The sequence below is a fragment of the Elaeis guineensis genome, chromosome 12 (genome assembly GCF_000442705.2).
Source record: "Elaeis guineensis isolate ETL-2024a chromosome 12, EG11, whole genome shotgun sequence".
Lineage (NCBI taxonomy): Eukaryota > Viridiplantae > Streptophyta > Magnoliopsida > Arecales > Arecaceae > Elaeis > Elaeis guineensis.
This window is the reverse complement of record NC_026004.2, coordinates 80,532,707-80,604,795: the sequence shown is the minus strand read 5'-3', so window position 1 is coordinate 80,604,795 and position 72,089 is coordinate 80,532,707. Positions and strand designations below refer to the sequence as shown.

Sequence of the window (72,089 nt, the reverse complement as noted above, 5' to 3'; positions counted from 1 at the left end):
CTTTCCCTTCATGATAGTCATTGGAGGCCCAAAGGCCTAGTGCTTATATACTATTGGAATTATCATTCATAATATGATAACTTGGTCATGTCTCTCTGATAGGTGGTTAGGTTGGCTGACTAAAGTCAGGTATGATCATTTGTTGGTTAGATGGGCTGAGCATAATCATGTTAATGGTTGGACCTAACCAAGACTTGTAGAGATGGCCAAAGCCAACTAAAAAGAAACCTGAGGCAAAATTAATTATTAGAAGTTGTTTGGAGAAATAATTAGTTAAGAACCTATCCATAGATACACTTGGGTTGGCCAACCAAAGTCAAGCCCGTGTGCAGTCTAGTTCGCTAAAAAATTAAAGTAATTCCTTGAATTGAAGGTAGAGGCTATTAATTCGATTAAAATAGTGAGAGGATCTTTAGACTAAAGTCCAAGCCTTTAGAATTAAACAATTCATATGCTAATAGGTCTTAATGTTTTTCTTTCAGTAATGGCTAGTAATTTATCGTTTCATTCACTGTTGGACGATGACAAGCTTATAGGACCCAATTTTGATAACTAGTATCGAAAATCGAAAATAATTTTGAGTATGAAAGGATCCTATATGTGATTATGGATCCAACATCTTAAGTACCAGCTCCTCATACAGATATGATGGTTAGAGATACTTATTAGAAGTGGCTCAATGACTGTACGACAGTACGATGTATAATGAGGGCTGCTATGAGTGATGAATTTAATGGTAAATTCATTGATACTAAGTCGAAAGAAATACTTCAAATATTGAATGAGACCTTTGGCATACTTGAGGATTTGTCCTCAATAGGACATCGTTTCTTTAAGAGAGGAAAGATAAATATGGTACAGCGGTATCATGCTACGACTCCTAAGCCCAATCAAACTAACCAGTCTAAGGCAGACCAGAGTCAGACAGACTTTTATAAGAAGCTGGAGACTGAAAGAGGAATTATCCTCTATATCTAGCTTCTTTTGGTCCAAACAGGCTTAGGAAGAGAAATCAATAAAAGGTTGCTGGACAAGTTACTTATATGATAATACTCTATATTTTCTCTATTTGTGATACTACTACTTAGATATTAGATATTAAAAGTTTGATTTATATCTGTAATTTATTGCAAGAACTTCAGATTAGTAGAAAATTTAAGAAAAATGAATAATTTCTGAATGTTGGAGATAGAAGAGCTGTCCCAATTCTAGCTATAAGAAAAGTTCATCTTTTTTCAATTCAAATACCATTATTTAGATGATTGTCATTATTGTCCATATTTTCTTATGAATGTTATTTTCATAAACTTTTTGGCCAAAGATGGTAATATTTTTTCAATAAAAATTTTTTATGATATCATTATAAATGATATCATAATTATGTGTAGATAATTAAAATATGATATTACTGTCTGTTAGTATAATGTACACATCAAATAAATATCTTAGAATAGATAATATTACAGATGTCTACCTTTGACATTGTAGGCTCGATCATATAAATGAGAATAGGATAAACAGGTCAACTAAAGAGAAAATCCTCGACTTCAATGATTGTAAATCATAACTGATCTGTGAGTTCTGTCTTCTTAGAAATATGATCAGGTCGCCCTTTATTAGAAAGAGTGATCGAGCTGGTGATGTTCTAGATCTAGTACATAGTGATGTATGTGAACCTATAAACATAAGCGCCAGAGGAGTATAATATTACTTCATTATATTTACTGATGATCTATCGAGGTATGGGTATATCTACCTTGTGAAGCATAAGTTTGAATCATTTGAAATATTCAAATGACTCCATAGTTAAGTAGAAAAATAAATTGAAAGAGTATTAGAACTCTTCGGTTGACCTAGGAGGTGAATATCTTTCCAATGAGTTTTTGACATATCTAGAAGAGAATAAAATTTTTACACAATGAACACCTCCTGGGAGAAGGAATTGAACACTGTTAGACATGGTTTGGGTCATGATGGGGTTTGTGAGTCTGCCGATCTCTTTTGGAGTTATACTCTTAAGATTGCTTATTATGTTCTGAATAATATTCTGAGCAAATCGATCATAAAACTTTCATATGAGATATGGACTGGGTGTAGATCGATACCCTCTTATATTAGGGATTGGGGTTGTTTGGTTTATGTAAAATATTTATAGACCGATGAACTTGGACCTCAATCCAATAAGTGGTTATTTGTAGGATATCATAAGGAGTTTAGGGCATACTACTTCTACCTTTCTATATGAACAAATGATGTTTGTCAGTAATACGATATTCTTTTTAAAAAAAAAATTCTTATGAAAGGAACAGATGCCACTAAGGTTGAAATTGAGGAAGTTCGACAGGTAGAAGAACCGATACAAACAAGTAAAAATATATAATCGGATTTGAATAGATCAAATCCAGAGCCCATTGTTGAGGCACCTTTCAGGAGTTCGGTAGAGTACCGCATCAACTAGATAGATACTATAATTTTTTGGTTTGGAACGATGATCCTATTGAACTCAATGAGAATGATAAGGATCTGATCGTCTACATGGATGTCATGCAAAGTTCCGACTCTAACAAGTGGCTTGATGTCATGAAATCTAAGATGGAGTCCATGAAGATCATTGGTGTATGGACACTAATTGATCTACCCAAAGGAAAAAAACCCATAAGGTGTAGATTGATTTTCAAAAGGAAAGGAGGTGCAGACGGGAAGGTGGAGGCCTATAAAGCCCTTTTGGTTGTCAAGGGATATTGTCAGTGTTATAGTATTGACTATAATGAGATGTTTTTCCTATGACAATATTCTCAGAGTTGGAATATATGTTTTGATAAGATCAAAATGTATGGCTTCATTAGGAACGAAGAAGAACTCTGCATATATAAGTGGGCTATTGGTTCTGTAGTCATATTCCTTATACTGTATGTGGATGATATACTCTTGATAGAAAATGATATTCTTACTTTATAAAGTATAAAGCTATAGCTATTATTACAGTTCTCCATAAAGAATTTAGGAGAAGCATCTTACATCCTAAAGATGAAGATCTATACAGATGGATCTAAAAAGTTGCTTGGATTGTTCAAATCCATGTACATAGACACCATGCTGAAACGATTCAGCATGGAGAATTTTAAGAAAAGCTATCTCTTGATAGATCATGGAATTACTCTCTCTAAGAAGGATTGTTCGACAACTCCTCAAAAGAAAAAGTGTATGAGTAGAGTCCCATATGCTTCAATAGTGGGATCTATCATATATGCTACGACATGTATGAAGCTAAATGTAGTATACTTACTAGGAATAATGAATAGATACCAATCTGATCCAGATGAGAACCATTGAAAGATTGTAGAGATAATCCTTAAGTATTTGAGAAATACTAAAAGATCCAATGGCTAATTTATGGAGACACTGACTTAAAACTTGTAGGATATATTAATTTCAGTTTCAGTCAGACCATGATGATGGTAGAAGTGTGTTGAGTTATATGTTTATTCTAAATGGAGTCATATGCTGAAAAAGTTTCAGCCAATTCACTATAGCCGATTTTATTCATGAGGTACAGTACATTATGGCATTTGATGCTGTAAAGAAAGTAGTTTGATTATGGAAGTTTATTAACAAGCTTTGAGTGCCATCCTCTGTCAATGGTTCAGTCATGCTGTATTGACAACACTAGAGCCATAGCTCAAACTAATGAATAGTTATCCCACCAAATATATTCTGCATCGCTATCACCTTGTGCGAGAGGTCATGGATAGAGGTGACATCAATCTTTGGAAGTTCGATGGAAAGAAAAACTTGGCCGACCCATTTGCAAAAGCCTTCGGAATCAAAAAGTTTGATGAACTCAAATGGAAGATGGGTATTAGATACTGTACTGATTAACTTCAGTCCAAGTGAGAGTTGTTAGAAAATATATCCTGAAGTCAATCATTTGGATGATTGCACTCTTTATAATTTATATATAAATTATGAATTAATAAATATTATTTAATATTTTTCATTACAAGGTGTACATCTTCTTTATAGAACTCTAATGTTGTGATGAAGTCTTTAGAACTATAAGATAATCGATAAATGAGGATTAATTAAATAGTTCTTAAATATGTTCATAATCAAATGATATGTCATTAAAGGGCGATGACGTTTATCAAGTGTAAATCATTGTGTGCCATATAGGTTGATTTTTTCTTAACCAAAGAGTGTGAAGATATTGGTATGACATACAGATGAGATGTAGGAATACATCATCACTGAACAAGTGACTCCTCTGTAAAGTATTTTGCTGTCAAGAGTAGCTCGTGAAGAATATAGGCATAAGTGTCTCTCTGATCTGAGATCACCATGGTGACTTGCAAGCAACTCACTATGCTTTAGTATCAGACTACTTAAATTTTTAATTCAATGATCGAAGATTTCTGGGCACAGTCAAGTACTTGTGGTAGTCAATGTGTGGATCAAGATGGGATTGACCCCTCCATATTTCAGGAGTTAATGCATAACTGTATTTCAATTGAGTAAGACCTCGATTGGGGCAATCCATATGATGGGTCACAAGATTTGAAAAAGAATGAAATACAATACAAATGACTAAATCCAGGGTTGACAGTTAAATCCTAAATCATCTTGAGCATTCAGGATCCAAGAGATGAATTATGTAGTAACCATATTCCATGATTCTTGAGTGTTGCCTTGCAAATATTCAACCTATCTGGATGTTAGAAATCATTGCTAGATGGTAACTTTAATTAGTATAGAAAATAATTTTCTATACTGTTGATTTAGTGTTCGAACCTATGGAGTCACGCATAAAGTCAGGCAAAGTAAGAAAGAATTGATCTAAATCTATGAGTTCAATTTGGAAGTATGTGACTTAATTGAACGAATAGATTAGCTTAATTAAGAATTAAGTTAAAGGTCATACGGGATTAAATAGTTGACTATGTCTAGCTAGCACTGGACATGATGTTCAGATTTAATTCTGGGGATGATGATCTGATCAATGATTCAAAAGATTTATAAGAGATTGAATTTATATTCTAATTAATTTTATATTAGATTTAATTTAATTAAAGATTAATTAGATTAAAAATTTAAATTAAATTTGGATCAGAATTTTAATTAGATTAGGATTGACAGGCTCTTCAAATCTGGTTTGAATCAGGTTCAAATCGGATCTAATTTAAGTCAAATCTAAGCCCAATTGGTTTAGAACCAAAGAGTCTCAAATAGTTGGGACTCTCTCTCTCATAGTGGCTGACTAAAGGAGGAAAGAGGGTGATTTTTTTTTCACCCCATATGTGCATGCGTGAAGGAGTTCACGCGAGTTGTTTTGGCGCTCTCTCTTTTCTAACATATGGTTTCCTATTTGGATAAGGAATCCTAACTCCTTATGTCTTTGACCAGATTTAAGTTGCTTAATCTATTTAAGGGGAAATATATTATCATCATGGGACATTATCTTGGTTTTGTGCAACAAACATAAAGAAAAACCACCATGAGAAATAGTTGGGGTTGTGCGTGTTCGAGAAAGGGAGGCATCCCTTATTTCTTGGCATGAAGAATATTTTGTGTCTTCCTTCTTGGTGTGAAGGATTCATCCAAGAAGGTTATCAAGGCATGTGATCTAATCTCCTCCCAATCCCTCACTTCTCTTCTAAAAATTAATGCCTAAGGAATCATCCCTTTTTCCTATGAAGCCTGACGTACACACGAAGCAAAGGGCCTGTACGTTCAGGCCTCGCGAGGCATTGGATTCGAGAATCTCCTGGAGATTTTGATCTCTCTTCCACTATGAATAAGGTAATCCATAATTGTTATGTTATCTTTAAAATATAAAAAAAATTTCAGATGCACCCTGACCATCCGATCAGATCGAATAAATTTTTTCTTCATCCTGTTTAACAGATATATCGCAGTTAATAAGGCATATCTCCAAAGATATAAAAAAAATTAGTGAAGCTCATCATGGACCTGACCATATCTAATAGAATCATATTTTTTTTTTTAGATATCCTATTGAGTTGAGATATTTCAGGAGGAGTCTATCGAGAGACTATGCCGTTATTCTTAAAATATTCTAAAAATTTTCGACTAAGATATTCACTTCTTTGATCAGATTGAAGAACCTTAATAGATTTGTCTATTTATTTTCTACTTCATTTCTAAATTCTTTGAACTTTTTAAAGACTTCAGACTTATATCTCATCAGAAACACATATCCATACAGTGACAGATCATCAGTAAAGGTTATAAAGTTGTTATAACTACCTCTAAGTTGTACATCAAATGGTCTATATACATCGGTGTGTATCAGGATAAGTATCTCAGTGGTCCTTTTTTAATATTCCATAAAGGGCAACTTGGCAATTTTTTCTTGAAGACAAGATTCATAAGCTAGGTATGACTTAGAATCAAAAGAGACAAGGATCCCATCTTTTTTCAGTTTGTTTATCCTATTCTCTCCAATATGCCCAAGCCTAAGGTGCCACAGATATTTCTGATTAATTTTATCTCTTTTGACCTACGACACTTACTACTTGCTCATTTATATTCACATTCACATCAACATGTAAGTGATAAAGAGTGTCAATTAAAAGACCACATGTAATCAATTTATTTCATAAATAAATAGAATAAAAATCTTTATTAAAATTAAAATCAAATCCCTCCTGTACTAGCACAGATATGAAAATCAAATTTTGACTAACTATAGATACAAAATAACAGTCTTTTAAATCTAATCTAAATTTTGACGGTAATCAAAGAGGATAGGTTTCAATGGCTTCTGCAGCAACCTTGCTCCATTATCGACCCGAAGGATCATGTTACCTTTCCTCAATCTTTTACTTTCTATTAGATCCTGCACCGAAGTATATATATGAGTACTAGAATCAGAGTCCAATATCCAACTAGAAGTAGAAGAAATTATTAGGTTAGATTTAATAACAAGCAAACTTAACATTCCTTTTAAAGGTGTGTCATCCTTCTTGATCTTCAGACTTTTCAGATAGAGTGGACAGTTTTTCCTCCAATGGCCATCTACATCACAATGGAAATACTTTCCTTTTGCTACGGCCTTCTTGAGAGCGTTCTTCTTTGGCTTGCTCTCTATTTTCTACTTCTTCGTGTGTTTATTCTTTTTTTTACTAGACTTTCTCTTGGATGAAGAAGTCCGCTCTACAGCGAAAATAGTACCCCTTGAACTTTTCAAGGTTCCCTAAATAGTGACCAACATGTTGACCAGTTCGGCTATAGTGCAGTCTATTTTGTCCATAAAAAAATTTATAATAAATTGACTATATGAACTTGTAAGAGATCGCAGGATCAAATCTACCGACAATTTCCTCTACATATTCAGTCCGAGCTTCTCAAGCTCCTTAAGATCCTTGATCACTATCATACAATATTCATAGATTGACTGTCCTCTGTGCATCTTCATATTGAAGAGTCTTTTGGAGACCTCAAAATACATAGTGTGGCTCTGCTCACCATACAACTCTTGCAAGTGAGTGATCATGATCCTGATAGTAGGCATATACTCATGCTAGCTCTACAACTCATTTGATATGGAAGCCAGCACATAGCACTTAATCCGACTATCATCATCTATTCATTTATCAAATGTTGCTCTCTGCTTAGCACTAGGATGGTTTAGTAAGACTGGAGGATCTTGATCAAGTACATATCTTAATTTTTTAGATATTAAGACAATCTTAAGATTTTTGAACCAGTCTTTAAAATTGATTCTGATCAAATGATTAGAATCAAGGATGTGGGTTAGAGGATTCAAAGCTGACATGATTTTAACTGCAAGAGTAGAGATTCAAGTTAGACATTTGTACTTAAATTTTATATTTATTCTAGAGACTTTAAGAAGCAAATATACTCCCACTATTTTTTTGGATCTCTATACTTTTCGATGCTGTGCACCTCACCTAACAGTTATTTATAACATGTACACTGATGCGTGGACAACTCTTTGCCCAGGTGCTTCTCTAAGTATGTTGCAGCAACTTGATCTCTAAGTTATGTGGGCTCACCTAATAGTTATTAACTACACTCTTTAGTTAAACTTGATCCATCATTCACAAGCAAGTGCAAAATCATCATTGGATTCCTCACCTAATAGTTATTGGGCCCAACCCCATCTTTATCCTAAAATAGCTCTTTGCTAATAGAGTGCTTGCATGTTCTCAATGCAACTAAACCACTGTAACCAGTTGAGAATAATCAATATCAGTAGCACGTCTGCATATCTACAATGGTGGAAGACCTCTAGACTTAATATTTATGGAAAAATTTGGATTAGGTCTTATCTAATTAGTCATCAAATGACTGATCTAATTGGCATGGGCTAAACTAGACCGTCAAATAACCACATTCAAGACTCAATCTTTCAAATTGATCAGATAAGTAAAGATCGATGGAAGGCACTCCCTTGATGAATCAAGGATTCTAATTAAATAATCACCTCTTAATTACTTATCTTAGATACTAATTGATCAATTGGTCCAAATAGGTTAGCTTAAGCGAATTAAGCTCAAGCCATCGAGTCGAATTTGGTCCTTAGGTTAATCAATTCTACATATGGGATTTAATCGACTCGATCAATAACAATTGTATGATCCAAAACTCAATGACCTAACTCTAATCAATACTTGATTTTGTTTGATCAATCGGTAAATTGATTTAGACCCATTATGTTTAAATCAAAATCCTAGGTGTAATCTAATTACATGACCTAATTTTAGCTACCCATGACCAAATCCTCATACACAAACATAAATTTCAGATCTTAAAACTAAATTTTAGATATAAATTTTTTATATGAAAGATAGATTTTTAATCTTGAAACTAATTTTTAAATTCAATATACAAACATATATCTCATATATGTATTTAAAATTCAGATCTAAACTAAAATTCAGATCTTAACATGATATCATATATCTCATGTATAATGCATAAATTAGAATATAAACTAATTTTAAGATCTTAATATATAATCGTGTATCTCATATATGAATCATAAATCAGATCTAAATTAATTTTCAGATTTATACATTTATCCATATATCATATATACGAATTGAAAAATGATCCAAAACAATTTTCAGATCTATGCATGCCTTCATGTATCACACATATGAATAAAAAATTAAATCTAAAATAATTTTTAGATCTTAATTAAACATCCATACATCTCATGTATTAGTAAAAATTAGATTTCAAATTTTTTTTCAAAATATATATGTCAATCTCATGTATATGAAATCCATGACTCTGATACCACTATTAAAATTTCATATGGTGCGCATGCATGTAGATTTCAAAAAAAAATTTCAAAATAATACAGTGAAATAGAAGATTAAAACTTCTTTTAATATAGAATATGCATGCATAAGAACAAAGTATCTAAGGATCTACTTCATATGTAAAAGTTAACACACATTGATTTTATGTTGAAATTAAATATGTGATCGGATCATATACCTATTTTACTAATTCTTGTTTGAATCTAGATTTGAAAGAAGTTAGGTTCTACCTCAGCCATACAAACATCTGGTCTCTATGGGTATCTACTCAGATCAGTTTAGATTGATCCTCTTTGGTGTAGACCTTTCTTTTCTAAGAACAATCTCCCTATGAATCTAAACCAAGTCTGGATCTTTTAATAAGCTCTTGATCTCTCTTTGATCTTCTTTTTTTCTTCTTCTTTTTGATCCTTCCTTTCTTGATCCTTGAAGCAACCAAGACCAACAATCAGCAAGAAAGAGGAGATGCTCAAGCTTCTTAGGTGTTGGATGATGGTGGACATCCAAGCTCTTGGATGTGTGAACCAAAGGGAGAAGAGAGAGGGCATGAGGGGGCTATTATTGAGGCTAAAAGCAATCTAAAATCTTTAAAAACTTAGGGAAGGCTTTTTTAAATAGAGGAACAATTAAAATTCTAATCAAAACCAAATCAGCCATATAATATGAGTCTTAATCGCATTAGGACTCCTTGTTTCCCTCATGTTTTGACCATGCCCAAGTGAATCAAGGGGGCGCCAACCCTTGGTGCCCTCTACGGCTCTCTCTCACATGCCAACCAGAGGAGGAGGTGCACCCCTCTCTTGTCTTTCTCACCATCCTTAAGTGGGTGCACCCACACTTGATCAAATCAAGTGGCGCCCCCTCAAATTAAATCAAGGAAACAATTAAAGGATTGGATCCCTAATATATATGATCCAAAATTCTAGGCACCCAATATTTGGAGCCCAATGAATCTAATTCAATTAGATTCATAGCAAGTAATTAACTCGAATTAATTTTTATTAAATAAGTAATCCAAGTTAAATAAAAAATTAGATTTAACCATGTGCTAGTAAGGTTCTCTTAAACCCAATAAGATTTCTCCCAACCCAATTGAGACTTTATAAGCTCAATTGATTAATCTAGATCAAATTTTTTTATTGTATGATCTCATAAGTTCAATTCTATTAGTAGTGAGATATATCATGATCTTGATCATAGTATCATTGAAACTCTTTTGAATAGATCAGAACGATTCCACTCTAATTCAACAAGGATTATCGATCTAGAATAATCCTAATAAACTCTCACAATCTATTAGTAATATTTAGCAGTTTGTAGTGGTAACTCAGCAAAATTGAAAAGAAAAAAATTTTAAGGTATAGTTTCTGTATGATTTAGTCTCTCTATCATGAGTCTCGACTAGATGGCAGGTCATAAATAAATCATCAATTCTCAACATTGTCATATGATAGATTTGATTAGCTCAAATCTAATTATGATTCTTATAAATTTTTTTTTCTATCAATCATACTGCTATGGCCACAGACTTATAGACTTAGCCTCTCAAATCTCATAGGATCACTCCTTTCTATTAAGATCGATAGATTCTATTTAGATGTGTATCCTACTCTGACAGTAGACTAACTATCATCAACATACACCACATAGTCTTAAGTGGCTAAGAGATCATATTTTTATGCAATCAAACTCCAACAGCCTCACTATGAGCAATCATGCCACCACAGATCAAAAGATCACTCACACAACTACAGCATCGAGATGATCACTGATGATCGAATAAAAATCTATGTGATCTCTCGTATGGTCATACTCAGTACTAGTTATTCTTTAACAACTATCCGTACTTGCTGCTCAATATCTCTACACTATAAACTAGAGACTCATCTACTCTGAAGGAAGTGATTTATGTGTCGATCTATCCAGATCGATCACCATCCTCATGATGATACTATGATTGGGAGTAATTTAGAAATTAATTATACATACCTCTTATTTTCAATACTTTGAGAATATGTATCATAAGTATTAATTTCATGGATGATTTAAATACACATCATACTTGAATGAAAATAAAATTTACTTTTTTATTGATCAAAATTATATTTTAAGTATAAATTTGTGTCCTAAAAAAATATAATGTGTCAGCCATATTGATTTCTAGGATATAGATCTAACACTTAAGGCTGCCTATCATGCTGATTTGATATTTTAATTACATATTAGAAGCTAAGGACAAGAAAGGGCAAACCCTTAATAGTTGATAGGGAGGTTCGTGAATTTCGAGCTTTTCTTTAGCAATTAGGCCTTGTAGATTTAGGGTACTAGGAATCATCTTACACCTGGTATAACAATCAGCTTGGTTTGACAAAGGTTTGGGAGAGGCTTGATCGTGCCTTTGCTTTAGGTTCCTTTTTGGATTTATTTTGTGAAACAATAGTTAAGCATCTCATGAGGTTTCCTTCGATCATTATTCCTGCTTTTGCATCTCTCTGATACCAACCTTTCTAGACAAATACCATTTTATTTTTATAAGTTGTGGCTAACATGTGGTATAAAGGTGGTCATTCAACAAGATTGGAGGGTTAATGGTGATCATTGTCCAGTTGTTAGACTCCTTCTTTTGTTACATAATGTGAGGAAATATATTAAATAATGGAAGGGTCGTATTGGTAATTTATTCAAAAAGGAACAAAAACTCAATGATAATATTTACTGACTACAATCATAAGAAATAAATGATGGTGGGCTTTCTAAGTAACAACAAAAGCATCTTCTTGGCTTATTACGTTCTTATAATAGGAATCTCTATCGACAAAAAATCCTATGGAGGCAAAAATCTCGCACCACATAGCTGCAGGAGGGAGATTCTAATTCCAAGTTGTTTCATAGAACCATAGTACTTAGGTGAAGAAGTAATTGGATTCACATGCTCAAAAATGATCAAGGGGTGTGTGTCCAAGACCCAGAGGACATTAAATTCTTATTGTGTTCTCATTTTAAGCAATGGTGGATGCAACAATAGTGGTTAGAATATCAAGATTTTTCTTTTACATATTCCATGGTGTCTGCTGATCTGAAGGATTCCATGACTCAGGCAGTCACAATGAAGGAAATAGAAGCTATTCTCCAAGATATGCATCTTGATAAAGTGCCAAATCTAGATGGATTTCCTAACTTCTTTATTCAACATTTTTGAGCTATCATTAAGATGGAGGTGATTGCTACTATCAAATATATCTTTTAGACTGGTACTTTGCCACTTTCTTGAAAAAGTACATATATATCTTAATCCTAAAAAGTCTATTCTAGATAAGGTGAATAAATTTTCAACCTATTAGTTTGTGTGACACTATTTATAAAGTCGTGGCTCAGATCTTGGTCAATAGGCTCAAACTTATTTTACGTATTTGGTGCCAACGGAACAAGGGGCTTTCATTCAAGAGTGTTGTATTCATGATAATTTATTCTTGACACAAAATGTTTTGCACTCTCTCCATAGAGTGCCTCCTTCTGGAAGCTTAATGATACTGAAATTAGATATAGGGAAAGCATATGATTGGGTTTATTGGCCATTTCTTTTTTATGTATTGCAACAGACTGGATTTCATGATAGGTTCATCCGATGGATCAAAGTTTATACGTGTGATGCCATGTTTGCTCTACTAATCATTGGACATCCTGCTAGCTAATTTTCACCATCTAGAGGACTTTGGCAAGGATGTCTATTGTCATCATATTTATTCATCATATGTTCAAATGAATTCTCTAAATTCATGCACTATGTTATGCAAAGTCAATTGCTAAGAGCTTGCCCCTAGAGGAGGACCTATCATATCCCATGCCATTTTGCTGATGATTACCTTCTTGTAGCCAGAATTAGAGATGTTATTTCTTTGGTCAAGTAATAAATGAGGTCTATTATATTCAGTCCTCACACCCCTATGTTAACAAAGTAGCAAATTTGCAATCTTTTGAAAATATCTCAAAGCAAGGGGTATGGAAATATTTATGTGTTCCTATTATTGGTATGGCCTTGAGGGGTGCAGACTTTTCTTCTATTATGGATAATGTGAATGCCAAGATTGCAAGTTGGAAATGGAAGGCCTATCATTTGCTAGTAGGGCAACCTTGCTATAATCGGTACTATCATCTATCCTGGTGTGTATGATGTCTTTGCCTCCAATTCCTTCTTCTATTCTCCTCAATATGGAAAGGGATTTTTGGACTTTTTTGTGGGGTCATGATGCTAATCATAGAAGACTACATTTATTGTCTTAGGACCATGTTAGTCCATCTAAGTAGTAGGGTGGTCTTGGAATATCCTCTTTGTGTGCTCGAGTAGTGACTGTCTTTCAGAACTAGCAGCTCAAGTGATTTTAAGTCCTTCCTCCTTATGAGCACAATTGGTTTATAGCAAATATTATTTTGGTGGTACTTGTAATAGTTATGTGGCTCCATGAAATTGTTCAGTATGTGGAGGAAGACATGCTCTTTTGGGTTGAAGGTAAAGTATCAATTTTGCTGGCTAATTGGGAATGGAGAATCAACAAATGTGCTTTGGGACCCTTGGATTTCTGATAACCCCATTACCCACTGGCCTACCTACATAAATATGGATGCTGTCTATGATGATCTCAAGATTTTTGATTTCGTTACTTCATCAAGAAGATGGAATGAGAATCACCTAGCCAGCCTTTTTCCAGCTGAGATGATGAGTCTCATTCATTACTTGCCTGTAGCTCGAGGATGGTGGCCTGATCAACTGGGTTGGAGCCACTCTAATCAGTCTCAAGTACATCTTTTGGACATAAGAAGGAGCCTAAAAGTATTGATCATAGTTTGGTGGTTACTTGTGCATGGATCTGGAATCTTAAAGTGCAAGCTAGAGTTGAATCCTTTTGTAGAGGCTGCCTTGTAAGAAAGTGTTGGCTAGGAGGGAGATTATTTCTTTGACAGGTCAAGCTTGTGATGTCTATAGTAATGTTGAGGATGATTGTGAGCATGTGGTGATTTCATGCTTGTTTGCTAAACTTTGTTGGCAGCAAATTTCAAACAAGTGTGGTATGGTAATGCTTTATAATTTTATGTTGAAATTGATAGATCTCCTATCGGATTCCAAGGTAGAAGAAGATTTAAAGTTGACTGTTGCCTATACTACCTGAATAATCTGAAAAGCTTGAAATGAACGTGTTTTCTAGCAACTAATGCATCCTCCTCAGTATTTGCATCATCTAGCTATCTTGTTATCTAAAGAGCATTTAGATAATTTTTGTACATCTTCATATACTGGGGCAGTGGCTCTCAATTTTAGCTAATTAATCAATCCTCTACTATAGTTTTGTGGTTGCCCCCTCTTGCTGGAGTTCTGAAAACTAATTTTAATGCCTTTGTTAAGGCCAATTAAGCAGCAGCTGGTTTTGGAATTAGAAATGAATACAAACAATTGATAAAGGTTGGGGGCTGGTCCTCTAACCTCATCAATGCCTTATGCAGAGCTAGTTGTTTCTTGGTTGGGTCTACATAGTGTAGTCAGGGATCTACGAGCATAGTAGATCCAGGTAAAAAGGGATTCAGCAATTATTATCTTATCTCTTAAATATCCAATCATGACTCTAAAAAGGTGTTCAACCCCCTATTGAGGGATATGTTAGCTTGGAAGGAGATTTACGAGGTGTGCTATGTGTCCTATACCTTTTGTGAAGCCAACCAAGCAGATGATTGTATGGCCAATTGAGCTTTATGAGGAGATATCATGTGGTATGGTGAATTCGTTTGATTCTCTCTTTGCTACTATTCTATAGGCCGATGGACTTGGTACCCCCTTTTTCATCATGGATAGCAAAATGAATGATTCACACTACTTTTGTTTCATAATTGAAATTTGCCTGTTAATGCTTTATGGCCTTGATTGGAGAGGCTCATGGGCAATTCGTCATCTATTAATGGGATCCTTCTATGTGGAGACTTCTAAGAAACCAGGTGATAGTCAGTGTAACCACCACTTGTGTCGCTAAAAAGGGATGTGATTTATATTCTATTGTCTAGAAATATAGCAACCCAAGAGGGAAGTGGTGAATTGGGTTGATTAAAAATTTTAACCAAATTAATGTCTAAACAATAATGTGCTTTAAATTTAAATTAATTTGAGTTATTGTGATGTGTATGATGTATGTGATAGTAGAATTAAGATACAAGACAAACGATGCAAGAATTAAAATCATGCAAGGCAAATATCAAGAGCAAATAAAATAAGTATATCACAAAGGTAAAAAAATTTATAGTGATTTGATGCAATCCTGCACTTATGTCTACTCCCTAAGAAGCCCTTGAGAATTTCACTATAATCTTCTTGATTACAGTATATTTATTTTATCTAGACTCACAAATAAATCTAGTTGATTTTTCATGATCACCAACTAAAATCTTATACTGATGATTTTTCGGACTCACAATCAATCCAGTTGGTTTTAAGGACTCACCAACCAAAATCATACATCGATTATTTTTTAGATTCATAATCAATCCAATTGATTTTATGGGCTCATCAATCAAAATCTATAATGTCCAATTCCAAACTTAGATGGACCAAATCCTCAAGTTTTTTTTTCCACAAAGAAACTTGTAAAGAGAATAAAATACAAGGTATGAGAATTTTCAGCACAAAGCAAAAATAGAAAAATAAACTCTTTAACCTCAGAGAAGTTGCTAATAATTTACTTGATTGAGGCTAGAACTTCTCTTTTTTGAAGCTTGAGAGGATGTGGAAGAAGTTAGAGAAGATTGCTCTTAAAAGTACACTCAAAATTCTATACTTAATTTCTCTCTTTTCTTTCTCTCAAGGATATTCAATAGTACACACTCAAAAACATGTTTTCCCTCTTTTAATCCTCTTAATCTTACTTTTCAAATAATTTTTTTGTTTTTAATAGACTTGAAAGTGACTAGAGAATGAGTTTTGATCATTATAAGAGATAGAATAGCTATAAGATCTAAAAATTAGTCATTTGAAAGTATGCAAAAAACTAGTCATTTGTGCTGTCTCAGGTTAGGATTGACTGTAATTTCTTAAGAGTCGACTCTAGCTATCTTGGGGTCAACTCCAGATCTTTACGAGTCGACTCTAGCTGTAGTTTTGAAAATATTATCTTCTATCTTCTCTAAAGAAGTCAACTCGAACTGTTCACGAGTCGACTCGAGTTTGTGTCAGCTCTGTTCCAACTTGGCAGGATCGACTCCTCTTATCCTGGGATTGACTCCTCTAAACCAGATTTATAGAATTTTATTCTTTGAAGTGTTTCGGCTTGGCATCCTTGAGGAGATATTTTTTATGGATAAATTCTTTAATTTAAGCATCTGAAAACTCCTATATTCATTTTTGAAATATATGATTAGTATCAATCATACTCAATATTTTAGAATCATCAAAATCAATAATATAATCAACACATTCTCTCATTTGATGATTGGTATTCTCTTCTGGCTGGCAAGCCTAGAAAAATTATGGTATACGGCTATGTTTCTGGTCCATTTATTGATCATCTGGAACCTCTCTTATGCTCATATATGGATGGGGGCAACTGTGCCTCTATTGGATGTGCAACTATAACACCATATCTGATTTAGGCATCCTTTAGGTCTGTACTATTTTTCTTAATGTATTAAGCTTGGCTCCTCTTTCTACCAAAAGAAAAAAAAAACATCTTTTCATCAAACAACAAGAAAAAGAAATTCAAAATCAATAAATGTCCACTATAGATAGGGCCATCTAAATATAAAGGAAATTGATATGAACCAAAGATTAGAAAAACATAGTTATTGGAGGACAAAAATAGATGATCGCATTGACCAATGGCAAGGTTGGCAACTGGAGAAGGAACGTCAGAGAGAACTCTACCAAGAAGAGATGATTGGCATCTCTCAAATTCCACGAACTTGATATTAGATCCAAATGGGAAAGAGAACATTGGGAGTCATAAAGCTAGTGGATCTCCTATTCAGGCTTTAGAGGCCAAAGCCTAGAACTTGCCATTATTAATCACTAGTATTTGGTAGCTAGAACCTATGGCTATGTTTGGCTGTTGTATAGCTCATAGACTCAGATAGAATGAGGCCATCATTTTGTGGTTATGCTGCCAAACAATACGAAATCGACAAGTTATGGCATCTAGGAGTATATGTAGGCCTAGACGGTATTAACTCCATTCCACCAAAATGATAGAATAGAGTTAAAACATAAAATTGTGAAAATTTATCCCTTCTCTTCATATTTTTTATATATATTCACTTTCTAATTTGATCAAAACCAAATGAAAGGATAATTTTATCTTTATGAACAAATCCAAATCTATTATGATACCTATTGGAATTTGTAAACCAAATTCATATTGTTTTATTATTATCATTGACCTTTAGTATTTCCTATGAAATTCACTTAGAATTCCTTTATATGTATGAAACCAAAGTGTCACATATATAAAAATTAGAAAGATGACTCTTAGTATTTTGTGTAAAAGATAGTTGAAGGGTTATAAAATTTTCTATATAAAGGGATGTACTTTAACCATTTTAGATCAAAAGAGTTGAAGAAATTTCAAACAAAGTTAAAAGTTCTCTTCTTCTATTAATAGGTCTACTCTCTTCATCTCTTGTGTAAGAAATACTATAAATACTTCTCTTCTCCTCTATCTATCATAATAAAGTGATATCAAAGCACTTTTGAGAGAGATGGCAAGTGGGTTGCAACTTCAAGTACTTCATCTTACCAATGAGAATTGGAGCAAACTTCGAGAATTGGAGATGAAGAGAGTAGACCTATGAGAATTGGAGCATTCATATGAAGTTATTGTTTGGCTTCCATGATATTTGGGAAGTGGTGGAGAGAGGCTATAAGGAGCCTCAAGATAAAACAAATAACAGAACAAACCAAACTTTTAGGTAGTTGAGGAGGAAGGATAAGAGGCACTCTTCTTCATCTATCAAGCCTTAGATGAAGCAAACTTCGAGAAGCTTGCAGACTCCATTACCTCCAAACAAGCATGGGAGATCCTTGAGAATATCTACAAAGGCATAGAAAATATGAAGAAGGTTCGGCTCCAAACACTCCAAGCCAAATTTGAAGCATTATAGATAAAAAGATCCGAAATCATTGCGGACTATTTCATCCAGATTTTCTCTATGGTGAACCAACTAAGGAGAAACAATGAGAAATTAGAGGATGTTCATGTAGTCAAAAAAATTTTATGCTTAGTGAATGACAAGTTCGAGCATATTGTTGTGGCCATCGAAAAATTAAAAGACCTAAAGTTTGTCTATAAATGAGCTTATGGGCTCATTGATAGCATATGAGCAAAGAAAAAATAAGAAGAAGCAACATACAAGTGAGCAAGTCCTCCAATCAAAGTTGTCTTTGAAGGACAGAAAAGAAGCTTCTAAAAGCGATGAGAGGCCAAGTGACTAAGGTCGAGGTTGAGATCATGGACATGGCCATGGAGGACAATGAAGATATAAAGAAAGAAGTCAAAGCCTAAATGATAGATAAGAGAGAGAAGAAATAGCTGGCTGAAGGTACAATAAATTTAAAGTTCATTATTGTGTTTCAAAAAAATATAGCCATTATGCTTCTGAATGATATTATAATTAAGATAATCAAAATGAAGAGAAAGCTAACTTTTTTATTAAAAAAATGAAGAATAAGATTCTCTTTTGTTGATAGCTCATAAAGAAGATGAAGCTAGTAAGAATGACAGTCGGTGTTTGGAAACAGAAGCAAGTAACTATATGTGTGGCCATAGAAGCAAGTTTGTGGAGCTAAATGAGTCGATTGAAACTCAAGTCTATTTTGGCGATTCTTCAAAAGTTTTGATGAAAGATAAAAGTATAATCCATATTTGCCTCAAAGATAGAAGCCATCAATTTATTTCTGATGTTTATTATATGTCAAGAATAAAAATAAATATATTAAGCCTAGGCCAATTATTAGGAAAAGATTATGATGTTCACATGAAAGACAAAAGTCTTTATATTAAAAATGGCTCAAATAATGTAATTGCCTAAGTAGAAATGTCAAACAAATAGAATATTCATTCTAAATATCAAAATTGATGTGGCAAAATGCTTGAAAAGCTGTATCAAAGATTCTTCATAACTATGGCATTTGAGGTTTGCACATCTTGAAAATATAATATCTTGCAAGCTAATCAAAATTTATATTTTTGATAGATTTTTCTTTTAAATCTTTCTGACTTATATACTTGACACTTTATGGATAAATAAAAGATATTTATGTTTCATCATATGCTGCATCTTATATTTGTTTAAATTATGATAAACCCCATAAATTAGGATAATAATTCTAAGGTTATGATGAGATCATATTAGTGAAACTTAAAATCCTAAAATTCTAATCTAAAATATTCTTAGTTGATAGATCATTGATTCGGAGATCAATATTTTCGGTAAGACTGGCACATCCTATGTATGCTCGAAGGAGAGGGTAATTGATCTCACATCACTTTGTGGAGACACTAATACAAGGATGTGGATGCTCATTAGAGAATGAGATTACTAAATTGATCCATCTTGAGAACATCTTATGTAGTCTAACTTATCTGTCAGAAGATGTTTCTCTAGTGGAAGTTGTGCAAGTAATTCTTTGACCTGAGACTACCATAGAACCTTGTATATATGAATCTATATTTTGGTTCATATTTATTCATGACTTAGTTATGTACAAAGTATTTTGGATATGATGGATTGCATATGGAGGTTGTCAGTAGGTCAATAAAAAATCGATCACTTCTAGTAAGAGGAGATTGCATCCTACTTGCTCTAATCAAATGATGATTCAAGGAGACTTTGATCAAAGTAGAATAAAAATTAAAAAAAATAATAATATTTTATTAATCAAATTATCATTATTAGATTAAGAAAAATATAAATATAAAATTAAATTTGACATGATTTCATATCCATAGTCATATTCGGGATGCAGTATGATCGTAGGATTCAATTGCACAGTAACTTGCTACTAAAAGATATTTTTTATATTTTTATCAAAACTCTATATCTTTCAGATAGCATGATATATTGTTAGATATCAATTTTATTCTATAGATTTGAATGAATTAAAGAGTTTAATTCGATCGTCAATTAGAAAGGATTCTCATTGTTGAAATTGGGTTGGTATAATTGGACCTAAATTGGTTAGATAGGATTCTAATCAAATCATGTCAATTTGTACTCAAACCTACTGCTATCTAGATGTGGAACCCAATGGATCACACACACAAAAAAAATTGATCAAAGATCTAATTAGATTAGATCATGTTTGCAGGATAAACATGCTAGCATGTGTTGCAAACCCTAACTCCTAAATTCAAATTGGATTCGATTTGGTTCTTAATTTAGGCTAATTAAACCTGATTGGATTCAAGACTTAAATTGGTCTGGATTGGGTTGATCCTTGGCTGGTTGAGCTAAGGGGATTGGTGCCAATTATCTGGCATCCCACGTGCCAGAGATTTTATCTCTTGGCATGTGGAGATTATCTTATATGCCTATGACATGTGGTGCCCCTTGCTTTGGGGTGACCCTTCCTTATGTCTATCCATATATTTTTTCCATGAAGAATATTATTTACATAGACTTCAGATGTCTATGTTGTTCCCAAACTCTTTTTGTTTCAAGATGCTTCGTGAATCAGTAGAAAATAAATGGATAAGGATGAAACCCATGTCACCCGCCTTTATCCTTGGCGCCACTTAAACTTATAGTCCAATTGGTTATGGTCTCTTCAATCTCCATGCTAAATCTAGTTGGATGCCATCTATCTTGACCATTGGATGGCCATTAGATGAGATTCTATCTGTTGGATAAAGTGGGTGACCCTTATGAAGCCTTGTGACACTTTGAAAAAACATCAGGAACTATTTACACACTGAAGAGTCCTTCTACGAGAAGGCATCTCTTCAAATTAATTTTTGATGCTTATCCACATGTTGCGAGATTTCATTACAGGCATGAGATGTTGAGGAGAGGCATGAGAAATTCTTGGGAGGGTGTGAGTTAGTGTGGATAAGCATCCGCATGCCACCTATAAATAGGTGGCACACTCGGGGTTTCTAATTCATCTCAATCTCTTCTTTCTTACAACCTCTCCACTATTATCCCAATAGTCTCTTCCTTTCCTTGTTAAGATAAAGTCTTCTTAAAAATAAAAGGTCAGTTTTAAGATAAGAGCTTAGGAAGAGAATTAGGCAAGACAACGAGAAAAGAAAGAAAGAGAGAAAAAAGACTAGGAGGAGAGAAAAGAAGGCCAAGCTTTAGGGTAGTGTTATGCTATCTGAAAGAATTCTTTAAGAAAGAATTTAGCAAAAGAAACCAATTTTGAGGATCAAGAGTCTTGAATGCAACTCCTATGTGGATCAATATTGGAGGACGAATATTTAGACGCCTGGTAGAACCTCTGTCAAACTTTTGAATATAGCGTGATAGGTATTGTTCTGCACTTACCTATATATGTGTATGTGATTGTTTATCATCAAGGGATTCTTGAGATTAGGGTTTGAGTATTTGGAGTTTCATTATGCAAAAATTTTGAAATTCATTTTGCTTCCATTGTGCTCATCGAACCCTATAGTTGCATCAGAGCAGACATTATTTGGTTCAATCATATGCTCAGTGTTTAATTAAAGCATGCTACAAATTATGCTATATCAATAATCTTGGTATGGTTATGTATTACCAAAAAAGCCATCATAAAAAATTATATTAAATTATAGTGACAGCAACTATGGGCTAACTAATTCTTGATCAATTGATCAATTAGTGTCTAGATAAGTACTAAAGATGGTTACTTAATTAAGACCATTACGAAAGCACAAGAGAGCCTCCCACCTATTTATTTGGCCAATTTGATTAAACAATCTTGAAATTAAAAAATCTAATATTGAAAATACTACTCGGGGCCTTCCTTCATGCTAGATCAATGTTATGTCCAGAATCATAATAGGTTTGTTATACAACCACAAGGCTTGCTGTGAGGATAGATGTAATATAGTCTTGGTTCATATAAGATGTTTACGGTATTTTTGGGTATGCTGCTTTGTTGTGCAACCACAAGGACAGTAATATTCAAATTTTACTGTATGAAAATGAAGGGTCTAACTTAACTAAGATATTATAGTTTGTTATGCAACCACAAACTATTAATATTTTAGAGGTCAAGATAAAGTTAAAAATTGCATGAGATATAATTGAAAAAAGTTTTATACCTATGAACTCATAAAAGTTTGTTATGCAAACTCAAGGCCTTTTTAAGAAATTAGGATCTCAATCTCACTAAAAATACTATTTAGAATATTTCGTTCATCATAGAAGAGGGCTATGATGTCTGATAAAATAGTGGAAGACACAATTAAATAGAAGATCTTATTTAATTATGTGTGTCATCATGAGTTATCTGCTTATATATTATTCTTTATTTATGTAGATTAAATTCTACATGGCATCTTCATTATCATTGCATAAAATTTTAGATTCCAACAAATTGACTGGTCCCAATTATGTGGACTGGTTGAAAAATTTAAAAATCTTACTCACTCAGGAGAAGCTTTCATATATTCTTAATCTCTCTGGCCCCAAAGAGGTTGGGAAAGATGCAATCGAAGAAGTGGTATCCACATATAGGATGTGAAAGAATGACAGTTTGATTATCAAATACATCATACTGGCCTCCATGAGTAACGAATTATAGAGGCAGTATGATGGCATAGATACTCAGTCCATACTTCTTAATTTAAAGAAGTTGTATGAAGAACAGCTTAGAATTGCTAGATATGAGATATTTAAGCAACTATTCCACACAAGAATGAGTGAAGGGACATCCATACAAGACCATATCCTTATAGTCATTAACTTGATCATGAGATTAAATCAATTGGATTTTGTGATGGATGAAAAACTAAGTCAGAATTTGATCTTACAATCTCTTCCTGATTATTCTCTCAGTTTGTTGTGAATTATCATATGAACATACTGAATATCTCTTTGTCTGAGCCATTAAATATGCTCAAAATAGCTGAGAGCTACATCAAGAAAGATGAGGCTCCAGTTCTTCTTATGGATAGAATCTCTAAGAAAAAATCAAACATGAAGGGTTCAAAGAAAAGGTTGAACCCTAAAGGTGGCAAGATGAAGAAGAAGGAAAAGAAAGCCTCTGAACAAGGTACATGTTTTCACTATAGTAAGCTAGGTCACTGGAAAAGAAATTGCAAGGCTTTCCTTGCAACTATAAAGGCTAGTGCAAGCACTGTATCAAAAAATATGTATGAGATACATACTATTTTGTCATTAAGTTCTTCAATATCAAACTCTTGGGTATTGGACACCGTCTGCGGTACTCATGTTTGCAAGTCATTGCAGAGGCTGTAGAAACTTAGAGTTTTAAAGAAAGGTAACTTTGAGCTCTACGGTGCTGGAGGAGAGTCCATTCAGGCTAAAGCTGTAGGAACATATCTCTTAAAGTTACCTTCTAAAAAGATCTTAGAGTTAGAAAATTATTATTATATACCTAAGATCATTAGAAATATAATTTCTGTACCATTATTATTGCAACATGAATTTGAAATTAATGGAAAGGGTAATAGTTGTTCTATATCTTTTTCTAATGAGCATTTCTATGATGGCATTATTGATAATGATTTTCTAGTTCTATCTCTTAATGATAATATTTTTTATGTTGATGAAAATAAAAAATAAAAGAGAGAACATATAAATAACACTTTACTTTGTCAGGTTGACTTGATCATATAAGTGAGACAAGACTTAACAAGTTATACAAAGAAGAGTTCTTTAATCCTTATGATTATAAATCATTAGAAACTTGTGAATCTTATCTTATGGGTAAAATGATCATGACTCTATTTAGTGGACATGGAGAAAAGATAAATAAATTATTAAAACTTGTATATACAGATGTATGTGGTCCTATGATAACTCACGTCAGTGGAGGATACTCTTATTTTTTTTACATTCACTGATGATTTATCTAGGCTCGAATATGTATATCTTATAAAACACAAATCCAAAGCTTTTGATAAATTTAAAGAGTATCAAAGTATGGTCAAGAAACAAACTGGAAAGAGTATTAAAACTCTTCGATCTGATCGAGGAGAAGAATACTTATATCGTGAATTTCTAGATCATCTTAAAGAAAAAAAGATTCTCTCTGAGTGGACCCCTTCTTATACACCACAGTTAAATAGTATTGCTGAAAGAAAGAATCATACTTTATTAGATATGGTACGATCCATGATGTGCTTTACAGACTTGCCTATTTCTTTCTAGAGATATATTCTAGAGATTGCTGTATATATTTTTTGAACAGAGTATCTTCGAAATCTATGTCTAGCACTCTATATGAGATATGAAGAGGAAAGAAATTTAATCTTAAGTACTTTAAGATATGGGGCTGTCCAGCATATATCAAAAAAATTTTAGACATAAGCTAAGTGGTAGGACAAATAAATATTTATCTGTAATATATCCTAAAGAAAGTATGGGATATTATTTCTACCACCTTATTGAACAAAACATCTTTGTCAGTAGGTATGCTACTTTTATGAAAAAAGAGTTTATCTTAGAAAGAGACAATAGCAAAAATATTGAACTTAGTGATGTTTAAAATCTATAAATACGAATACAAGATATTCTTCAACCAGAAGTATCCATTAATAAGATATAACCACTACACACACCTCCTCTCCGAAGGTCGGATAGAATGCAAAATGTACCTCTGAGGTACGAATTTATTATTGAGAATAATGAAGCTCACATCATTGAGAATGATGATCCTCTGATTTATTCAGAAGCTGTTATGAGTAGTGACTTAGATAAATAATTGGAAGCCATGAAATTCGAAATGGACTCAATATATAACAACTAAGTTTAAACTTTAGTTGATGCACCAGAGGGTGTAACCCCTATTGAGTGCAAATGGGTCTATAAAAAAAAGATTGGAGCAGATGGCCAAGTTGAAATTTATAAAGTCAGATTGATAGCTAAAGGTTTTAGACAAAAGCATGGTATTGATTATGATAAAATATTTTTACCTATTGCCATGCTCAAATCTATTTGGATTATGCTTGCTATAGCTGTTATATTAAAGAAGGGATTTCATGCATGCATTTCAAAATTTTTAGTAAAAAAATATTAGATTAAACTATTTAATCTATAATTATATGCATAAGATTTGATCTTAAACCTCCTACAAATAGATTTATAGTTTGAATTTATATGCATAAAAATCTAAATCTAATATTACAAGCGTTTAAACAAGAACAGCAATTAGTGACAGATCTAATCTACCACTTTTAGGGTTCTATACCGAATACCTGAGTGTGGATAGTCGATCTCCATAATTGAGAATGTAGATCTAAAAAATTTTTCTGGTCACTCACAGCTGCACAAGCATCCGGCCTCTACGGATAGTCCACATGAAGTCTTAGGATCGATCAGCCCTCTACGGGAGTGCTAGCTTGCACAGTCGACTTCTGATGGTAGATATGATTTGATCTCTTCCTTTGATTGCCTCAGACCTTTTCAACGTTGAAGATGGATCAGAAAAGATACTGGATGGTGAAAAAAAATTTGATGAAGACTCTCTTCTCTTTGATTTTTTTTCTCACCCAAAATCCTAAAATAGTTCTAGATCGCTCACCCGAGAGAAGATCGATCTCCTCTTTTATTCATGCCAAGAAAGAAGGAAACCCACCCAAACCTCACACCCCAAAGAAGTATTTTTGACCCTTTTTCTCTTTGATATCTCATGGTGAAAAGCTCTTTTTATTTGGTGTACAAAATTATGATCTTTTTATGGTTGTCGCACAAACTAGATAAGACAGGATAAGGGCTGAAATTTATTGCAATTCAAATCATTTTGAATTTCAATTTGATTCTAACTTTTTTTCACCCATATCTGACTTAAAGAAAAACTTACCAAAAAAATTGGATATGAAAAACCATTAGAAAGACTTTCTTTTCTCGCACATAATGAGCCCCTTCAAAAACAGCCAACGTGTGGAAAGATATGGATAAGGTTTTAAGTTGAAATTCAAACCATTTTGAATTCAAATTAAAACCAATCAATTCTTATCCTTAATGGGTGACAAAAGAAGGATATTTTTTTAATTTTTTCATGCACAAACTGATTTTGTATGGTGAGAAAAGGTATGAGACATTTTGGATGGCGCAAGGGAGAGAGTCCCACTCATTTGGGACTTAGGATTTAACCAATTGGATTTCTTTCAAATCCAATCCAATTAGACCCAAATAAAAAAAATGAATCTAATATAATTAGGCTTTTACAATCTCAATTAAATTTGATTAAATTAATAAATTAATTGAGCCATAGATCCGATCAAATCAAGATTATTTCTCTCTTACCATTTAGGTCATCTCATAACCTAATCAGGCTTGATCTGATTGAATCTAATTCAATCAAACTTGATCCAAACTTTAATGCTCAATCAAATTGATCTAATTAGTGATCTAATCACTAATTAATCTTCTATTAATGATAGAATCCAAATCTAATGGGACTCTTCAGCAGAGTCCCCATTCAGTGGGACTCTTCAGATTAGCCATGTGATCAGAGAGAAACTTCTAATGTGTGTGACCCCATAAGTTTGAACCTAAGTCGGTAGCACAGGAGCTGATTCCTGTACCAATCAGAGTAACCATCTAGCAATGGTACTCGATGTCTGGATAGGCCGAAGGTATGCAAAGCAACACTCAAGAATCTGTTTGGATATAGTTATCATATAATTCATCCCTTTGACCCTTGATGCTAGGATGACTTAGAGTTTAAACTGTCAACTCTTAATAGTACATCCATTATGTGTCTCAACCTAATAAATCTTGTGACTCCTCATAAGGATTGCCCTGGCTAAGGTGTTACTAAATTGAAACACAAAGCATTCTCTCCAATCTCTTAGAGTCATCAATTCCATTTTGACTCATGCACCGACTTCACAAGTACTTGACTATGCTCAGAAATTTTTTGATCCTGAATTAGAAATTCAGGTAGTCCAGCACCAAAGCACAATGAGTTGCTTGCAAGTCACCGTGGTGATCTCAGGTTAGAGGGACACTTATACTCATATCCCTTCAGAGTGACTCTTGACAATAAAGTACTCCAGAGTTGGTCATGTTCAGTGAAATGTACTCCTACATTTCACCTACATGCCATACCAGCGTCTCTACGCTCTTTGGTTAAGAAGACAACCAACTTATATAGTACACAATGACCTACACTTGATATATCTATCATCCTAGTAATAGCATATTATTTGGTTGCGAACCTATTTAAGAACTAAACAATAAATCCTCCTTTATCAATTTAAAATAGTCTTAAGAACTTTCATCATAACACAGAAGTTTGACATAGAAGATGTACAAGTTTATGATGAAAATTATCAAATAAATATTTTATTAATTAATTCATATATAATTACATCAAATAGTACAATCGTCAATAGACTGACGATTGACTTTAAGATATATTTTTCAATAACTCTCACTTGTACTAAAATCAATTGGTACAGTATCATATATCCATCATCATTTTATGATCTTCGAACTCCTTTATCGCAAGGGCTTTAGTTAATGGATCGATCAGATTCTTCTTTTCATCGATCTTTTGAAAGTCGATGTCATCTCGATCCATGATTTTCTGGACCAAATGGTAGCGATGCAGAATGTGCTTGGTCCGCTGATGTGATTTTGATTCTTTCACTTGAGCGATGATGGCAGTGCTGTCACAGTACAACAAGATAGGGCCATCAAGAGAGAGTGCCACTCCGAGCTCATTGATGAATTTTTATAACCACACAGCTTCCTTCACAGCATCGGATGCCGTGATATATTTTGCCTCACAAGTAGAGTCGGCCACAGTGTGCTGCTTAGAACTCTTCTAGAGATTGCTCCACCGTTCAGGGTATAAATATATCCCGACATGCTCTTACTGTCATCATGATTCGACTGAAAACTAGAGTCTGTAAATCTCATAAATTTTAAGTCAGATTCTCTATAGATAAGCCACTGATCCTTAGTATTTTTCAAATACTTAAGGATGGTCTTTACGACCTTCCAGTGGTTCTCACCTGGATCGGACTGGTATCTATTCACTATCCCTAGTGAGTATGCCATGTCCAATCATATACATGTTATGGCGTATATAATAGATCCCACTATCAAAGTATATGGAATTCTACTCATACGTTCTCTCTCTCTTGAGGAGTTGTCGGACAATCACTCTTCGAGAGAAAAAATTTTTGGCCTATCGAAAGATAGCCTTTCTTGGAATTCTCCATGCTGAACCTTTTCAGCACAGTATCAATATATGTCGACTGGGATAATCCAAGCAACCTTTTAAATCTATCTCTATAGATCTTCATCCCAAAGATGAAGGATGCTTCTCCCAAGTCCTTCATGGAGACTGAGATGACAACCAAATTTTTATTCCTTGTAATGTAAGGATGTCATTTCTGATTAAGAGAATATCATCTACATACAAAATAAGAAATACTATTACCGAGTTATTAACCCATTTGTATATGCAAGGTTTCTCTCCATTATTAATGAAGCCATACGTTCTGATCACTTTATCAAAATACATGTTCCAACTCCGAGATGCCTACTTAAGTCCATCAATGGATCTCTGAAGCTGCACACCTTTGACTCATCTGTAGATATGAAACCTTCAGGTTGTATCATATACACCTCTTCTTCCAGCTCTCTATTTAGGAAGGCTATTTTCACATCCATTGGACAGATTTCATAGTCCAGATTTACTGCTATCGCAAGCATGATCCGAATGGACTTGAGTATTATCATAGGAGAAAATGTCTCATCATAGTTAATACTATAACACTGACGGTAATCCTTAGCAACCAAATGAGCTTTATAGGTCTCCACCTTTCCGTCTGTGCCCCTTTTTTTTTTGAAGACCCACTTACACTCTATGAATTTTACTCCTTCAGGTGGATCAACCAATGTCCATACATTATTGACTTTCATGGACTCCATTTCAAATTTCATGACTTCCAGCCACTTATCATAGTCAGACCTCTGCATCGCATCCATATAGGTGATCGGATCCTCATTGTTCTCAATGAGTTCAATTAGATTATCATTTCGAATCAAGAAACCGTAGTATCTATTCAGTTGACGTGGTACTCTATTGGATCTCCTCAAAGATGTTTCTACAATAAATTTCAAATTTGATCTAATCAAGTCCAACTCAATGGGTTTACTAGATTGTGTCGGTTCTTCTACCAATCGAACTTCATCAAGTTTAATTTTTGAAGTATTAGTTCTTTCTTCAAAGAACTCTTTTTCTAGAAAGACTGCCCTATTACTGATGAACACCTTCTGTTCGTCAGCAAGGTAGAAGTAATACCCCTTGGTTTCTTTTGGATATTCTACAAATAGACACTTGTCAGATCTAGGTCCAAGCTTATCAGTTTTTAGATGTTTGACATAAGCTGGATATCCCCAAATCCTAAGGTAAGAGAGTACTGGCTTACACTCTGTCCACATCTCATATGGTGTTTTACTTACAGACTTACTCAAAACTTTATTTAAAATATAACAAGCCGACTTGAGTGCATATCTCCAAAAAGAGATTGGCAGACTTACAAAGCCTATCATGGATTGAGCCATATCTAACAGAGTTTGATTCTTCCTTTTTCGATACACTATTATGCTGTGGTGTTCCAGGAGAGATCCATTGCGAGAGAATTTCATTCTCTTCTAAGTATATCAGAAACTCACTGTAGAGATATTCTCCTCCTCAGTTAGATCGAAGAGTTTTAATACTCTTTTCAGTTTATTTTTTTACTTCATTATAAAATTGTTTGAATATTTTAAATGATTCTGACTTATTCGTCATTAAGTAGACGTGTCCATACCTCGATAGGTTGTCTGTAAAAGTAATCAAATAATAATATCTACCTCTAGTACTAGTATTCATCAGTCCACATACATCAGTATGTATGAGACTTAGAACTTCACTAGCTCGCTCATCTTTTTCAGTAAAAGATGACTTGATCATTTTTTTAAGAAAACAAGACTCACAGATTGGAAGTGATTCACAATCACTGACTTCGAAAATTTTCTCTTGTATCAATCTATTTATTCTGTTCTTATTAATATGACCTAACCTACAGTGCTAAAGATAGATATTGGAGACATCATTAATTCTAGGGCGTTTGTTGGACGTGTACATTACACTAACAGATTGTGACAATATGTAAATACCATTGTTCAGCTATCCATTCATCATATTAACACCATTCACAATGATATTAAAATTATTTTTTTTATTAAAATTTCATAACCGTTCATGGCCAAGAGGCCTACAGAAATAATGTTCAATAAAAAAGGAAGGATAAAAGTGACATTCACTAAGAACAATTATATTCAACTTGAATACAAGCTTAATAATTTCTAACGCTAGAATTGAAACTGATCTTCCATCTACAATATTAAAAAAATTTTCATCTTCTTCAAATCTTCTACTGACCTGCAGACCCTGCAACGAGTTGTAAATATTAAAAAGACTTTCAGTATCTAATACCCAGGTAGTAGAATCATAAATTAAAAAATTACAAGGTATTATCATATAATAACCTTGTGCAGCAATAACTTGCTTCTTTTTCAGCCTGTTTGGATCCAAGGAGGCAATGTATTGAGGATAATTCTTCTTCCAATGCCCCTTCTTCTTATAATAAAAGTATTCTAACTGACTCTGATCGAACTTGGATTTCTTGGTCGGATTGGATTTGGGTGCCCCAGTACTTTGCACCATTTTCTTGTTCTTCTTATTCTTCTTCCCTTTCTTAAAGGATCGACATCCAGAAGAAGACCCTCCCACTACATTCATCGACTCCTTTTGGAGTTGGTGATCCTTCTCAAAGTTCTGCAGTAATCCCAATAAATCATGGTAATTGATCGTAGGCTTTGTCATTTGAAAATGAGTAAGAAAAGGGAGGTAGGACTTGGACAGAGAGTTTAGAATGGCATCTTTCCCCAACTGCTCATGTAGGAAAAGCCAAGCTTGCTTAAATGCTCAATCATTTCGATCATGTACAGTACATGATCGATGACTGACACTCCTCTCATTCGAGCATTGAAGATGGCATAACTAGTCTTGTGCCTCTCAACATCGTCGGGTGTGTCAAAAGACTTGTTCAATATTTGTAACATATCCTGTGGCTGAGCATTCTCGAAATGATGGCTGAACTCATCATTCATTGCCGCCAGCATAATACAATGAATCGTAATTCAATCGTTGAGCCACTTCTAATAAGTATCTCTGACCGTGCTACATGCATTCGAAGCTGGCTCCTCAGATGTCGGATCTATCAATACATACAAAATCTGTTTGTGCTTCAAGACTATTTTAAGCTTTCGATACCAGCTATCAAAATTTGATCCCATTAATTTATCACTATCTAATAGTGATCGGAGTGACAAGGTGGTTGCCATAACTGTAAAAAAAAGTCAAAACCTAATTAGTATATGAATTGATTAAGCCTAAAGATATGATTTTTAGTCTAAAAGTTCTTCTACTATTTTATTCGAATTGATAGCCTCTACCTTCAATTCGAAAAATTACACTAATTTCTTAGTGGGTACTAGAATCCACATGGACTGCACATAGGCCTGAGTATGGCTCGACCAACCCTTGTACACCCATGGGTAGATTCTTAATCAATTATTTCACCAAATAATTTTTAGCATTCAATTTTGCCCCAGATATCTCTTCAGCAGGTGTGTGGCACCTCCACTAAAAGTTCTGATTAGGTTCAACCATTAATATGCCAAAATTTAGTACATCTGACAAATGAGTAATCAGGCCCGAGTGTGGCTCAGCCAATCTGACCATCATCAGAAAGATACAACTAAATCCACATATTATCAATGATAATTTCGATAGCCAGATGAGCACCAAGTATGTGGTACCTCCAATGATCATCTAAACTGTTGGACTTATTATCATCCAACTTAATGGGAGGCTATGATCTAGTTATCATCATAACTATTTTATTTTAGAGACTTAATAATTTTAGAAGATTTAATTAGTTGAATTGAGAGATGAGAAGAAACTTGGCCAGTTAATCTTAATCCTTCCACTGACTTCACTAAGTCAAATTAAAGAAGATCAGGCATAAGCTGGTCCAGCCAACCAGTCATGAATCCTCCCATTGACTTCACCAAGTCATAAAGATGACTTGAAACAAGTTGAACTAGGGACATCTAAATCAGTCATACTGATTTTTTAGTTAGCATGGGTCAACCCCAATCATTAAGTGATCTAATCAAAATATGATTCACCATGTTGGTCAGATAAGTGAGATCGATGGGAGGAATATGTCATTATCGACATAGATTCAATCTATGCGAATAGCTCTCAATTAACGACCATCGATCAAAACTACCATACGTACCTTAGACACTAACTGGTTAGTCATTTTCAATTTAATCAACTTATAGACTTGGGTTCAACCATGGAGCCATGATCAAAGTCTATATTGGTCTAATCAAAGACATGGACTTGACCAACTACATCTATTGAAATTGATCAAGAGAAAAAAGTGATCCAATCAAAATTAACTTTCAAATAGATTTGATCAATTACTAACATGGTCCATTATCAATGATTTCTAATCCTAGGTCTAATCCAGTTAAATGAACTTGACTCGAGCTAACTCATTAACTCATGAATTATGAAATTAATGGCTTAGATCTTTGATTCTCAAATCTAAATTGCTTAATTCTCAATTAAGTTTTGGACTGACATGGGTTCGGATACATTGTTTAAAAATAGTTTTCAATTTTATAAAATATTTTTTCAATCAATCATCTAATGATCAAAATACTAATTTTAGATCTAATATATATTATTTTAAATTTAAAATAAAATTTTAAAATTTTTTTTATTGTTCATCATCATGAAAAAAATCGTGCAGCACCCCTACATACCATAGGAGATCCCATCGAATGGATAAATAGAGTTGTGATACCCTGATTTCTCCTATGATCGGATGACTGTGACGATCTATCCAATCAGATTACTACATTACTCAAATATTAAATTAATTATTTAAATCTAATCTAAATAATTAAAATCAGATTATATAAAGATCAGCACAAACTAGGATAATTTTTGCATTATAAGGGGTAAACCTTACAGCAGGATAATCTTATATTAGTTTGTGCGATCAGATCTATAATTAATTTTAGATCTAAATATCATATATCAAATTTAATATAAATTTAAATATATATAATATTAGATTATATACAAAAATAAATTCATGTTATAAGCAACCTGGCTCTGATACCACTGTTGGATTAAAGAAATGATTTTATGCATGCATTTTAAAATTTTTAATAGAAGAATATTAGATTAAACTATTTAATCTATAAATATATATATATAATTTGATCTTAAAACTCCTATAAATAGATTTATAATATAAATTTATATACATAAAAATCTGAATCTAATATTACAAGTATTTGAACAAGAACAGTAATTAGTGGTAGATCTAATCTACCACTTCTAGGATTCCAAACCCAATACCTGAGCATGGATAGTCGATCTTCATAATTGAGAACGTAGATCTAAAAATTTTTTTGATCACTCACAACCACACAAGAGCCCAGCCTCTACGGATGGTCCACACGAAGTCCTCAAACTAATCAGCCCTCTACGGGAGTGCTAGCTCGTGCTATCGGCTTCTGATGGTAAATCTGATTTGATCTCTTCCTTCGATCATCTCAGACCTTTTCAATATTGAAGATAGATTAGAAGAGATGCTGAATGATAGAAAAAATCTGATGAAGACTCTCTTCACTTAGATTTTTCTCTCACCCAAAATCCTAGAACAGTTCTAGGTCGCTCACCCGAGAGGAGATCAGTCTCCTCTTTTGTTCATGCCAAAAAAGAAGGAAATCCACCCAAACCTCATGCCCCAAAGAAGTATTTTTGATCCTCTTTCTCTTTGGTATCTCACAGTGAAAAGCTCTCTTTATTTGGCATGCAAAATTATATCCTTTTTATGGTTATCGTACAAATCAGATAAGACAGGATAAGGGTAAGAGTTTATTATAATTCAAATCATTTTGAATTTTAATTTGACTCTAACTTTTTTTACTCTTATTTGACTTAAAGAGAGACTTACTAAAAAAAATTAGATATAAAAAACCATCGAAAAGACTTCCTTTTCTCACACACAATGAGCCCCTTTAAAAATAGCTAACGTGTGAAAGGATATTGATAAGATTTTAAGTTAAAATTTAAATTATTTTGAATTTAAATCAAAACCAACCAATTTCTATCCTTAATGGGCAACAAAAGAAGGATATTTTTTTAATTTTCTCATGCACAAACTGATTTTGTACGATGAGAAAGGGTGTGAGACAATTTGGGTGGCGTAAGGGAGAGAGTCCGACTTATTTGAGACTCTAGGGTTTAACCAATTAGATTTCTTTCAAATCTAATTCAATTAGATCTAAATAGAATATAATAAATTTAATCTAATTGAGCTCTTATAATTTTAATTAAATTTGATCAAATTAATAAATTAATTAAACCATAGATCCGATCAAATTAGGATCATTTCTCCCTTACCGTTTAGGTCATCTCATAACTTAATCAAACTTGACCTGATTGAATCTAATTCAATCAAACTTGATCCAGACTTTAATGTTCAATCAAATTGAGCTAATTAGTGATCTAATCACTAATTAATCTTCCATTAATATTAAAGGTCAAGTCTAATAGGACTCTTCTCAAGAGTCTCCGTCTAGTGGGACTCTTCAGCAGAGTCTCTATCCAGTGGGACTCTTCAGATTAGTCATGTGATCGGAGAAGAACTTCTAATATGTATAACCCTATAGGTTCGAACCTAAGCTGGTAGCACAGAAACTGATTTCTATATCAATCAGAGTAACCATCTAGCAATGATACCCGATGTCCGGATATGTTGAAGGTATGAAAGCAATACTCAAGAGCCTATTTGGATATAGTTACCATATAATTCATCCCTTTGACCCTTGATGCTAGGATGACTTAGAGTTTAAACTATCAACTTTTAATAGTATATCCATTATGTATCTCAACCTAATAAATCTTGTGACTCCTCATAAGGTTGCCCTGGCCAAGGTCTTACTAAATTGAAACATAAAGTATTCTCTCCAATCTTTTGGAGTGGTCAATTCTATCTTAACTCATGCACCGACTTCACAAGTACTTGACTATATCCAAAAATCTTTCGATCCTGAATTAAAAATTCAGATAGTCGGGCATCAAAGCACAGTGAGTTGCTTGTAAGTCACTGTGGTGATCTCAGATCGGAGGGACACTTATATCCATATCCCTTCGAAGTGACTTTTGACAGCAGAGTGCTTCGAAGTTGGTTACGTTCAATAAAATATACTCCTACATTTCATCTGCATGCCATACCAACATCTCCACGCTCCTTGATTAAGAAGATAACCAACCTATATAGCACACAATGACCTACACTTGATATGTCTATCATCCTAGTAATAGTATATTATTTGATTACGAACTCATCTAAGGACTAAATGATAAATCCTCCTTTATCGATTTAAAATAGTCCTAAGGACTTTCATCATAACACAGAAGTTCGATATAGAAGATGTACAAACTTATGATGAAAATTATCAAATAAATATTTTATTAATTAATTCATATATAATTACATCAAATAGCACAACTGTCAACAGGCTGATGATTGATTTTGAGATATATTTTCCAACAATAGCAGTGTACCATGACTATGAAATCGGACAAATAGATGTAAAGACCGTCTTCCTTAATGGTTACCTTGAGAAAAAGGTTGACATATCTTAGCCAGAAGGATTTGTCTCAAGTAGGAGAGTAAATCAGGTATGCAAACTTAAGAAAGTCATGAATAGATTAAAACAAGCCTTGAGAAGTTGGAATATTTATTTTGATATCACAATCAAAGTGTTTGGCTTCATCAAAAATATGGATGAACCTTGCATATAAAAAGATAAGTGAAAGTATCATTGTCTTCTTAGTTTTGTATGTAAATGACATACTTCTCATTGAGAATGATATCTCAATATTATAATCGGTCAAGTTATGACTATCACAAAAGTTTTTCATGAAAGACTTGGGTAAAACATCCTATATACTGGTATAAAGATCTATAGAGATAGATCTAAAAAGATACTAGGCTTATCCCAGTCTAGGTACATAGATCTTATGCTGAAGAGGTTCAGCATAGATAGGATTAAAAGAGGTTACTTACCCGTGAGTTAAGGCATACATCTCTCTAAGATGATATCTCTTAAGACATCTGAAGAGAGGAATAGAATGAGTTCTATTCCCTATACTTCAGCAGTAGGTTCTATTACTATATACTAGGCCTAATGTTGCTTATGCCTTAGGCATAGCTAGTAGATTTTAGGCTGATCCAAAAGAGGATCATTAAAAAGTAGTGAAAAATATTCTAAAGTACTTAAGAAGAACTAAAGATATTTTTCTGATATATGGTGGATCTGACTTAAAACTAGAAGGATATTCTGACTCTTGTTTTCAATCGATTCAGATGATAGCAAATCTATTTTAGGATATGTCTTTATTTTAAATAGTAGAGTAGTGAATTGAAAAAATTTTAAGCAGTAGACTGTAGCTAACTCAACTACTAAGGTAGAATACATAGCTGCAAGCGAAGCCATCAAGAAAGCTATCTTGATGAAGAAGTTCATCACTGAATTGGATATCATTTCTGAGATTAAGAATTCAGTACCACTTTACTGTGATAATATTAGAGCAATTGTTCAAATAAAGGAATCGAGATCTCATCATAAATTCAAGCACATTCTAGGATGCTTCTACTTCGTTCGTGAGATTGTCAAGAGACAAGATATTATCATTGAACGAATAAATACAAAGAACAATATAGCAGATTTGTTTACTAAAGCTCTACCATAGTGGTAGTTCGATCGTCACCTTGATTGTATGGGGTTAAAATTTAAGAGCGATTGACTTTAATGCAAGTGAGAGATTGAAAGAATAATGCTTTACAAGTCAATCAAAATTTATATTTTTGATAATTTTTTTTTAAATCTTTCTGACTCATGTACTTGACACTTTATGGATAAATAAAAAGTATTTATATTTCATCATATGTTGTATCTTATATTCATTAAAATTATGGTGAACCCCATAAATAGGATAATGATTTTAGGATTATGATGAGATCATACTAGTGAGATCTAAAATTTTAAAATTTTAATCTAGAATATTTTTAGTCAATGAATCATTAATTCGGAGATCAATATTTTCAGTAAGACTAACATATCCTATGTATGCTCGAAAGAGAGAGTGATTGATCTCATAATTACTTATGTGGAGACACTAATACAAGGATATGGGTGCTTATTAGAGAATAAGTTCATTGAATTAATCTATTTTGAGAATATCTTATGGAGTCTTACTTATCTGTCAGAAGATGTTTCTCTTAGTGAAAGTTATGCAACTAATCTTTGTCCTGAGACTACCATAGAATCTTGTATACATTAATCCATATTTTAGTTCATACTCATTCATGACTTAATCATGTATGGAGTATTTTGGATATGATAGATTGTGTATGGAGGTTGTGAATAGGTCAACATGAAATCGATTACTCCTGATAAGAGGAGATCACATCCTATTTGCTCTAATCAAATGATGATTCAATGAGACTTTGATCAAAGCAGAATAAAAATTAAAAAAAAAATTAATATTTTATTAATTGAATCATCATTATAAGATTGAGAGAAATATGAATATACAATTGAACTTGACGTGATTTCATGTACATAGTCATATTCAGAATGCAGTATGATCGCAGGACTCAATTGCATGGTAAATTATTATTGAAAGATATTTTTAATATTTTCATCAAAATTTTATATCTTTTGGATAGAAATAATATATTTCTAGACATCAATCTTATTTTATAGATTTAATCAAATTAAAGAGTTTAATTCGATCGTCAATTAAAAAGATTCTAATTGTTGAAATCGGATTAGCATGATTGGACCTAAATTGGTTAGAAGGAATTCTAATCAAATTAGATCAATTTGTACTCGAACCTACTACTGGCTAAATGTGAAACCCAATGGATCATATACAGAGAGAATTGATCAAAAATCTAATTGGATTAGATCATGTTTGCAGGATAAACATGCTAGCACATGTTGCAAACCCTAGCTTCTAAATTCAAATTGAATTCAATTTGATTCTTAATTTGGGCTAATTAAACTTGATTGGACTGAAGACTTAAATTGGTTTGGATTAGGTTGACCCTTGGCTGGTTGAGCTAAGGAAATTGGTGCTAATTATTCGGCATCTCACGTGTTAGAGATTTTATCTCTTGGCACGTGGAGATTATCCTATGCACCTATGACATATGGCACCCTTTGGTTTTGGGCGCCCCTTCCTTCTGTCTATCCATTTATTTTTCCCATGAAGAATATTATTTATGTAGACTTCAGATGTCTATGTGGTGTCTAGACTCTTTTTGTTTCACAGCGCTTCGTGGATCAGCAGAAAATAAATGGATAAGGATGAAACCCATGCCGCCCCCCTTTATCCTTGGCGGCACTTGAACTTAAAGTCCAAGTGGTTATGATCTCTTAAATCTCCATGCTAAATCTGATTGGGCACCATCTATCTTGACCATCGGATGGCCATTAGATGAGATTCTATCCGTTGGATAGAGTGGGCACCTCTTATGAAGCCTTGCGACACTTCGAAAAAACATCGGGAACTATTTACGCATCGAAGAGTCTTTTTACGAGAAGGTGTCTCTTCAAATTAATTTTCGATGCTTATCCACGTGTTGTGAGATTTTATTATGGGTGTGAGATGTTGAGGAGGGGTGTGAGAAATCCTTGGGGGTTGCGAGTTAATGTGGATAAGCATCCGCATGCCACCTATAAATAGATGGCATGCTTGGGGTTTCTAATTCATCCCAATCTCTTCTTTCTTACAACCTCTCAACTATTGTCCCAATAGTTCTCTTCCTTCCTTTGTTAAGATAAAGTCTTCTTAAGGATAAAAGGTCTACTTTAGGATAAGGGCTTATGAAGAGAATTAGGTAAGACAAGGAGAAAAGAAAAGAAGAGAGGAAAAAGTCTAGAAGGAGAGAAAGGAAGGCCAAGCTTTAGGGTAGTGTTGTGCTATCTCAAGGAATTCTTTGAGAAAGAATTCAGCAAAAAGAACTAATTTAGAGAAGTGAGAGTTTGGAACCAACTCCCATGTGGATCAATGTTGGATGGCGAACATTTAGACGCGTGAAAACTCTATCAAAATTTTGGATATAGCGTGACAGGTATTGTTCTACACTTACCTATGTGTGTGTGTGTGTGTATATATATATATATATATATATATATATATATATATATATCTGTGTGTGTGTGTGTGTGTGATTGTTTATCATCAAGCATTTCTTGGGATTAGGATTTGAGTATTTGGAGTTTTATTATGCAAAAATTTTGAAATCTATTTTGCTTCCGTTGTGCTCATCGAACCCTACACATCTAACTTTGATGGTCTTAACCAATTGTCAGCAAAAAGATGGTTTGTGGCTTGATACACATAGACTATCCTGAGCAACTTTGTGAAGGGGGTGTGTGCTAGGCAAATAACCAAGGAGTTTTTCTCAAGAGGCATTATTTAGAACAAGAGACAGCTGCTCCAACTAATTCATACAGATGTTTGTGGACCCATTGTCCCAACATCTTTTGGTAAATATTAATACTTTCATATTTTCATTGATGATTATACAAAAAAGATTTAAGTGTGTTTTTTAAAGAAAAAGTCAGAAGTTTTTAGCATGTTCAAGAAGTTCAAGACAACAGTGGAGAATAAAAATCGCTACTCCATCAAAGATATATGATTAAATTAGGGTGGTGAGTTCATCTTAAAAGTATTTGAAGAACTTTGTGAAGAACATGGTATTCAGCATCAACTAATAGAACATTATTCCTTCTAATAAAATAGTGTGGCTGAGAGAAAAAACTGCACTATTCTCAATAATGGTGTGAAGTATGCTCAGAAGTAAGAATTTGTCGAAGGAGTCTTCGACCGAGGTAGTGGCTTGTACTATCTATATTCTGAATAGGTGCCCTACATCAAGTTTGGAGAAGAAGACGCCATAAGAAACATGGTCTAGGAGGAAGCCAAATATCTCTCACTTGAAGGTTTGTAGGTGCATCGCCTATGCACATGTTCCCAAACAAAGGAGGCCCAAGCTGGATGACAAAAGCTCTAAATTCATCTTCATTGGGTATCATTCTAAATCTAAAGCCTACAAATTATTTGACCCTTACAATCCTAAAGTTGTTGTAAGTAGAGATGTGGAGTTTAATGAAGAAGGAGAATAGGATTAACACAATAAGGTTGAAGAAATTCAAGAAGAAGAACATGTAAACATTCAACTTCAAGAGCCATTGCCACCATCTTCACCAACACCTTCTATTTCATCATCATCATCAGAAGATAATTTAAGATCGAGCCAAAAGATAAGAAGCTTAAGAGAACTCTACAAGGTTACCAATAAACTGTATCTTATTTGCCTCTTTCCAGATTATGAGCCTTTAAAGTTTGAAGATGCCATGTAAGATAAAAGTTTGAAAGATGCTATGGATGAAAACATCAAAGCGATAGAGAAAAACACACATGAGAGTTAATTTCTCTCTCCGAAGGATAAAAAGCCATTGGAGTTTAGTGGGTGTACAAGACAAAGAAGAATGCACAAGACCAAGTTGGTAGCAAAAGGGTATAAGAAAAATGCCAGCATTGACTATGATGAGGCATCCAGCCCTCTATTCAAATGAAAATAATTCATTTAATTATTTCAATTACCGCATAAAATGGTTAGTCTATTTTTTAAATGATGTTAAATCTATTTTTTTAAGTGGCTATATTGAAGAAGAGATATATATAGAACAATCCGGGGGGAATGTTAAGAAAGGTTAAGAATCAAAAGTTTTTAACTTGAAAAAAACTTTGTATAGCCTAAAACAAGCACCTGTGGCATGGAACATAAGAATTGATGCTTCTTTTAAGCAAAATATCTATATCCAATGTTCATATGAAAGTGCCCCTCTATATGAAGTTAAATAAGAATCGTGACATCTTACTTGCTTGTATATAGATGGTCTTACCTTTACAGATAATAATCCACTCATGTTTGAAGAATTCAAAAAAACTATGATTCATGAATTTGAGATGACGAACATTGGGCTTATGTCATTATTTCTCAGCATTGAAGTGAAGCAAAGTAAAGAGGGTATCTTCATCTCATAAGCATAGAAAAAAGAAGTACTCCAAAAGATTTAAATTGGAAGATTGTAAACTAGTTGGTACACTGGTGGGATGCGGCATTAAGCTCTCAAAGCAAGATGATGATAAGGTGGTTGATCCTACTTACTTCAAAAGTTGAGTCGGGAGCCTAAGATATGTGGCATGTATGAGGATAATATTTTATATGGTATTGGGCTAGCGAGTCGATATATGGAGGAGTCCGTGTCAATGCATTTCAAAGCCGCCAAAAGAATTTTTCATTAAATTAAAGATAGTGATTGGGGTAGAGATCTTAATGACCGAAAGAGCACAATAGGCTTGATGTTTTACATGAGTGATACAGCTTTTATTTGGCTTTCAAAAAAGCAACATATAGTTACTCTTTCTCCATATGAAGTAGAATATATAACTGCATCTTGATATATATGCCATGTGATGGCTAAGAAAGTTGTTGAAAGAGATTCAATATCCTTAAAATGAAGCTACAAAGATCTATATGGACAACAAGTCAGCAATAGCATTGCAAAAAATCCTATTTATCGTGAACGAAGCAAACACATCGATGTTCGCTTCCATTTTATTAGAGATCAAGCAAAAGAAAAGAATGTTCAATTAGAGTACATCAAGTCTGGAGATCAAGTCGCCGACATTTTCACCAAGCCTATTAATTCAGAATTATTTAACAAAATGAAGACATTGCTTAGAATGGTTGGTGGCAAGAGATTTGGTTTAAGAGGAGATGTTGGAATTTGTAAATCAAATTAATATTGCCTTGTTATTAGCAATGATTTTTAGCATTTTCTATGAAATTCACTTAGAATTCTTCTACATGTATAAAACCAAAGTGTCACTTATATAAAAATTATAAATATGGCTCTTAGTCTTTTATGTAGAAAGTAGTTGAAGGGTTGTAAAATCCTCTATATAAAGCGATGTATTTAAATCGTTTTGGATCGAGAGCGTTGAAAATATTTCAAACAAAGTTAAAAGTCTTCTTCTACTAATAGGTCTACTTTCTTCATCTTTTATGTGAGAAATAATACAAATACTCCTCTCATCCTCTATCTACCATAACAATATTTAGTATGCAATAATCTCCAACCAAATACACACCAAAAAGAAAAAATTCTATTTGTGATAGAAACTCTTTTCCTCCGTTATAAGAGAAATCTCTTCTGCAACTTATTCGAGATCCAAAGGCTGCCTACATGTTTATCCAGGAGGGGGGAGTTTGATGGATGAGTGGAAAACTTGAGGTCAATTAGTTTAATGTAAATTTCATAAAGAAAATATGAAAGATTAAAATATGGAATATAAAAATAGATAATATACTCTTGATTCATGTAATGTCATTTGCTTTTTAGCTTCCTCTGGTCTTACTTTTTTTTTTTTCAATTTTTTTTTTCTAGGAACGACTGGACAAGGTCCAATCAAATCCGTTAAGAAAATATAAACAATGTATATATGTCTGCTCCCTCATGTGGGTTGTGGGGAGTCTCAGATACATGTAAGAATTTGCACTATTACTATAAGAAGAAACAATGATATAAATATTCAGAGCTCATTATAATTATCTACACTACATCATTATCTTATGCAGCACATGATGCAAATTCCACCAAAATCTACCAATTAAGTAGTACTTTTGTGTCCATTTTGATATCAAGTGGCTACCAAGGTTCATAAGTAGGGGAATAATTAACTTTAACACATGGTTCATATTGTCACTGTCTTTTTTTCTTTTGGTTGGTAGACTCACTGTGTTTTCTTTGAATAAAGATACGATAACAGCAACTAAATAAAACTTCCTAGTTCATTAGCCATTGTTCACTTTTATAAGTCAAATGCATAGGGACTTGTAGTCAACAAAGTTCAAATTCTAGTTGAACATGGTCCCTGGTTCAATTTAAAAATCATGAGGAAGAGAGAGAGAGAGATGACCATCACCGCATTCCCCAGGATAAGTTTGGGACTCCCCCGGGCCTTTTTGATATTTATACCGCACACAATGTGAACCACCTAACATGCTAAAGTCATGCGGCTAGTTTGCACGATCATACTGTTTTTTTTTTTTTTTATCATCATATTGCACCTCTTTTATTTTTTTTTTAAAAATATATTTATCATTTGAGCCTTCGAGGTTTATAAATATGACAGTTGCCTGATCCAATTAAAATCTGGAGTGCTAGGTAAAATATTCAAAATAGATTTAAAATTGATGCCGATAACGATATAACTCACTCGAGATCCGATTTGAAGTAACCTTAATTTAAATCTATTTTCAAACTTTAAATTATTTTTAAATATTTATATAATAAATTTTTTATCTAAGTCAATCTATCTTATTAATCAGATTCAATCAGACTCGCACCATTCATTTTATCCATCCTAAGACATATATATATATATATATATATATATATATATATATGAGATTTTTAATTATATAATGAATATAAATAATTGGATCCGTATCCGATTCGTTGCTATAGATACTGAGACCTTAATGTGAAAAGAAAAAAAAAAAAAGGAAACAAGTCTACCCCTCCTTGCGGATCTGCGATTCTCACATGACGACTTTATTCCTCGCGCATTCATCATGTCGGCAAAAACTAAAGTGGGCAGGCACAGGGCTACTTGCCACATCCATCATGGCCTAAATCCTCCAAAAATGCAGCTGATCACGTAAATCTCTCTCTCTCTCTCTGGCAAAAAGATTGTGTCAAGAAACCAGCTGTCATAAAAATGGACAGGGAAGAGGAGCGCGGAGAAGTTTTGCCGATCCCGTCGCTTCGTTACCTCCGCTTGCCCACCGAATTTTTGGATCTAGCCTGCTTCCCCACCTCCCTCGGAGATCTCACTCTTCCCTTGGAACCATTCCATCTTCCCCCTTTTCTTTCCCTTCTCCCTCCCTCTAAACGATCAGCAATAACCTTAACCCCTCCTACTTTGGAGTTCTGTTTCTCCAAGGAGAAAAAAGAAAGAAAGAAAGAATTAGAAGACAATGCCAGGGTTAGGAAAGAATTCCCGGGTGGGGAAGCGCTCTTCGTCTTCGTCGGCGGGTTCGACCTCTTATTATGTCACCATAGTCGTCTTTGTGGCGCTTTGCATTCTTGGAGTTTGGATGCTCGCTTCATCATCTATTATTCCATCCCGCACGACCACCGCCTTTGCCACCTCCACCGCTTCTAAATCCCCTCCATCTCGTGTATCTCGAAAAGACCCCCTCAAGTCATGGAGGATAGCCCGGAGGATGGCATCAAGGGTGATGACAAGTTGGATGGGGAGGATATGGATCAAGGAGGAGGGGATGGAGAGAAGGAGGCTGAAGAAGATAGCCGATCCTCTGAAGAAGGAGATGAAGCCAAAGGAAACCAGCAGGAGGAGCAGCAAAATGAGGAGAGGGAGGAGGCTAACCAAAGTGATCAGAAAGAATATCGACAGGAGCAAATGGGTGGAAATGAGGAGAACCAAGAGCACCGATCCCAAGTAAGTAATAATGAGGGTGATGGGGAAAATAGTGGAGACCAGCAATTAGAGAACCATAATTCAGAAGCTGGAATAGAGGAGAGACAACGACCAGAATTGCAACAAAATGAGGAGGAGATCCATGAACAGCAGCAAAGGGAGCATGATGAGCAGCTACCAGAAAGTGGTGATGAGGAGAACCAACAAGAATTCCAGCAGCAGCAGACAGAGAGTGGGAGCGATGAGAACCAGCAACAAGGCCAGCCTGAGATTGATGAGAACCATGACCAAATTCAACAAAAGATAGACCAAGCAAATGATGAGAGCCAAATACAATCTGATGAGAATATTGGAGAGCGAATCGATCAGAGCCAGCAGCAATCAGAAGAAATTATGGAGGGAACTGAAGAGAACAAGCCACAACCAGAAGAAAACAAGGACGAGGGAACCAATGAGAACCAGCTGGAACCTGAAGAGAGGACAAAGGATGGAGCTGATGAGAACCAAGTACAGATTGAAGAGCAGTTTCAGATAGATAAAAGTAGTGAAAGCCAGCAAGAGCCCCAACAACAACAGATAGATGAAGAGAACCCAATTAGCGCTAGCGAGGGAGATCAGCAGCGCAGTGAGGATAAACTTAACGATCCCAATGCAAGCGAATCACTGGATGGGGCACAATCAGAGGTGTCGAATGAGAAAAATGGTGAGACAAGGCCATGGGCGACGCAGGCTGACCATTCTGACACTGAGAAGGAAAGAAGGAAAGGGGAGGAGTTGGAATCCAATGAAGGAGGTGACCAAGAGGGGCACATTGAATGGAAGCTTTGTAATGTCATAGCTGGAACGGACTACATACCTTGCCTTGACAATGTTAAGGCCATCAAAAAGCTCCATAGCTTCAGGCATTACCAACATCGTGAGCGTCACTGCCCTGAGGAAGGCCCTACATGTCTGGTGCCCCTTCCGGAAGGATACCGACGACCCATCAAGTGGCCTGAGAGCAGAGATAGGGTAAATATTCAATATTTATACAGAATTGTTAATATTACTTTATTTTTAAAATTTGTAGATATGTGCACTTTATCTTATCCAATGTCTGCTAACTTGTGGATGTCTGTTGTAGATATGGTACAGTAATGTACCTCACACAAAGCTTGCAGAGGTTAAAGGCCACCAAAATTGGGTGAAAGTTACTGGGGAGCACCTTACTTTTCCAGGAGGAGGAACACAGTTCATTCATGGGGCACTTCACTACATTGATTTCATTCAGCAGGTGAGGATTGATTTATAACTTGCAGGTTTTGGTAGTGAAGTGCATATGTTCTTTCTTTTTTCTATAAATTGCAAAAATTCATTCCTACATTTGAACTTAGTGATGGTTCACTTTTTGCTAGTTGTTGAATGGATTCTCTTTTGAATCTTTTAAACTGGGCTTTATATGTGCTTTATCTGACACTATTGGTTGATAACACATGATGATAGGGTGTGAATAAGATATTCTATCATCGTGAATTTAGAATTCTTACTATGAGGTCTAGCCAATAAGAAAGAAAGGGACTACTGCATAACTATTTTGGGATCCTGCTTCCAAGCACTAGAGATATGCTGAATGTGCCATATTATTATTAAATTATTAGTTTTTGTATTAGAATGTCTTGTATATGTTGAGAATATTTATAAAGCATGCCTAATCATCTCTTTTCCTTGAAAAAAATTCAAAATATTTTATATTTGGAATAATACTCTAAATCTTTTTTGATATTAATATAAGTTTGTTGTTAGAGATTTTGTTGTGCATGAAATTAATGACTTAAAATATGTTGACATCGAAAGTTTTATCTTGAACATTCAATGATGGCAATGTCTTTATTCATATGGTGCTCAATAGATTAATTATTACCATATAAAGATATAATTATAATGTTATTTTATATGATCCTGGGAAAACATCAAAAATGTTGCTGATAACATAATGGAGAGGATGGTTTTGAATAAACATTTCATATCACAGAAAATAGTTAGACATGAAAGGCCATTCCAGTGCACAAGGCTCCCACCATTGCAAAGTTTTGGAAGGATCAAATATACATAACTTTTTCCCCATATGTGAAGAAACTATTTTTGTGTTTCAAACCCATAACATCCAGGTCAAAATAGAGCAACATTACAATTGCACCAAGGCTCACCTTTTAAAGAATAGGGATGTGATGCAGGCTATGAGCCTAGCACAAGCTTCAGAATTACCAAGTGGAAGACTAAAGTAAGCTATGCAATAAGAGTAAAAAAATAAACTTAGAATATCGAAAGAAATTATCAATTTGAAATCTAAAAGCTAGGGATATAGATGCTAAGAAAGAAACTAGAAGAAGAGATAACTAGTAGTTTCCTGCCTCACTACTAAAAAAATCACATCATCACCAAAGACTACACCAATCCCCATACTTCATTCGGGTCATGCAGAATCCACCATGCAAGTGAGAAACACAATATGTGCACTCCGGAAAAGTGAAGCTTTATTAAATTTTCAGTGATCAAAACTAAGAGCATAAGTTGTGTTTATAGGCTTTGAGATCCCTTACAAAGAAAGGGATGTTTGGGTTACTCTCGGGGACAGAAAAGAATAATAAAAAAAGTCCCAAGATAACTAAATCAACTAAGAATAATCAAAAAGATCCCAAGGTAACTAAATTAAGTAATCTTGCTACTCTTGGCCTTGTAGAAGAATTTTTGTTCTGCTGGTAATCTATTTGCTATTGGAATCCTTTTGATGCCAATTATGATGCCATCGGATCAACTGATGGGAACTAGATCTACCATTTGATTCACATACTTGAAGTCCTTAGAGTAAGGATTGGAGCCTTTGAATGGTATAAGATTACTGTCAGATGCCTTCTGACAAATTAATGTACATTTGATTGAGTTTTGATGGTGGATAGTTTATATTTGTAGGTTCTGGGCCCGATTACCTTGTTTACGAGCCCTGCTCGGCCTTGAGATTATCTTCCAACATAGTTTCCTGTGCATCCATGAATCTCTCTTCAATTTTGATAATGTTCAGTCATGCTTCCATAATTTTTAATACCTTCAATCATGGAACTTATTGTAAGATGGTCCAAAGTCAATCAACCATAAGGTCAAGCCTCTTTGACCTACATCAATTCCCCTTGGCTTAGATAATTCTGCTCCCAATGAATTCAAATCTTGTTGGCTCTAGTGGAATCCCTTGCTGCAGTTTGGTGTGAGTAGGGCCTTCATCTTTTTAACAGCAATCTAAGAGGAACTACCTTTACTGAGAGTTGGTGCAGTAGGTTTGGGTGTGGTTGGTATTGCACGCCGGTTTGACCCCTCAGCTTACTGGCTTTGTTTTTGAGCTCCTCGTTGACTCACTTAGCTGTTTGGTAGGCCTTGTCCCAGGTTTCAATCTAAACTACCACTATTTGGTCCTAGATTTTCAGACGAACACTGGCACAGAATTGGCCAACTAGTTGATTTGGGGTTTTTTTGAGTCAAATTTCAAGTGCTAGTTCATAAAATTCTTCTTAATACTCTGGGATGGATTTGATTCCCTATTTGAGTTGGAGCATCCCAGTGCAGAGACTTTGGGTGTAATTTGAAGGTATGCAGCATTCATCTAGTTTCACTCTGATCTCATCACATGTTGCAATGGGTGACAAAAGGCATGATTTTCTTCAATGGTTGACCACCATATGTGATCTAGGCCTTTGAGCTTTGCCTTTCAAAATTGGATATGTTTTTAGTCAGAGAGATGAAGCCAACCAAAATAGTCTTCACTTTAGGCCTTTAAGCCATTGGTCCAGCTTCTTAAAGATGCCATCAATGGTCAAGCGGATAACTTTACTGCTTGTCACATTCATCTGCATCAGGTTGCTGAGTTTGTATAGGATTATTATGATTCAGACATGGAGAGCTGCCAGTATTGGACTCCTCATCATTGGCCTGAACGGAAGCTACTACTAAAGGCAGTACAAAAGGTTGTCTCGACTACTGAGCCATAGGTTGTAGTTGTCTCAAAACTTTTAAGACCTTGATCAACTAGGTATCAAGCTAACTTGGAGGTGGCATTGTTGTTAGTTGGTTCCTGCCTGGTGATATTTGTTGTTAAAGCTAACAAATAGTCGAGGAAGCTTTGGTTGGTTGGTAGTATCTACAAGCCATTGCAGGGTTTCAATGATGGAATAGGAACAATCAAATGTTCCATTGGTGAGCTAATGGCATGGAAAGAGAATGCATGATGAACTACAATGCTATTTGAATGCTGCTGTAGAATGGTTTGTGATGATGCACTTGCTACCATCAATTGGGTACTGATCATGAGTGGTATATCATCAGTATGGTGTGGGTGGAAGTCTTCTTGTTATCGGTGGTTTTGTGATATGTGCTTCAGTTATTGCATCACCAATCAACATGGATGACTAGATTCATTATCAATTGCTATAGACTTGGAGTCCATCTCAGAGTAAGGGTTAGAGCATTTAGATGATAAGAGGTTACAACTGAATGCCTTTTGATGGTGGCTAGTGTACCATTGATTGAGTTCTAAAAGTGCATATTTCATCATCAATAGAATTTTGGGCCCGATTGCCTTGTTCATGGGCTTGACTTAGCCTGCAAGCTTGTTTCAGCATAGTTTCCTATGCCTACTTGACTCTCTCTTAAATTTTGATGATGTTTGGCCATGTTTGCACCCCATTTGAGTGCCACAATCATGGAACTTATTATAAGAGGTTATAGGGTCAAATAACCATAGAGTCATCTTTCCAGCTTGCGTTAGAATGATACATGAATATCTTGACAATAATATAGATTAGGGTTTCTATCGTAAAATCATCCTTCAAATTTGTTATGAATGTCCAAACATTAACGAGGCTAGCTAATTGAAGCTTAAAGACATCCTACAAGCACTATTCAAGACAAATATGAGTTGCATGATCTTAAAATGACATGATAAAGATAAAGATAATGATACTAGGCAAGTGGATGCAGTAAAACTTGAGATGGACAAAAAATGGATAACATTAGTGAAAATAAAGGGTAAACTCTAAGAAAACAAAAATGATGCCACTTACAATCTCACCAATATCTGAAAAGTAGGGGAAATATATGAAAGACCTAGGTAGAAATGATGACTAAGAATTGTATGAAAAATCAGATGAAGAATTTCCTTGATTGGAACAAATGGTGGAGAGGGTTTGAAACATGAGGAGCAATTGGATTGAATGCAATATCTCATGAATGCATTAATCCAAAATATAGTTGTAAAGGGATTTAAAGTGCACAAACTTATTTTATATGCGGAACGATCTAAATGGTGTCAATTACACTTAAAAAGAAATCCAACATGCATGTTTGTTATGCATATACAATTGGGCTCAAAGTGCTTTTGTCATTCCTATATCAAGGTTTGGGGATGTAATTTTAATCCAAGGTCACAATGATAACAAATGATTAACAAAACCACTTGTATCAGCCTATACCGGTTGGTACATACCATATTATCCAAGGACCAATGCAAGGAACCGGGACTAAGCTAACTAAGGTTTATGATATTGTATTGTGATATATCAAGCCATATCAGCCCCTACTACTTAGTATACCTTGTTTTGTTATTATTTTTTGTATTTGTGGCAAGGCATTCCAACCTTGTTTTGCACTCCTATCAAGGTGTATATACTAATCGATGACTAATACATTTCCATACCTTGATATTTAAATCCCTGGCAATAATCCTTAGTAACAATGGACTTAGTGCTTCATGCATTTCAAAAACTTATCCTAGCATCCATTCCTGAGTAGTTCCAAATCCTAATTTTTTTCGAGATCGTCCATACCTACCCCTATACCAGAATCTACTCCTTTAGTACTCTTGCTTTAGGAAACTAAGTGACAACATATATAAAAATAGTAAGAACGAGGATCCTGAGCAAAATTCAGCAATAACACATATAAAAGTTTTAAGAAGTAAATCTAAAATATTAAGGATACAAATATAAAACATATAAAAATATTAATTCAAAAACATTAAGAATAATGATCTTGAGAAAAACTCACATGATTGTTCCAAAAATAGGCTTTTGACAACCTTATCTCCATTACAGCAACACATATGCAAGATTAATGGAAGAAACACTTCGCTATAAGGTATGGTTTGCACCACCTTATTGATAAAATAAAGTGACTGTGACTGTCTTAAGAGGTTATGTGTTTAATTCAAAAGATTTGATGTAATGCCACATGTTCAAACATGGATGAAAAGATATGGTATTCATCAAGTGATTTGACTAACAAAGTCAACTAGTATTTCAAATAAGTGGTGTATAGCAACTATCTAGGCACGTGAATATAATACTAAAAATCTTGAACCAATTGATCTAGACAAGAAAGACCACCAAGGATGGTCATCCATGGCTTGAACAGCAGCCAACTTAATGAATTGAACTTAAATGGAAAACATAATCCCCAGCAATGTCAAAATAGCCAATAATAACACCTAATAAATCAAAGTGGTGTGAATAAAGCAAGAAAGAAAGTTCAATGGAGCACTTATCTATTTTACTCTTCTTCTCTTGAGATTATCGAGCCCAAACACCTCAACTAAGGTGCCCCAAATTGAGAAATTGGGCATACCAATCTGGCCAGGGAATGGGATTGTTTAGCCACTAAAAATGAAATAGTATCAAAACTAGTTAGAGCTGATCCAAGTAGGCTGAACCAATGGATTTTGCCTTGTTTTGGGTTGGACCAGGTTTTTTATAAAACCCCATATCTCTCGTCTCTTTCGGAACCTCGCTATTGCCCTCCACCAATCTCCCCACCTCACCCTCATCTTAATAGTTCGGTCTTCTAATGATGATGCTTAGGGGACCTTGCCAACATCACCAGTGGTGTTTGATGAGCTTCGCACCCCCATCCAGACCCCCTCCTGGGGCCCCAATCAATGATTTGCTAGCATTGATCAATGACCTCCAACCAAATGAACAACTTATGACACCCGATTGATGACCTTTGGGCCTAGTCACGAGCTTTTGCTTTAATCAATGACTTCCTACCTCCAACTGACAAGCTACAACCTCTAATCAACCTCTTATAATCTATAGGTCCTTCTCCACATACACTGTTGGCACCAGCATGCATGTTCGGTATGGATACTGACCAGGTACTTGATTGGTATGGGTCACAATATTGGTTTGCAAACCTTGACTTCAACTATGATGGAATTCTTATGTATAAAAAGTGTGGGAGTGAATTTTTGAAAGATCATCTATGTTAATTTCTCTTGGTTATTTATTAATGATATTTACAAGAAGCAATATAATAATCATTTAGAGAATGTCATCTAGTTTTTGGAATTTGACAGTGGGTACTTCTTGTGCATATGCTCTGATACCATTTTGTTAAAATGGATAGAGGAGTACTTAATCATATATGATAAGAAATGCTTAAGAGGGGAGAGGAACAATATCATAATTTCATATTTATTTCATATCCAACTCCTACTACATACTCAGAAAATCACTTCTATTTATACTAACAAATACATTAATTACTAGAATTATATGACTCTTTGATCTCCATAATATATTAATTAATATCTCACACACTTTTCTAAGAAACACATATTTCTAAACTTCTAATACATGCATTCACGTTTTCTTAAAAGCCACAAATGTATTCCTAGATATAAGTTCATGTATCCACATTTAATACATCTCTTGTAACTAAACATGCATGCATAATCCCACTCACATAGTTCAATTTATTTTATCATAACACTAAATTCATGTTTATCTTTCAACACTCCCTCTTAAACATGAATTCTGTTTAACTTTTCTTCTTCAGCTTTTCATAATTGGTCCACATCCTGAAAGAAAATCTCTAACAGCTGAAATATATCTTAAGGATGAATATTCTTTCTTCCTGTCATAATTACTATCGAATTTCTCTGCACTATTATCCAACATCGTCAGCTTCTCTTTCAATGCATCACATTCCTCTACCACTTTCTTGTACATCTCAGTCAGTTCTTGATGGTAATATTTCAAATCACATAGTTTTTTGTAGTTCACGTCTATTACTACAAAGTCATACATAATTTTAAGATGCCTAATTGCTTTTAATGCTACTTCATACTCTACTTCTTTCTTCGTACTAGCTTTACCTTCATAAATTACATGTCTCCCATATCCATCATCAAGATTAGTATAAGCCACAAAAATAGGATCATAATCTGATCCATACTTTTCTCATAAAAATGAGACTGGCCATAAATTTAATTTCTCAAGCAAGTCTTTGAGTACTGTTTTAAATGAGATTGTCACAACAGTTGATATTACCTCACCGGATACATAGTTCTCCATTGTACTTTACCAAAACTCACAATTCACTTGGCACTTGCATTTCTTTAGAAACTTTCTTCGTCTCTTCCACCAAAAGACTTCTTGTCTTTTTCACTTGTGGAGTCACTCTTTTCGACTCGCACTGTTTCAATGGGTCTCTATTTCTTATCTTGAACTCAAAAGCATCACAGAAGTTGCAAACTTCACACTCAATAGGTCTTCTAGCCTGGAGTTTCCTGCTTCAACTATGGAGAATGTTTTTCCACCTTCACGTCTCGTGGGCTTATACCTTACTTTAACTATTGCCTTAGATCCGTGCGGGCTCTAACTATTGTCGTAGGACCATGTCGGCTCTGACTATTGCCGTAGGACTGAATCTGGCTCTAATATCACTTTGTTGGAATTTGGTAGTAGGTACTTCTTGTACATATATTCTGATACCACTTTGCTAAGGTGAATAGAGGAGTATTCAATTACATATGATAAGAAATACTTGAGAGAGGAGAGAAACAATATCACAATGTCATATTCATTTCATATCCAACTACTGCATACTCAGAAAACCACTTCTATTTATACTACTCATAAATACATTAATTACTAGAGTTATATGACTCTTTGATCTTTACAATACATTAATTAATATCTCACACACTTCTCTGAGAGACACACATATTTCTAAACTTCTAATACATGCATTCATGCTTTCCTAAAAATCACAAATACATTCCTAGACATAAGTCCATGTACCCACATTTAATATACCTCTTGTACCTAGACATGCATGCATAATCCCACTCACATGGTTCAATGTATTTTATCATAACACTAAATTCATGTTTATCTTCTAACACTAGTTTGAGTCACACTCCGGAGACATACACCCTTTAAAAATAGAATTTAATAGTTTAAGGCAGCTTACTATCAAGACATAATGAATTACCTTATGGTATGGATGTCCAAGAGTAAATAACCCTGCACAAGAAGTTGCTTTCCTGTGAGGGATCCTAAAGAAGAGGGCCAATATCATCCATTTGGTATGAGAGGAGAGAGGAGTCTGACTGTGCAGCACAAACCCCCATTTGTATCTACATATACATGGTTGGCCAGCTGAAACCATGCTGAGCCACATGCATACCTCCATTCAAGAGTCCAAGAGATATGGATATGCATCAAAGAGAAAGAAAGGGATCATCATGTATGCAGGTGTACCTCATATTCTCTGTATCCAATGTGAATCTATTCAAGTTCAGTATAATTTTTGAAGTAACATAGTAACCAACAAAACTAACCTAAAAGGAAGGATTGCACATCACCACTGCATATGCAAAGAGCAAGAGCTGTTCTCCTCCTTCCTCGCATTGTTTGATCTGTAGTTGCCCTTATATCAAGCTATTCCTCTTATCATAGAAAGTGCACTAATGATTAAACGCAGATAGAGAAATAAGGAGGGAAAAGAATATGGATAAATGAACAGAAGGGGATTTGAATTCAGGTGGTGGTGGTGATTCTTTGTCAATTTGTCACACTGTTTAGTTCAATTCTTCGATTTAATTAGTTGTTGCCTATGTCAAAAACCCTTTTTGGTTGGCGCACACTTTTTGGGTGACTCCTAGCAACATGCATCAGTTAGCACCTTTTGAATTATTTCTTACAACAATAGGATGATCTAATGTGGTTATGATTACTGTCCAACTGTCATAGAAGTCAGTTTGGCTTGAAATCCTTAAAATTCAAACGCTTTATTTCATACATTTCAAGAGAAACTACCTTGACTAAGACATTAAATAGGTGTTTTCATAAATTTTACATTCATATACAACTTCTATCCAACAAATAGTCCCCTTTACACTTTCAGATCGGCTGACTGTCTAATGATAATAATCTGTGTATAGTTATAAGTTTGCTCTGAAAACACACTTTAGTTGGAAAAATATGAGCTCTTATAATAAAGTTACACATTCATGATGTTCCAATGAATATATTTGAGACATATCCTTTCTTGAGAATTGGTAGATGTTGGTTTAGTTATATGGCTTCTTTGGTTTCATTGCAGTCTGTGCCTGATATTGCTTGGGGAAAGCGTACTCATGTTATACTAGATGTTGGTTGTGGGGTAGCCAGCTTTGGTGGCTATCTCTTTGAGAGAGATGTCCTTGCAATGTCATTCGCTCCAAAAGATGAACATGAAGCTCAAATTCAAATGGCACTCGAGCGAGGAATTCCGGCAATATCTGCAGTAATGGGTTCTCAACGTCTGCCATTCCCCAGCAAGGTTTTCGATCTTGTCCATTGTGCACGTTGTCGTGTCCCATGGCATGCAGATGGTATAATTTTTCTTAGTGTTCAATTGCATACAATGTTGAGTTTCGATAACAATACTTATAATATTTTTTTTCTTATTAATAAGACTGAGCATGCAACTTTCTTATAGGTGGTACTCTTCTTTTGGAGCTGAATCGTGTCTTACGCCCTGGAGGATATTTTGTCTGGTCAGCAACACCTGTGTATCAAAAACTGAAAGAAGATGTTGAGATCTGGAAGGGTAGGTTTTATGGATACCATCCTGTCTATCTTATTTTGCATTTTTATATGACTGAGGCGAAATCTTTCTGTTTCTTAACTAAGCCATGTCATCTCTTACGACATCCATGTGTTGGGATCTTTTCACTATCAAGAAGGACAAACTGAATTCTGTTGCTGCTGCAATTTATCGTAAACCAATTTTGAATGAATGTTATGACAACAGAAAGCATCACAGTCCTCCCATGTGTAAAGAAGACGATGATCCAAATGCAGCTTGGTAAGTCTAGACTTGCTACACTTTTGGCAGGCTCCTTGCTCACACATTTTACGTACCCTGGCCATGAATTTGGAAACAATTCTTGTTATTTACTTGAGTTAAAATAAACCAATATTTGGTGGCCAAAGCACCTAGGTTTCGGCAATTAATTGGCCGAAGTAGCAGCTCAGCATAGTAAATAGGCCAGGCAGCATGGATTCAAATGAGCACTATTTGATTTGTATCAATATGCCTTTCAGCCATCATATCTTTCAGGTACATCCCTCTGAAGGCCTGCATGCACCGGGTGCCGGTTGATGCATCTGAGCGGGGCTCGCGGTGGCCTGAGGAATGGCCGCAAAGATTGCAGGTGCCTCCTTACTGGTTAAACAGCTCTCAGATGGGAGTCTATGGGAAGCCAGCCCCTAATGACTTCACGTCGGATTATGAACACTGGAAAAGAGTTGTGAAGAAGTCGTATATCAATGGTTTTGGCATTGATTGGTCCCAAGTGAGAAATGTTATGGACATGAGAGCTGTTTATGGAGGGTAATATCGGTTAATTGATTACTTTGCAGTGCAATGACACCTTAATTTATTCATGCTTCTTCGATCTTACTCAAATTTGCGAACTGATTTCAGGTTTGCTGCTGCACTCAAGGATCTGAATGTGTGGGTGATGAATGTGGTGAACATTGATTCTCCAGACACACTACCAATTATCTACGAGCGCGGGCTTTTTGGTATTTACCATGACTGGTGTGAATCATTCAGTACCTACCCCAGATCCTATGACCTCCTGCATGCTGATCATCTGTTTTCGAGGATCAAAAAGAGGTGGATTGGATAAACTTCATTTAAAATAAATAAATAAATAAATAAAAGCCATTGATGCTGGATTTTTTTTCTTCATGTGATTAATTAACAAAATTACTCCTGATTTCAGATGCAAAATCATGACTGTGATAGCTGAAGTTGATAGGATATTGAGGCCTGGAGGCAAACTAATTGTTCGTGATGAGTCTTCAGTCGTAAGCGAGGTAGAGAACTTATTGAAGTCGCTGCACTGGGAGGTCCGCTTGACTTTTTCCAAGAACAAAGAAGGAATACTTTGTTCAGAGAAATCAGACTGGCGGCCAGAGAATTTAGTAGATTCATCATGAATAAAATTCATCTTAATTTCTATTGTGTCTGAATTTTGAGCTTAATTTGCACTTCATCTGTTCTTTAGCTTTTCAGATCATTTTTTTTTCTTTTCAAAACAATCATCCTTCCAAGTGTTTGATATGTTTTCTTTTCATCATTCTGAGAAGTGTAAATTATCAATATAAATGAGATTTGCATTTATCCTGGTCATATTTGAGTTACTTCAGTGGTTATGGACACTTGCATCTATATGTTGCTTGAGTCCGGTGCCCACCCAATCTTAAGGTTGATGGCTTATTTTTGAGGATAGATATAGTTTCTATTTTGCCCTTGCGATGCTTGCACCAAATTAGAAGTAATCGTAAAATATCACACTCTAAATTTGGGATATAATATGTTCATGCTATCAAAGGCTGCTATCCTTGATAATATGAAGCTTAACAATCATAATTAGTTAAAATTTATTATAAATAAAATATAATAAAAGATTTAATTCGATCATTCATTAAGTAAATAAACTAAAATTAGTTTAAAGCATCTAAATTAAAGATCAAATATTGAATTCATGTCTCAAAATTTATAAATAGTTAACTTCAAGTCTATGATTATTTAATAAATTAAGTTTCGGCTACAAAATTTTGAGATTTACGTAGCAAATCTCAAGACTGAATCCTTCATTATTCTTAGTCTTATACTTATTCCTTTAGAAGAGAAAGAAAAAAAAAAAAAAAAAAGATAGAAGAGTTATTTCTCTCGTGTCTCTCTCTTTGCGCCTCATTGTCTTTTTAAGGACAGTTCAAGGATGTCCCAAACAATGTTCTTTCAATCAAATACTCCCTTTCTGGTGTTCTCAAAAAATGCTCGAGCGAGGAAAGACAATTCTAATATCTCTTGCAAACAAGAGTGGAGCTGATCTCAGGTAGAAAGAAGAAAAAATTGTAGCAAATGAAAGCAGTGAAATGGCGGAATATGTCACTATATATCTTTGATAAGAAAAAGAATTTTTTTGTTACATGTTCCTAAATGGCCCAACACATATATTACACAAAATTTCAGATTTGGTGGAATTGACTCAATCCCATGACCATAGATGTACAAAATATACAAGTCAACAAAATCAAAAAATAAAGAAAGATCTTACATGGTTGGAAGGTTGTTAAATAAGAGAAGATCTTGTACCCATTGGTGAAGAGAAGATATATCATGCCAAACTTTGGTAGGTTCTAATGAAATCTTATATCCAAATTTGGTAGTTTTCTAATGCTCCCTGTGTGAAGGTCACAAACACCCAACTCGCTTTTCAAAAAAATAAGCCTAATCCTTCCTCAAGGACTTAGTAAAGAGATCAGCCAACTGCATAGAGGTAGACAGATAGGATATGTGAATAAGACCAATTTGAATTTTCTCACAAACAACATGACTATCGATTTTAATATGCTTGGTGTATTCATGGAAAACAAGTTGGCCATAATGCTAATGTTATTTGATTTTCACAAAATAATATGGTAGGCAAGGAAGTCTTGCAACCAAGATCATGGAGCAAGTATTTAAGCCATGTCATCTTAGAAGCGGCTATATTTATGGCATGATATTTTGCTTCAGTTGATAATCAGTAACATGTAGTGTTCTACTTCTTTGTCTTCCAAGATATAGGACTGGACCAACATATGAGCCATATAACAACTAGCCCTATTAGAATCATAATAAACTATGAAATTTAAGTCCTCAGTAGCTAAGAGAAGAATATCTTGATCAAGAGTCGCTTTTTTTTTTTATACAAGCGAGTGATCACACCATTCTTGTATAAGTACAACCCATAAAGTTAGAGTTCAAAAGATCCCATAGGGCTATCGGGCACATCTCATCCTATCATTAGATCCAGTCTTTGGAGTGCCCTGCAACATAAGATGCGACTCAATTCATAGTACTGTTTGCCTCTCGAAAAACATGTCGGATAGACACTATAACTAAAAGATGAACGATAGTCCAGATGTCATAGAGAAATGGATGAGCCTCCAGCTACTTCATATCATCTTTGGATCCAGCTGACAATGGTGGTAGAATCTCTCTCTATGAAAATCCTCTCTGTCTGACCAAAAATAGCTTTTAAATAGCAACGTAGTCTTATAGCAACATCCATATGAGGCTTCCATAATTGGAACATAAACTGACTCAAAATATGAACTGTGTGAATAATATATATTTCAATAATTGTTAGATATATGAGTTTTCCAATTAGGCATCTATAGGCAGAGGGTTCGAAAGGGAGATCACCATCTTGATCATTAAGTTTAAGATTTTGTTCCATGGGAAACAAGGTTGGTCAAGCTATAATATAGCAACCGTCTGCAAGAATGTCCTAAGAATATTTTCTTTGACTCAAGTAAATATTTTGTGCAAAGCAAGATACTTCAATAGCCAAAAAATATTTGAGATACCCTAGATTTTTGAGATGGAAATGCTAACTAAGGATTTTAAAGCAAAGATGGCAATCTTGTCATTTCCTATACTGAAAATATCATCAACATAGATTAAAATAAATAATGAGTAACCATTCTTATAGGAATAAAACAAGGAGGAAACAATCTTAGATGGTACAATGCTAGCATCAAAAAGGGCTTGAGAAAATTTGACAAACCAATTCCTCAAAGCTTGTCTTAGACCATAAATAGATTTGTTAAGATGACATGACACACCTAATTCTCCCTCATCTCTACTAATGGAGTGGTAGTTGCATGTATTCTTTTGATAAATCACCATGGAGAAAAGCATTATTGACATGAAGTTAATGAAGGTGCCAATTTTTAATAGTAGCGATAGCTAGTAAGATCTGAATGGTAACAAATTTTGTGATCAGGGCAAAGCTTTCATAATAATCAATTCCTTCTATCTGAATATAACCTTTGGCAACAAGACACACCTTGTATCTTGCAATAGAACCATTTGACCTTCATTTGATTTTATAAACCTATTTGCAACTAATTGGTTGCTTCCCATGTGGGAGAGAGACGAAGGTCCATGTCTTATTATCCTCAAAGGCCTTAAGCTCAGTCTGCATAGCCTCATGCCATTCTAGTATTTTCACCACTTTAGCATAAGATGTAGGTTTTCAATAGAAGACAGAGAAGTGAGAAAAGATATATAAGGAATTAAACTTGTCGTAGGACAAATAATTTTATAGAGGATATAAAGTACCTAGAGACCCTTGCAAGGAAAGAGGTTTGAAATGGGCATTAGAACAATAGGAGTCTCATATGTGAGCCGACAATCAAGATGACATGAAGATTGTCATGAACATTAGGGGATGGCAGTGGAGAGATTGGTAGGGAAGAAATATTATCTTATCATCATACCTTCGACCCACGTTCATGAGTTAGGATCACAGCCACCACTGCATACTTATGAAGAACTCTCGCAACAAGTATACAAGGCATTTCAATATGATATCAAATACATCACAGTGGAAAGAATTTAAATAACTAAAGTCTAAAACTCAATTTATTAACAAATCCAACTAACAAATAAAATTTTAAAATTTTACATCAATTAAATCTTAATTAATAATCCTATGATAATAATGTAAAAAATCATAGGCGATTTCATACATGTATTTCAAAATTTTTCAAAAAAAATTACAGCAGAAAGCAACCAGATTAATCATATTAATCAAACATACATATAATTTAATCATTAAATCAACCTACTCTAGAATCTATGACATGATATATGACATATAAAATCTGAAAATAAAACAGCATGCATGCATATAAGGAATAGATCACATCTATTCGATAGTAGATCAGATCTACTACCCTATAGAGTTCATAATTTCATACCTGAGCATGGGTCGATAATCGCCACTATTGAGAAAATATGATAAAGGCTTCATCCTCGTCGCTCGCAGTCGCATAGGATGTCCGACCTCTACAGGACGTCCATTCGAAGCTCCGATCCGATCTGTCTCCTCGAGAGTGCTAGCTCACACGAAGTTCATGTCGAAGGCTGATCTGATTCCTTCCTTCAAAACTCTCGAACGCTTCCAGAGGTTGAAGAATGACACTTAGGAAGAAAATGTGGTGGAAGAAAAGTGGAGGTGAGACTCTCTCAACTCTCTTTTCTCTCTTTCCAAAACCCTAACAAGAAGACCTAGGGTTTTCACGTCGATTGATGTCTACCCAGAAGAGATCACACCCCCACCCTCTTCCTCTCATTTTTCCATGGTCTTTTCCCTTATGTCGCACACCCCTAGCAACCTTCTCAAGGTTGGCGTCCCATATGGATAAGGATAGGATGTTAGGTAGTTTGATTTAAATATGAATTCAAAATTCAAGTTGAATATCAAACAAAACCAATCCAATCCAAATTTGAATTCCAAATTCAAGTTGCAACACCTTAATCCTTATACAAATGGGGTGACAAGGGAGCTTTGTGCATGAAAATAAATCACATAAATCAAAGATGGCATGAAATATTTCTTGGCATGGACATGGGTTGGCGCTAGAGAGAAGTCCAATCTAATTGGACTCTAGGTTTTGGTTCTAACTTAATCTTTCAACCCAATCAAATTTGGTTAGATCCAAATGATAAATGAAACCCAATCCAATTAGACTCTTAAATTCTTAATCTAATTAGTAATTGATTGAACCAAAGTTCTGATCAAATCAGAGATAATTCTTCCTTAGCGATTAGGTTATCTCATAATCTAATCAGGTCAAACCTAATTGAATCAAATTCAATTAGATTTGATCCAAACATCATTACTCAATTAAATTGAGCAAATAAATAATTTAATTACTAATTTATCCTCTATTAATTTACTAACACTTAGCAAATTATTTCATCATAACTTTTGCTTATGGTTAATCATCAATCGAATTGACGATTACATTCTTGAATGGTTCTTAATTGTTGATCAATCACATGATTAGTCAAAAACTTCTTTAGAGTGTGACTCCATAGGTTCGAACCCAAGTCGATAGTGCAGAAATAAATTTCTGAACTAATTGATGTAACCATCTAGCAATGGGATCTGCATCTGGATAGGTTGAATGATTGCAATGCAATATTCAAGAACCTACTAGTGTATGATTACCGTATAATTCATCTCTTTGATCCTGAATACTCAAGAATGACCTAGGATTTAACTGTCAATCCTAGATAAATCATCCACATCATATTTTAATTTTTCAAATCCATCACATAGATTATCCGGATCTAAATTTTATCAAATTAAAATACAGTGATGCATTAACTCTTACTTATTTAGAGGGGTCAATCTCTTTTTGACTCACACACTGCCTTAATAAGTACTTGACTATGTCCAAAAATCTTTCAATCACTGAATTAAAAATTTAGATAGTCTGACACTGAAACATAGTGAATTACTTACAAGTTACCATGGTGATCTCAAATCGGAGGGACACATACCTATACCCTTCACGAGCTACTCTTGACAGCAGAGTGCTCCATAGTTGATCACGTTTAATGAGATATACTCCTACATCTCACTTGCATGTCATATCAGTGTCTCCACACTACTTGGTTATGAGGACAACCAATGCATATGACACACAACGATCTATACTTGATAATTGCTATCTGAAGGAGGAGAAATGCTTTCTCCGCGTAGGATCTTCCAGATTTCATTAAATCTGAGATGAAATAATTTAAAAAAAAAATTATCCTACATATTTTAGATCTAATTCTCTAGATCTAATTTTATTATCTGATATTTAAAATCTAAAATTAAATCTAAAACTATGATAAAAGAAGAAATACCTCAAGGGTAATCTGATTACCCTGTAGATAATCTCTGCATAGCCCGAGATTCTGATGTAGCCACGCAAGCGCCTAGCCTCTACCGGTATCCACTCAGGCAGGATCTAGAATGTCTTCTCCTCATGAATCTATGCTCCAAAAATTAGATCTAAATCTGATTAGAAAGTACTTTAGAACTCTTTCTGAAGTTGGAGCAGCAGCCTGTCAAAGATGTCCTGCAGCCTTCTGTTCCAGGCGTCACCACGCCTTATATCTCTGCCAGATGGACGTCCAACTTTTTGGACGTGAAGAGGGGAGGAAGGAAAGTAGGGAGGACATAGAGAAGAGGGTAGGGGGCAGCAGCTATTGGGTTTTGTGCATAAAATAATTTCTTTCATGAAACCCTAGGCGCAGCAGGGTTTATATAGACCCTGTATGCTGCGCAGTGCCACATCATTCAACCAATCAAAAAATTCCAATAAATTCTGAAAAAATTCTGATTGGTGGAGTGATATTATCTGATCACATCAGATAAGAACCTCCACCCTCTCTCCTAAGTTGGCACCAATAATGGATAAGCTCAATCAAGGTGGCGCCAAAGAGTCCAAGTTTATCAGGACTCTTTGGTTCTTATCCATTTGGGGCACCCACTTAAATCCAATTGGGCTCATGCCATAATCTGATTATGGCACCCAATTCAATTGAGTTTTGGCATGTGGACACTCCATAAAAATTCTCCAATGAGTCCTCTTCAGTTTAAGACCCATATGTCAACTTTTGACAGATGTCCTAAAATGAAATTGGCAGGTGCTAGAAATTAGCAGGTGTTGTCTTAAATTCATCTCATGAATTAAGATAAATTTTTTTTGAGCTGGACAAGCTTCATTTAGACTAAGAGAAACCTTCCTAAGATTCTCTGGATGAGTCAAATCACATTTGGCTCAGTAGAGACAGAAAAGATTACACGAGGAGAAAGTTAGGCTCAATCGTGTGCTAGCACGATTTCCTTGAACCTAATTGGATCTAATCCAAATCAATTGAGTTAGCCCAATTGATGACGTCCAGACCCTAACCCTTGTTTGTGTGATCCAGTTAGGTTTAATTTCATATGGTAATGAGACATGTCGTGATCTCATCATCAACATCATCGAAACTCCTTTCGATGGATCAGAACTCTTCTGATTCAGACAATTAGAATGATCGATCATCAATATCATTCTAATTGCTCTCAAAATCTACTAGTGACACCTAGCAGTATGTGGTGGCAACCCATCAGAACTGAAGATGAACCTCTCGGTGCAGCTACCTGTGTGATTGAGTTCCTCTATCATGAGTCCCGACTGAATTAGGGTTAAGGTGAACTCGTCAAACCCAACATCAGTCATATGAATTAATCGATCGATCCGAATTTGATGTGAAACCCCAATGGAAAACTCTTTTCCATTATTTTACTCTGCTATGGCCATGGGCTTAAGGACTCGATCTTTCGATCACCATAGGACTACTCTCATCTACCGAGGTTGATAGATCCCATCTTGGTACGACCTAGTTCCTACAATGAATATGCTACAGCCAACATACACCTCAGGATTCTGAATGGCTAGGAGACTGAGTTATGGTATAGTCAAACTATAACACACTCAAGGTGAACTGTCGATGCACCTCAGGTCAAAGAACTAGACACACAACTGCAGCATCGAGCTAGTCATCAACGAGAAGGTAGACTTCCTTATGACTGCTTGATATGGTCACGCTCAGTACTCTCTTTCTCAATGAATATCTGTACTCTCACTCCGGTGTCTCCACACTATAGACTCAAGACACATATACCTTAAAGAAGCGATCATACACCAACCTTCTGGATCGATCACCATCCTCATGATGACCCTATGGTCAGGAGCTGTTTATGAGTTAGTTATGTAAATTCATGCCTTAAATTTTCAACTCTTGAAAATATGAATTTACATTCCTACTAACTCAAAGGATGTATCACAGACACAATGTACACAATGTGATAGAAGAATAACCCTTTTATTTATTTATAGTCAAAATTACAAATTTACCCTTAGATCTGTACAGGAATATGTCAGTCGATCTGGCATCTAGGGTACACATCTAACAAACTTCCACTTGATCTAATGCCAATTGGCTACATATCTAAGTCCCATCTTCTCAAAGTGGGCTTCGATCTTCTATTGGCCTAATGGCTTAGTCAGCGGGTCTGCTACATTATTTGTGGAGTTGACTCTCTTGACCTCGACATAACTCTTTTCGAGGTAATCACGGATCAGATGGAATCGCCGCTCGATGTGCTTGGACTTCTGGTGAGATCTTGGCTCCTTAGCTAGGGCTATGGTGCCATTATTGTCGCAGTAAAGAGGTATGGCATCCGATGACATCACTCTAAGCTCTGCGGCAAACTTCTTATACCAGAATGCCTCCTTCGCAGCTTCTGATGCAGCAATGTACTCTGCCTCCATGGTGGAATCAGCAATCACCGTCTGTTTGAAACTCTTCCAGCTGACTGCACCACCATTGCAAATGAACAAACTCTCAAATGTCGACTTTCGATCATCTATATCAGACATAAAGTTTGAGTCTGTATATCCCTGAATCTGGAGTTTTCCATTCTCAAAGACTAGAAACATATCCTTAGTCCTTCTCAAGTACTTAAGGATACATTTCACAGAAGTTCAGTGCTCTTTGTCTGGATTCGACTGATATCTGCTTGTGACACTCATAGCATGGGCTATATCAGGTCGTGTACATAGCATGGCATACATGAGGCTCCCTATTATCGAAGCATAAGGGATCTTGCTCATGCGTTCAATCTCCTCAGGTGTGCTAGGGCACATCTTCTTGGAGAGATGAATGCCATATCTAAAAGGCAATAAACCTCTTTTGGAGTTTCCCATGCTAAACCTTTTTAGCACCTCCTCTATGTACATCTTCTGTGAATGTCCGAGCATCCTATTTGGTCTATCTGTATAGACCTTAATACCCAGTATAAAGGATGCCTCTCTTAGATCTTTCATAGAGAACTCCTTAGACAACCAAACTTTGACTGAGGTCAACATAGAAATATCATTTCCAATTAGGAGGATGTCATCTACCTACAATACGAGGAAGACAACTACGCTCCCACTGATCTTTTTGAACACACATGGTTCCTCCTCGTTCTTGATGAAACCAAACATTTTGATGACATCATTGAAACGAGTATTCCAACTCTGAGATGCTTAAGTCCATAAATGGATCTTTGCAGCTTGCAAATCTTGTAATCATCATCACTAGATATGAAATCAAGTGGCTGTTCCATATAGATATCTTCCTCAAGATGTCAATTTAAGAACGCTATTTTCACGTCCATCTGCCATATTTCATAATCGAAATAGGCTGTAACAGCAAGCAATGTGCAAATGGATTTTAGCATGGCTACGGGCGAAAAGGTATCCTGATAGTCAATGCCTTCACGCTGACTATAACCTTTTGCTACGAGCCTAGCCTTGAATGTCTCCACATTCTCATCTGCACCTATCTTTCTCTTAAAGATCCATTTACACCCAATAGGTACAATACCTTCAGGTGGATCTACCAAGGTTCAGACTTGGTTTGAGTGCATCGAGTAAATTTTTGATCTCATTGTCTCTAACCATTTCTCGGAGTTGATATCTAATATCGCCTTGTCATAGGTCTTGGGGTCATCACCATGAGCCCCATTTCCCATGAGGAACATTTCCTCTACTTCCTCTTGTATGGTACCTAAGTACCTTTCAGGAGGACGAAAAATCATAGTCGATCTATGAGGTGGAAGAGGTTGTGTTAGGACTGGTTCTAATTGATTAGGTTCCTCAGGTTCTTTAGCTCATTGCTCTTGGGAGACATTCTCCTTGAGCTTAATTATTCTTCCGATGCCACCATCTTGAATAAACTATTTTTCAAAAAAAATAGCACTTTGACTCACAATCATATTATGATCTTCCGGAATATAGAAATAGTATCCTAATGACTCTTTAGGATATACTATGAATCGAGCTTTAAAAGATCTGAACTCTAACTTGTCTGCCTGCTGTCTCTTGACATGAGCTGGACAACCCCAAATTCTGAGATGATTCAGACTTGGCTTCTTACCATGTCATATCTCATATGGTGTGGTAGGAATGATTTTAGAGGAAACTCTATTCAATACATAAATTGCTGTCATGAGACAATATCTCCAAAGAAACTCAAGGAGGTCTGTGAAGCTCATCATAGAACGGACCATATCTAATAGGATCCGATTTCTCCGTTCTGAAACCCTGTTGAGTTGAGGCGTTCTAGGTGGAGTCCATTGAGAGACTATACCATTATCCTTAAGATAGTCTAAGAACTTCCGACTAAGATATTCACCTCCTCGATCTAATCGAAGAACCTTAATGGGCTTTCCTGTTTGTTTTTCTACCTCATGTCTGAATTCTTTGAACCTTTCAAAAGCTTCAGACTTGTGTTTCATTAGAAACACATACCCATATCTAGACATATCATCGGTAAAGGTAATAAAGTAGATGTAGTTGCCTCTAGCCGATATATCAAATGGGCCGCACATATTCGTATGTACTAGGGCAAGTAGGTCTGTGGCCCTTTCCCCATGTCCCATAAAAGGAAGCTTGATCATTTTACCTTGAAGGCATGATTCACAAACTGGATATGACCAGAAGTCAACGGACTCAATAGCCCAGATTTCTCCAATTTGTTAACTCTGTCTTCCGCTATATGACCTAGCCTTAGGTGCCACAGATACCTATCATTTAGACTATCTCTAGGCCTTTTAATTTCTATGGCATTCACATTTTGCTCAATATTAAATACAGATACATCAATATGTAGCTGATAGAGATTGTTAATAAGAAAACCATCTGCAACTTTATTATTTTCATAAAAAATATTACAATGGTCCTTATGAAAGCTAATCACATAGCCTTCTTGTGCTAAACATGAAACAGAAATCAAATTCCTGCTTGCTGCAGGCACATAATAACAATCTCTTAAAAATAAATCTAATCCTAACGGTAATCGCAGAGGGTAGGTTTCCACGGCCATGGCAGCAACTCTTGCTTTGTTCCCGATGCGTAGGATCATCTCCCCATCCTTCAGCCTCCTGCTCTCCTCAAAATCCTACATAGAAGTGCACAAATGAGCACTAGAACCAGAGTCAAGCACCCAACTGGATGCAGAAGAAACCGTAAGATTAGATTCTAAAATGAGCATACTCCAGAAGGACCATCCTTCTTGTTCTTCAGGGTTGCCAGGTATTGAGGATAATTCTGCTTCCAATGGTCATTTGATTGGCAGTGGAAATATTTTTCCTTATTAGCAGCCTTTTTCTTCGGTTCTGTCTTCTTCTTCTTGCCATCTACCTTCTGCTTCTTCGCAGACTTCTTTTTCTTTTCAAAAGACTTTTTTTTGGAGGAAGTCCGCTCCACAGTAAGAACTGAGCCTTTTGAACCCTTCATAGAAAGCTCAACCGTAACCAGCATATTCATTAACTCGGCCAAGGTACACTGCATCTTATGTATATGAAAGTTCATGATGAACTGACCATATGCATTGGACAAGGACTGAAGGATCACATCAATCTGAAAATCTTTGTCTAAGATGATACCGAGCTTCTCAAGCTCCTCAAGATCCTTGATCATTGTCAAACAATGATCTTGGACTGACTGCCCATCATGCATCTTGGCCTTAAAAAGTCTTTGACAGACTTGATACTTGGCCGTGCGACTCTGTTCACCAAACAACTCTTGTAGGTGAACCAATATTTGGTGGGTAGTCAAAATATTCTCATGTTGGTGCTGCAAGTCATCAGACATTGCACCCAACATATAGTACCTTGCTTTGTTATCATCATCCGTCCACTTTTTTAGAGACGCTCTCTGTTCAGCAGTCGAACGTGCTGGTATGGCAGATGGGTCCTGGTCCAAGATATGAGTCAATTTCTTAAAATCTAAAATAATTTTGTAGTTCCTCAACTAGTCCTTGAAATTGGGTCCAGTCAGTCTATGGGTGTCTAGAATTTTGGTCAAGAGATTTGAGGCAGACATGTTTTCTGTAGAGAGTCAAAAGTTTTTAGATTTTGTAATCAGACTCAACCAATTTGTTTAGAATTTTTATTTTTAAACAAATTAGGCTCCCACTATTTTCTTAGATTCCTACACTCCCTTGTTAGAGATGTGAAAATCTTCGTGATCAGTGATTTTTAGTGGGTGGTGCGGTCTCACAACTGACTCACCACCTCACCTAACAGTTATTGGTGATGGGTCAACCGATGAGTGGACAACTCTTGTCCAATGATTCTCTAATCATAGTGCACCCAAAACTTGATCTCTAATTCATGAAGCTCACCGTATCTGGAATATTGCTCCAATCCTTAGTTAAGTCACACCCACCATTTACACGAACTAGATTCCTGATTGGGTCCCTCACCGTATCCGAAATACTGAGCCCAACCCATCCTCTAATCTATAGCATCCAATGCCTAATGGACATGGTTACATCTTCCCGATGCAACTGAGCTACTGTAACCAGCCGAGAACAATCAACCCCGGGAAGGACCCGCACATCCACAATGGTGGAAGACCTAGACTTAATATTTTCTTAGAAAGATTTATTTAGGTCTCATTAAACTTGACTTGACATAGTCATAACAATTATGACTAACCTAGTGGTATGGATTAGCTCGAATTGTTAGCCACCTCTAATCAGAACTGAGTCGACACATATGGCCAGGTAAGTGAGACCGATGGGAGGGATATGCCATTAACTCGACAAGAACGTATTCAAGTCGAGTAGCTCTCAATTAAAAACTAGTCGATCGCATCTGCCCAGCTTACCTTAGACACCAAATTATCGAACCAGAATTAATTGGGTTAGCCTACAGTCCAGGCTCTAACCATTGAGCCAAATTAGGTCTTAACTTGATCGAGTCACATCTAAATGTGATTCGACCTTGACCCAGACTTAATCATATTAGGTTGGTCAATTATTAGCTTTCATGATCCCACCTAACCAACTCTTGATTCGGTTTGATCAACCGCTAGACCTAATTGAGCTACCCAAGCCCGAACCTAATTTTATGAAAATATCTTAGATCTAAAATTTTTAATTTTAGATCTAACTTAATTTCATAAGCTTAATTCATTAATTAAGTTTGGGTTCATCAACAAAATATGTAAAATAAATCCTAGGGTTTCAGGATCTAGAATTTTGCAGAAAAGTAAGTTTTGATTTTTGATTAAGGATAAACGCGCGGTACCCCTACACGTCATATGAACACCCCATTGAATGAGAAGAGAGGGTCTTAAAACCCTACTTTGTTCTTATGACTAGACGGCCATGAGAAACACCTTAATCAGAAATATAAATTTAACTACAAAATTAGTTAGATTTAAATTAACATATCACATATACAATTTAAGATCTAACTAATACATGCTTTGCATACATCTCATGTATCAAAAATCAATCTAATTAACATGCTTTCAGATTTGATACATCATATGTAATATTTAAAAAATAAATTTAAATTGAACTATTCAAAATAAAAATTATTCTAGACAAGTTACTAGAACAATTCTACAACTAGTCTAGGCATGCAACAGATCAATTTTATGAAATAATTAAAATTTTATTTTTTATTTTTTAATCTAATTATAATAATTATAATATCAAAAAATAAAAAATAAATTATATTTAATTTATATTTTAATCTCATTAAAATATAAAACTTAAGACTATTCATAGATTCAATTAATCCTAGTCTAGTCATGCATCTTATGCATGTTAGATCTTCTTAGATTTAATTTTAAATATTTTAATTTTAGATTCTATCACATCTGATGTGATATCTAAAATTATTTAATATCAGATAAATTAAAATTAAAATTAGATCTAAAATAGATATGAAATAGAGCCAACAACCTGGCTCTGATACCACTTGAAGGAGGAGAAACGCTTTCTCCACGTAGGATCTTCCAGATTTCATTAAATCTAAGGTGGAATAATTTTTAAAAAAAAAATTATTCTATATATTTTAGATCTAATTCTCTAGATCTAATTTTATTATCTAATATTTAAAATCTAAAATTAAATCTAAAACTATGATAAAAGAAGAAATACCTTAAGGGTAATCTGATTACCCTATAGATGATCTCTGCACAGTCCGAGGTTCTGATGTAGCCATGTAAGCGTCTGGCCTCTATCGATATCCACTTAGGTAGGATCTAGAAATCTTCTCCTTGCAAATCTATGCTCCAAAAATTAGATCTAAATCTGATTAGGAAGTGCTTCAGAACTCCTTCTGAAGTTGGAGCAGCAGCTTGTCAAAGATGTCCTGCAGCCTTCTGTTCCAGGCGTCACCACGCCTTATATCTCTGCCAGATGGACGTCCAACTTTTGGATGTGAAGAGGGGAGTAAGGAGAGTAGGGAGGATGTAGAGAAGAGGGTAAGGGGTGCAACTATTAGGTTTTGTGCATAAAACAATTTCTTCCATGAAACCCTAGGCCCAGCAGGGTTTATATAGACCCTGTATGCTGCGTAGTGCCACATCATTCAACCAATCAAAAAATTCCAATAAATTTTGGAAAAATTTGGATTGGTGGAGTGATATTATCTATCATATCAGATAAGAACCTCCACCTCTCTCCTAGTTGGCACCAACAATGGATAAGCTCAATCAAGGTGGCGCCAAAGAGTCCAAGTTTATCAGGACTCTTTGGTTCTTATCCATTTGGGGCGCCCACTTAAATCAATTGGGCTCATGCCATAATTTGATTATGGCATCCAATTCAATTAGTTTTGGCATGTG

General features: G+C 35.0%; 1 protein-coding gene across 1 annotated transcript; it reads left to right on the top strand.

The window, feature by feature from the left end:
* Window positions 1–44,346: 44,346 nt before the first annotated feature.
* On the top strand, window positions 44,347–57,699 carry LOC105033330 (probable methyltransferase PMT24). The gene is given in 9 exon segments (XM_010908086.4): window positions 44,347–44,957; window positions 44,960–46,218; window positions 46,331–46,480; window positions 55,618–55,888; window positions 55,996–56,106; window positions 56,190–56,364; window positions 56,620–56,892; window positions 56,986–57,180; window positions 57,290–57,699. Coding segments are annotated over 9 exon segments (2,865 nt in total). The 5' UTR covers window positions 44,347–44,743; the 3' UTR covers window positions 57,507–57,699.
* The last annotated feature ends 14,390 nt before the right edge of the window (window positions 57,700–72,089 follow it).